Source organism: Brassica napus, chromosome C2 (genome assembly GCF_020379485.1).
Source record: "Brassica napus cultivar Da-Ae chromosome C2, Da-Ae, whole genome shotgun sequence".
Classification (NCBI taxonomy): domain Eukaryota; kingdom Viridiplantae; phylum Streptophyta; class Magnoliopsida; order Brassicales; family Brassicaceae; genus Brassica; species Brassica napus.
Genome location: NC_063445.1, coordinates 34,036,333 through 34,108,421, shown reverse-complemented (window position 1 = coordinate 34,108,421; position 72,089 = coordinate 34,036,333). Strand labels below are relative to the sequence as shown.

The 72,089-nt window shown below is 36.7% G+C and overlaps 3 protein-coding genes and 4 long non-coding RNA genes across 10 annotated transcripts; 5 read left to right on the top strand and 2 right to left on the bottom strand.

Moving 5' to 3' along the window:
- Positions 1–29,582: 29,582 nt before the first annotated feature.
- On the bottom strand, positions 29,583–32,008 carry LOC106442368. The gene is made up of 4 exons (XM_013884062.2): positions 31,376–32,008; positions 30,959–31,282; positions 30,715–30,862; positions 29,583–30,619 (listed from the first exon to the last, which is right to left on the bottom strand). The coding sequence occupies exons 1-4, from the start codon at positions 32,006–32,008 to the stop codon at positions 29,583–29,585; spliced, it is 2,142 nt and encodes a 713-aa protein (XP_013739516.1).
- Positions 32,009–33,735: 1,727 nt separating this feature from the next.
- On the top strand, positions 33,736–34,492 carry LOC125581851. The gene is made up of 3 exons (XR_007319610.1): positions 33,736–33,850; positions 33,978–34,154; positions 34,225–34,492. It is a non-coding gene; the product is annotated as an uncharacterized LOC125581851 (long non-coding RNA).
- Positions 34,493–34,584: 92 nt separating this feature from the next.
- On the top strand, positions 34,585–35,962 carry LOC106439676. Of its 2 annotated transcripts, none has more exons than XR_007319609.1 (5): positions 34,585–34,883; positions 34,961–35,009; positions 35,096–35,230; positions 35,510–35,655; positions 35,773–35,962. It is a non-coding gene; the product is annotated as an uncharacterized LOC106439676 (long non-coding RNA). The 2 variants fall into 2 exon arrangements; XR_001287564.2 differs by having other exon boundaries at positions 35,510–35,659.
- A 1,022-nt stretch (positions 35,963–36,984) lies between these two features.
- LOC125581852 lies at positions 36,985–40,245 on the bottom strand. The gene is made up of 2 exons (XR_007319611.1): positions 39,602–40,245; positions 36,985–39,328 (listed from the first exon to the last, which is right to left on the bottom strand). It is a non-coding gene; the product is annotated as an uncharacterized LOC125581852 (long non-coding RNA).
- A 5,904-nt stretch (positions 40,246–46,149) lies between these two features.
- Positions 46,150–49,336, top strand: LOC125581721. Of its 2 annotated transcripts, none has more exons than XM_048747646.1 (2): positions 46,150–46,708; positions 46,786–49,336. In XM_048747646.1, the coding sequence occupies exon 2, from the start codon at positions 47,909–47,911 to the stop codon at positions 48,797–48,799; it is 891 nt and encodes a 296-aa protein (XP_048603603.1). In that variant the 5' UTR covers positions 46,150–46,708; positions 46,786–47,908; the 3' UTR covers positions 48,800–49,336. Both variants share the same exon structure in this region, with proteins under 2 accessions (XP_048603603.1, XP_048603604.1).
- Positions 49,337–50,323: 987 nt separating this feature from the next.
- LOC106442366 (ATP-dependent DNA helicase PIF1-like) lies at positions 50,324–51,384 on the top strand. The gene is made up of 2 exons (XM_013884060.1): positions 50,324–50,701; positions 51,358–51,384. Exons 1-2 carry the CDS (start codon positions 50,324–50,326, stop codon positions 51,382–51,384), a joined length of 405 nt encoding a protein of 134 aa, XP_013739514.1.
- A 1,144-nt stretch (positions 51,385–52,528) lies between these two features.
- LOC111203297 lies at positions 52,529–55,029 on the top strand. Of its 2 annotated transcripts, none has more exons than XR_007319440.1 (6): positions 52,529–53,163; positions 53,249–53,382; positions 53,492–53,680; positions 54,063–54,106; positions 54,192–54,282; positions 54,360–55,029. It is a non-coding gene; the product is annotated as an uncharacterized LOC111203297 (long non-coding RNA). The 2 variants fall into 2 exon arrangements; XR_002656053.2 differs by having other exon boundaries at positions 52,535–53,163; positions 53,264–53,382.
- Positions 55,030–72,089: the final 17,060 nt, after the last annotated feature.

The window sequence follows — 72,089 nt, the reverse complement described above, 5'->3', positions numbered from 1 at the left end:
ATGGGTTTGATGTTTTAGGAAATAGAACATATGTATGCATAAGGTGTCAACCGACATTAGGAGTGTACCTGTCGACAGTGACTTATGGTGTCAACACTTTGGTATCGACTGGGTTGATTTTGTTTGTTGTAGAATTTCTCTGTGGCTTTCTACGAATATTGAAAAGTGACATCAAGGTGGTGTCAATCTCTAAGTGTCGATCCTTTAGTGTCGACTACAGTCGATTTCCTTCCGATAGAACTCGAACTTCCGTGAATTTTCAAGGGTGTCGACTGAAACCTCTGCTGAGTGTCGACCACAAGAGTTCGAGTCTCCAAAATCTTCATATTGTATCTTTTCCGACTCCACAATTTCATCTATAGTAATGCCCCTATTCAACACTAGGGTGAACTGTTTTTCACTCCTCAAACTAATGGCATTTACAAGATGTCTTGGGTTGGTAATCAGTCATTCTAATGAAAAATTCTTCTTGCCTATTTTAGACCCAGCAGTCTTCTTGCCTATTCCCACTCATGTCCTTTTACATGGAATCCATCTTTCCATTGAATTCCACGGTCATCTTTTGACCCTCCAAGATCCTTCCCGCATAAACTCTATCATACTCTCTTGAGTTGTTGCAGGAGGTGTCTGATAGGTAGAAGAACCATAGTTCCTTGTGAAGCTATTGTTGCTCCGAAAAGTTTTATGGAATGAAGGCTTTTGAGTTTTGAGTATAGCTAGAAGATTTCTGATTTCTTGTGAAGGCTCTCCTCTGAAAATTCTAATTTTAGCGCATATTCCCTTGTTGATTACCAGATCTATGATCCTGAAAACCAGTTCCATTGACAAAGTTGACATCCTCTTCTTCATCTTCTTTAGTTGGTTCACAGGTTTCAACCTCTACATCAAACTGAACCTACTTCTTACCCATAAAGAGATTGTGAACATAATTCATATTAGCTTTAACCTCAACAATCTGATTTCCATCCATGTTTCCAGCTAATATCTTCTTGTCAAGGCCTGCATTCTTGGTATTGTTGCTAGATGCAAAGTTCTCAATAATCTTCTTAGCTTCTTTTGAATTCATGGTATTGAAGTTTTCTTCACTTGAAGTATCCAAAGCCATATAGTACCTTTAATCTATACCTCTGAAGAAGATGCCCATCATCTGAATCTCACTGAAACCATGGTGTGGACGGTTCTTTTGGTAGGTTCTAAATCTCACCTAAGAAGTCTTGAACGCTTCAATAGAACCCTGAAAAAGTACAAATCTTGTTTCTGAGCTCTTCAAACCGTGCATCATCACAAAGGTTGTTGAGGAAACCAGTCTTAGTATCTTCCCAAAATGTCAAACATCATGGCTGCAACTGCTTGAGTCAGTAAGTTGTATCCCGATAAAGAGAGTATAGGAACATCTTGTAGAAAAGGCAGTCTTCATGACACTATTCAGCTTGATGCTCATTGTTAAATCCAAAAGTCTCTCAATGTTGTCCATATGATGCTCATGGAGAAGACCTTAAAAGGGATGCTGAACCACAAGAGTGTAGTACACATATTTCAGGTCAAATCATTCCTCTGAAATGCAAGAGGTCGAATCGCAGATCTGTTAGCATTGAACTGATCAGGCATGTTGTAGGCTCCTTGTGTTCTCCCACAAACAGCTTCAGCATTCACAACTTCTCAAACAACAACCACATCACCAAGAATCACATTTTCATGTGCATCAATCCTTTGGCATGCTCTATTGCGCACGTGAACCTCTTGGTCTCGTAGGACTCCTTCAGCATCAATGATTAAAATCACTTAATCAACCATCTATGCAATTTTGTTTACTTTCTGGTTGGTTCGTTCTTACCTCTTAACTCATGATTCGAAAGATTCAAAATCCATAATTTATGTGTGGATTTTGAGTTGGGTCCTTCTGGATCTAGATGAGTTCGGTTATGATGTATATGAACCTAAAATATCTAAATAAAAATGTATTGGAAACGGATTCGGATATTTGTACCACAAATAACCATATTACCCGTTTCGGTCCAGATCTTTTGAATACAATTAGTTATATTACGATCCATTTAAAATATATAACTCTAATTATGAAAAATAAATATTAATATATAAAAATGTAAGAACCAATACCCGCGCGGGTGTGCGGATCAATCTCTAGTATAGTCTTAAGGACGAAAGAGGCTTAGGGTTTAAAGACCTCGCGGACTTTAATACAGCTATGCTTAGTAAGCAATTTTGGAGGTTGATAGAGAAACCGAACACATTGTTCTCTCATGTGTTCAAAGGAAGATATTTCAGGAAGACATCACTCCAGGAACCAATTAGATCGTACTCGTCGTCCTACGGCTGGCACAGTATTGTCTCTGCTAGATCTATGATTAGCAAATGACTAATCAAAAGGGTGGGATCAAGATCATCTATCTCAGTATGGAACGATCCTTGACTCACATCCACTCGTCCGAGACCAGCAAATAAAAATAAACACAATCATTACCCGGATCTTACAGTAAATTCTCACATCAATGGAATTTACTGGTAATTCGGAATCAGGTGGATCCTGATGTGAAAATAATTCGGAATCTGGTGGATCCTCAAGATGTGAAAATAATTGAAAGTATACCACTAAGTCGAATATTGACAGTAGACCGTGATGGATGGCATTTTACTAATAATGGTAAATACATGGTTAAATCAGGATATCAAATAGAACGAGTGTACCCGGATAGAGAAAGAACGCTACCAGAGTTTGGTCCTTCGGTAGCTCCATTGAAGGCTTTCTGCTGGAAAGTACGATGTCCACCTAAGATGAAACATTTTTAATGGCAATTGGTATCAGGATGTGGTTACGAAAAATTTAAGAGAAAAAATTATACAAGGGGATACGACTTGTGCACATTGTGGAGCACCGGAGGAATCCATAAACCATGTGTTTTTTAATGTCCACCGGCGGTTCAGGGTTTATCCGGAATTGGAGGATCATCAATTTGCATGGATCTTATGGTACATGTGGAAAGGAATAAACAACAAAGTATTTAGCAATTTGGATATTGATCATAGAGATACTCTCAAATTGGCAGAAACGGGTCACTAATTTGGGATGAGGCACAAATTTCACTTACACAAAAAATGTATCAACCTAGATTACCATTAGAAGCAACCGTTCAAGCTACCCATGTAGATGGTGTTTTACGGATGGCTCATGGAAATATCAGGAATCTTTTTCAGGACAAGGGTGGTATAGTACACCAGAAGGTTTTGATGGTTTAATAGAAGCGAAGAATACAAGAGCGACTCAGTCGCCACCACACTCGGAGATAGAGGCTCTTATTTGGGAAATTGAATTTATGAGGAATCTAAGATAGTTTACTGTTACATTTGCAATGGATTGTTCTCAGTTGCTGAAGATGGTTTCGGAACCAGAAGAATGACCAGCCTTTGCAAGTTATTTAGAAGACATAACGATTTTGAAGAGAAATTTCCATAGTTCAGAGCTCATTTATATTCCACGGGCGCAAAATTCAAGGGCGGATAGTCTCGCACGCACTGCAAGGAAGTAACTATCTTTTGTTGTCCATATGGGTGTTGCAGAGTTTGTTTGAGTCTGTTAAGTTGATGACAAAAAAAATTATAATTGATAATTAATTATTTTCACAGTATATTTTAGCTTTTATTCAGAATTACTAGGATTATTTGAGTAAAGAACCTTAGGCTTGTAGACCATTTCCCCAAATGGGTTTGATGTTTTAGGGAATAGAACATATGTATGCATAAGGTGTCAACCGACATTAGGAGTGTACCTGTCGACAGTGACTTATGGTGTCAACACTTTGGTATCGACTGGGGTTGATTTTGTTTGTTGTAGAATTTCTCTGTGGCTTTCTACGAATATTGTAAAGTGACATCAAGGTGGTGTCAATCTCTAAGTGCCGATCCTTTAGTGTCGACTACAGTCGATTTCCTTCCGATAGAACTCGAACTTCCGTGAATTTTCAAGGGTGTCGACTGAAACCTCTCCTGAGTGTCGACCACAATGAGTTCGAGTCTCCAAAATCTTCATATTGTATCTTTTCCGACTCCACAATTTCATCTATAGTAATGCCCCTATTCAACACTAGGGTGAACTGTTTTTCACTCCTCAAACTAATGGCATTTACAAGATGTCTTGGGTTGGTAATCAGTCATTCTAATGAAAAATTCTTCTTGCCTATTTTAGACCCAGCAGTCTTCTTGCCTATTCCCACTCATGTCCTTTTACATGGAATCCATCTTTCCATTGAATTCCACGGTCATCTTTTGACCCTCCAAGATTCTTCCAGCATAGACTTTATCATACTCTCTTGAGTTGTTGCAGGAGGTGTCTGATAGGTAGAAGAACCATAGTTCCTTGTGAAGCTATTGTTGCTCCGAAAAGTTTTATGGAATGAAGGCTTTTGAGTTTTGAGTATAACTAGAAGATTTCTGATTTCTTGTGAAGGCTCTCCTCTGAAAATTCTAATTTTAGCGCATATTCCCTTGTTGATTACCAGATCTATGATCTTGAAAACCATTTCCATTGACAAAGTTGACATCCTCTTCTTCATCTTCTTTAGTTGGTTCACAGGTTTCAACCTCTACATCAAACTGAACCTACTTCTTACCCATAAAGAGATTGTGAACATAATTCATATTAGCTTTAACCTCAACAATCTGATTTCCATCCATGTTTCCAGCTAATATCTTCTTGTCAAGGCCTGCATTCTTGGTATTGTTGCTAGATGCAAAGTTCTCAATAATCTTCTTAGCTTCTTTTGAATTCATGGTATTGAAGTTTTCTTCACTTGAAGTATCCAAAGCCATATAGTAACTTTAATCTATACCTCTGAAGAAGATGCCCATCATCTGAATCTCACTGAAACCATGGTGTGGACGGTTCTTTTGGTAGGTTCTAAATCTCACCTAAGAAGTCTTGAACGCTTCAATAGAACCCTGAAAAAGTACAAATCTTGTTTCTGAGCTCTTCAAACCGTGCATCATCACAAAGGTTGTTGAGGAAACCAGTCTTAGTATCTTCCCAAAATGTCAAACATCGTGGCTGCAACTGCTTGAGTCAGTAAGTTGTATCCCCATAAAGAGAGTATAGGAACAGCTTGTAGAAAAGGCAGTCTTCATGACACTATTCAGCTTGATGCTCATTGTTAAATCCAAAAGTCTCTCAATGTTGTCCATATGATGCTCATGGAGAAGACCTTAAAAGGGATGCTGAACCACAAGAGTGTAGTACACATATTTCAGGTCAAATCATTCCTCTGAAATGCAAGAGGTCGAATCGCAGATCTGTTAGCATTGAACTGATCAGGCATGTTGTAGGCTCCTTGTGTTCTCCCACAAACAGCTTCAGCATTCACAACTTCTCAAACAACAACCACATCACCAAGAATCACATTTTCATGTGCATCAATCCTTTGGCATGCTCTATTGCGCACGTGAACCTCTTGGTCTCGTAGGACTCCTTCAGCATCAATGATTAAAATCACATAATCAACCATCTATGCAATTTTGTTTACTTTCTGGTTGGTTCGTTCTTACCTCTTAACTCATGATTCGAAAGATTCAAAATCCATAATTTATGTGTGGATTTTGAGTTGGGTCCTTCTGGATCTAGATGAGTTCGGTTATGATGTATATGAACCTAAAATATCTAAATAAAAATGTATTGGAAACGGATTCGGATATTTGTACCAAAAATAACCATATTACCCGTTTCGGTCCAGATCTTTTGAATACAATTAGTTATATTACGATCCATTTAAAATATATAACTCTAATTATGAAAAATAAATATTAATATATAAAAATGTAAGAACCAATACCCGCGCGGGTGTGCGGATCAATCTCTAGTATAGTCTTAAGGACGAAAGAGGCTTAGGGTTTAAAGACCTCGCGGACTTTAATACAGCTATGCTTAGTAAGCAATTTTGGAGGTTGATAGAGAAACCGAACACATTGTTCTCTCATGTGTTCAAAGGAAGATATTTCAGGAAGACATCACTCCAGGAACCAATTAGATCGTACTCGTCGTCCTACGGCTGGCACAGTATTGTCTCTGCTAGATCTATGATTAGCAAATGACTAATCAAAAGGGTGGGATCAAGATCATCTATCTCAGTATGGAACGATCCTTGACTCACATCCACTCGTCCGAGACCAGCAAATAAAAATAAACACAATCATTACCCGGATCTTACAGTAAATTCTCACATCAATGGAATTTACTGGTAATTCGGAATCAGGTGGATCCTGATGTGAAAATAATTCGGAATCTGGTGGATCCTCAAGATGTGAAAATAATTGAAAGTATACCACTAAGTCGAATATTGACAGTAGACCGTGATGGATGGCATTTTACTAATAATGGTAAATACATGGTTAAATCAGGATATCAAATAGAACGAGTGTACCCGGATAGAGAAAGAACGCTACCAGAGTTTGGTCCTTCGGTAGCTCCATTGAAGGCTTTCTGCTGGAAAGTACGATGTCCACCTAAGATGAAACATTTTTTATGGCAATTGGTATCAGGATGTGGTTACGAAAAATTTAAGAGAAAAAATTATACAAGGGGATACGACTTGTGCACATTGTGGAGCATCGGAGGAATCCATAAACCATGTGTTTTTTAATGTCCACCGGCGGTTCAGGGTTTATCCGGAATTGGAGGATCATCAATTTGCATGGATCTTATGGTACATGTGGAAAGGAATAAACAACAAAGTATTTAGCAATTTGGATATTGATCATAGAGATACTCTCAAATTGGCAGAAACGGGTCACTAATTTGGGATGAGGCACAAATTTCACTTACACAAAAAATGTATCAACCTAGATTACCATTAGAAGCAACCGTTCAAGCTACCCATGTAGATGGTGTTTTACGGATGGCTCATGGAAATATCAGGAATCTTTTTCAGGACAAGGGTGGTATAGTACACCAGAAGGTTTTGATGGTTTAATAGAAGCGAAGAATACAAGAGCGACTCAGTCGCCACCACACTCGGAGATAGAGGCTCTTATTTGGGAAATTGAATTTATGAGGAATCTAAGATAGTTTACTGTTACATTTGCAATGGATTGTTCTCAGTTGCTGAAGATGGTTTCGGAACCAGAAGAATGACTAGCCTTTGCAAGTTATTTAGAAGACATAACGATTTTGAAGAGAAATTTCCATAGTTCAGAGCTCATTTATATTCCACGGGCGCAGAATTCAAGGGCGGATAGTCTCGCACGCACTGCAAGGAAGTAACTATCTTTTGTTGTCCATATGGGTGTTGCAGAGTTTGTTTGAGTCTGTTAAGTTGATGACAAAAAAAAATTATAATTGATAATTAATTATTTTCACAGTATATTTTAGCTTTTATTCAGAATTACTAGGATTATTTGAGTAAAGAACCTTAGGCTTGTAGACCATTTCCCCAAATGGGTTTGATGTTTTAGGGAATAGAACATATGTATGCATAAGGTGTCAACCGACATTAGGAGTGTACCTGTCGACAGTGACTTATGGTGTCAACACTTTGGTATCGACTGGGGTTGATTTTGTTTGTTGTAGAATTTCTCTGTGGCTTTCTACGAATATTGTAAAGTGACATCAAGGTGGTGTCAATCTCTAAGTGCCGATCCTTTAGTGTCGACTACAGTCGATTTCCTTCCGATAGAACTCGAACTTCCGTGAATTTTCAAGGGTGTCGACTGAAACCTCTCCTGAGTGTCGACCACAATGAGTTCGAGTCTCCAAAATCTTCATATTGTATCTTTTCCGACTCCACAATTTCATCTATAGTAATGCCCCTATTCAACACTAGGGTGAACTGTTTTTCACTCCTCAAACTAATGGCATTTACAAGATGTCTTGGGTTGGTAATCAGTCATTCTAATGAAAAATTCTTCTTGCCTATTTTAGACCCAGCAGTCTTCTTGCCTATTCCCACTCATGTCCTTTTACATGGAATCCATCTTTCCATTGAATTCCACGGTCATCTTTTGACCCTCCAAGATCCTTCCAGCATAGACTCTATCATACTCTCTTGAGTTGTTGCAGGAGGTGTCTGATAGGTAGAAGAACCATAGTTCCTTGTGAAGCTATTGTTGCTCCGAAAAGTTTTATGGAATGAAGGCTTTTGAGTTTTAAGTATAACTAGAAGATTTCTGATTTCTTGTGAAGGCTCTCCTCTGAAAATTCTAATTTTAGCGCATATTCCCTTGTTGATTACCAGATCTATGATCCTGAAAACCAGTTCCATTGACAAAGTTGACATCCTCTTCTTCATCTTCTTTAGTTGGTTCACAGGTTTCAACCTCTACATCAAACTGAACCTACTTCTTACCCATAAAGAGATTGTGAACATAATTCATATTAGCTTTAACCTCAACAATCTGATTTCCATCCATGTTTCCAGCTAATATCTTCTTGTCAAGGCCTGCATTCTTGGTATTGTTGCTAGATGCAAAGTTCTCAATAATCTTCTTAGCTTCTTTTGAATTCATGGTATTGAAGTTTTCTTCACTTGAAGTATCCAAAGCCATATAGTACCTTTAATCTATACCTCTGAAGAAGATGCCCATCATCTGAATCTCACTGAAACCATGGTGTGGACGGTTCTTTTGGTAGGTTCTAAATCTCACCTAAGAAGTCTTGAACGCTTCAATAGAACCCTGAAAAAGTACAAATCTTGTTTCTGAGCTCTTCAAACCGTGCATCATCACAAAGGTTGTTGAGGAAACCAGTCTTAGTATCTTCCCAAAATGTCAAACATCATGGCTGCAACTGCTTGAGTCAGTAAGTTGTATCCCCATAAAGAGAGTATAGGAACAGCTTGTAGAAAAGGCAGTCTTCATGACACTATTCAGCTTGATGCTCATTGTTAAATCCAAAAGTCTCTCAATGTTGTCCATATGATGCTCATGGAGAAGACCTTAAAAGGGATGCTGAACCACAAGAGTGTAGTACACATATTTCAGGTCAAATCATTCCTCTGAAATGCAAGAGGTTGAATCGCAGATCTGTTAGCATTGAACTGATCAGGCATGTTGTAGGCTCCTTGTGTTCTCCCACAAACAGCTTCAGCATTCACAACTTCTCAAACAACAACCACATCACCAAGAATCACATTTTCATGTGCATCAATCCTTTGGCATGCTCTATTGCGCACGTGGACCTCTTGGTCTCGTAGGACTCCTTCAGCATCAATGATTAAAATCACTTAATCAACCATCTATGCAATTTTTTTTACTTTCTGGTTGGTTCGTTCTTACCTCTTAACTCATGATTCGAAAGATTCAAAAGTTGTGTTTCCTTGTTGCTCATGGTACTGCGATGCATACACCTTAAACAGTGAAGAAAAAACTAAGAACTATAAGTAAAACGAAAATAAAAGTCTAGTCTAAATTCTAGACCTAACTTAATGGTGAATCAAAGAGTTCCCGAAAACGGAGCCAAAATTTGATATGCTCAAATTATATCCCTATGATCTACTTTGCAAATTCATAAGTGCAGTGCAGTGTTAAGGGGTCAAATCCATGGGACTTTGGATCAGTCAACATACTTTAGTTTTGAATTAAGCTAAACAAGTAGAATGTAAGCAAGTAAATAACAGAACATCAAAGCGGTTGTAAAAGATTAGGAAATACGCTAGACTCATGGAATTTTCAGGTAAATATTTGTGCTGAACAGACAGATTGCTAGTGGCTTAATTAAGAACCGTTCTAGAAATCAAAGCATAATGTTATAATCAATAAACTGTTGTTGGAAAGATTATCTATGTCTGAATCCTAGAATTCCAACCCTCTTTGGAAAAACAGTCAATTCAGACAAGCATTAAGAACAAGTTTGATAAGTTCACCCAATTCATAAACCAAATCTCTTTGTATATATGTATTTTTCTCATCTAAGATTCATTCAGGAAATTAATAATCTTTTGCATCTGTCAGTTATTCTAAGATATAAATTCTAGGTGATTAATCTAGAACTAGAATTAATTTTAATCCATACGAAGAACTAATATATTACCCTAACAATTAAATCTAGTCTAATAATTCGCCCTTAACCCTTCAAAAATCATAAATCTAACATGTGAATTTCTCAGACATAATAACATAACCACAAATCATAGTTTTAATAAATTGCATTAAGAAAAGAGGAAAGTAAGAAATGAGTTCAAAATATTCTCTCTACAAGGTATGAGTTCTGACTTCTCTTTCCAAATCTTCTGTTCCAAGTCTCAAAGAATGATTGAGTAATGTTGCAAAATCTTCTAAAAGCCTAATTATAGTTTAAAATACGATTTGAACTTGTTTGCATATAAGTATAAACTTTGGGTCATTCTTCAATTTCTTGGAACTTGTAAAAGACTCGTCGGTTTTCTGATATACGATGGGTGTCTACCGACACTAGCTGGTGTCAATTGACATCATATCCAAAGATCGATTCGAACTTCAAGTATTATCTCTAGTTCTCTTTAAACTTCAAAATTTGCCAAAAGCTTTATTCTTGTCCAAAGCGTACATGAACCTAAGACGATTAAAAGAGACTCTGAAAGACAAAAGGACTCTAAAACCATATTTATATCATGGTAAAAAAACTCATAAAAACTGCGACATATCTGATTTCTACCCGGAAGAGATCTGAAAATTTTGAATATCATACCTACATCTGGTGATTGTTCGTGTTTAGTTTCTCCAAACACCCAAAGCTTCTTATTGAAAGATATTCACTCGTTATGGACTAAAAATCATCAAACTTGCACTACTTTAATGAAATTATAATCTTAGAATCCAACTTTTTTATTTTTAAGATGAAATGAGAGAGGATATTCAAGATAAATAATTTATGTATAAGAAATGAGATAAGAAGATATATAAATGTATTTATAGTGCTTTTTTAAAGAATAATTATGCTATTACAAACTATATGAAAAATATTACAGACGATTATACAGCTGACAATTTTACCTGTCTTATGAAGATTTATGTCTGACTGCATCACCTGAGCCATCCTTTCGGATCTACGCTTGACGGTACTCCTTGTGTCATGTCGCAGATCTCTTATATACCTTTTCTCCGTTAATTCCCATAATTCTTGCCTTTTCTGAGACTCAAAACTCAGACCTCATGTTGTACAAACATTAATGAACCCTTAGTTAAACCACTATATCGGGGGGGGGGGTGAGGCATCCGCATTTATAGTGCATTTAAACATTGGTTTTGGTTGTTAATGGTGGTTAGTGTATAAATAAATGGCATTTATGTAAACACGTGGTGAAGGTGAGGATGTTTGAAGAAAATGAAGATATTTAAAAATGACATTTTTTGTGAATTTATTAACATTTATGGTGAATTCAGAAAATGAAAGTTAGTTTTGTGTTTGACCATAAGTTGTAGATCATTTCTTAAAGAAGCCCATAAATAATTATTCAAATTGACAAGTCTATGATCAAAGAAAGGCATAAAATTAACAAATCTAAAATTAACGATTGAACATAAAATAAACATGAACTGATATTATGTTAATATATTAATTAGTAATGGGTTTCCCCGATTCGTGCTAAATATTTATACTTTTTGTACAAAATATATAGCACAATCTCACATCTTTAATATTTTTTCAATTCCATAGCAACTTGTTTGTTTGTTTAATCGAAACAAAAAGTTATTGTTTATGGTTGATATTTCTACCAATCCGAAATAATTGAAAATAATATCAATGTTTATTTTTTATATTATAACAATGTTCTAGTCTTCACTTCTGAGCGCATAATTCAAGGGCGGATAGCTTCGTACACAGTACTAGGAAACAACCGTTGTTTGTTGTTCACATGAATGCAGAGTTGTTAGTTTATTTTGCAGAGTCTTCATGAATCTGTTTATTTTGATGACAAAAATAAAACAATGTTCTCGTCTTCACTTCTTAGCAATTTTTTTTGTGGCATTGCTAAATACTTTCTCTTAGCATAAGGTGCAAATTGTTTATTCTTTACTTTGTTTTTCCTTTCATTTTCATATATTTTCTTGAACAGAGTTGACATATATATAATTATCTTGTGTGATTAAAAAAAGATTTTTTTACCAAAAAATGAAACAAAATAAAGGTTAATAATAAAGGCAATTGACAGTTCTATTGTCTTCTTGTGATTGAAAAAAATAAAATGTTGTATTATAATAATAATTTGGTTAAAATATACGCTTTACGCAGAATGAGACTATTATTAAATTATGAAGGTTATATAATAGTTCATAAAACAAATAATTTTGTGACATAATTAGTTCACAAAATCTTTTTTTCACTGTCGTATAAATTTTGTCTCCCTATATCAATTAAAAAAAACAGTGTAATTAGATATCATAGCACAGTTTCTGACAAAAAAGATACTATAGCATAACTAAAATCTGTTAAGAGTATAAAATAAGTTTAAAATGAACATGCTTACTTTGGAAGCGAGCAACACCATCTTAATAATTTTTCCCACAATACCAAATATTACTTTCAGAGACGAATTATTATCTTTTTAATTTTCCATATTGATTTGAAAGGCCTCAAATCAGAAATAAAATTTAAAAGACATTGTAAAGTAAAATTTTAATCATAGTATGATAGAGTTGTAGCTTTGAATGGTGAATTAGATCACGGTATAGGGATGCTTATGGGGTTGATTGCTTGTTGTTGTCGATGTTCTAGACACCCAAAATTTAATATAGAGCCATATATGTCAACAAATGAAGTTTTCTTTTCTTTTAAAAATTTACCGGTAAAAAGGATGATTGGTTGTTGTTCTGGGTGCTGTCCACAGCCCTATTTAAATCTACAACATGAATTACAAAGTAATTATGCTTTATTTAAAAGATATATATCCACAGCAATTTAGTAAAGTAACGTAAAGATAAGTGCTAATGTGATTTTGGGCTGATATGTGAAGTTATGGACATAGAAGACATTTAAAAAGTGATCCAAAATATTTGCTAACATGTCCAACACATTTTTATCAAGTTACAAGCTCAAAAAGATTCATAAACAAGTGGTTTCTTTGCTGCCCATGATGAGTGACGAAAATTAAGTGTTTAATTGCATTGAAAGCTCTCTCTTTTTCATGCAAGAAATGCTTGTTTCAAGAACATTATCTCCCTTCCATGCACCCATTTTATCATTTCCTATGTATTAAATATCTAGCTTCTTCAGCAAGTTTAGTTTTCTTATAAATAAGTTATAATCTTAATGAAATAAAATAAAAGTGAGTTTATATTTTTAGAAACCTTAAAAGTGATTCTCAAACCTCTTTTCGATCATTGTGTGTAATATCCATTGGTAAAAACTTTTTTGATTGTTGGTGTGTAATATCTTTCAATCACTCAATCAAACTTGGTGTGTCATATCCAAGGGAGATTGTTATAGGGTAAATCAGAAGCCATCCACAACTTCTGTGGGACCTTTCGATCCACGTCTCTTAATCGTTTCTTGCTTTCAGGCTCATTTTGGTGTAAGGCTTATTCCTTACCAATTCCAGAGTGCATTACTTTGAAATTCTTATTATTTGGTATCAGAGCCACTCTAAAAGTGGTATTCACTTCTGTTATCCACCATTCTCATATGTCCATCTTCTACAAAAAAAAAGTTAGTTATTTATGTTCTACAAATCTGCTGGATCGTTTGAGAAATGTGTGTTCAAGTTTTTCTTTCTTCGGAGAGCAAGATTTGAGGACAAATCTTTTGAAGGAGTATGATGTGATCTTGGACTGATATAAGTAATGGACATGGAAATCATTCAGAAATTAACCCAAAATGTTTGCTAGCATTTCTAGCTCCTTCTTATCAAGTCACAAGCTCAAAAGTATTCATAAACAAGTGGTTTCTTTGCTGCCCAAGATGAGTGACGAAATTAGGTGTTTAATTGCATGAAAAACTTATTTCTCTTGCATGCAAGAAATGCTTGTTTCGAAAACCTTATCTCTCCTCCATGCATTGATTTTATCATTTCGTATGTATTAAATATCTAGCTTCTTCAGCAAGTTTACTTTTCTTATAAATAAGTTGTAATCTCGATGAAATAAAATAAGAGTTAGTTTATATTTTTAGAAAACTTGAGTGATTATAAAACTTGTTTTCGATCATGGTGTGTACTATCCATAGGTCAAAAAAATTCTGATTGTGGGTGTGTAATATCTTTCTATCTAACTCAATCAAAAAAAAAAACAAAAAAAAAACTCAATCAAACTTGGTGTGTCTATCCAAGGGAGATTGTTATAGGGTAAATCAGAAGCCATCCGCAACTACTGTGTTACCTTTCGATCCACATCCCTTGATCGTTTCTTGCTTTCAAGCTCATTTCGGGTGCAAGGCTTCTCCCTTACCAATTTCAGAGTGCATTCGTTTGGAAATTCTTATTATTTGGTATCAGAGCCACTCTGAAAACGGTATTCACCTCTATTATCCACCATTCTCATATGTCCATCTTCTACAAAAAAAAAAAAAGAATTTAGTTATTTATGTGCTACAAATCTGCTGGATCGTTTGGAAAGTGTGTGTTCATGTTTTTCTTTCTTCAGAGAGCAAGATTCGAGGACAAATCTTTTGGAGGAGTACGATGTGATCTTGGACTGATATATGAAGTTATGGACATGGAAGACATTCAGAAATTGATCCAAAATGTTTGCTAACATGTCCAGCTCATTTTTATCAAGTCACAAGTTTAAAAAGATTCATAAACAAGTGTTTTTTTTTTGCTGTCCCTAATCTTACTTAATTTTCTTCATTTTCTTCTAAATCTTTAACGATGGTTCACTTCTCCCCAAAATCAAGCAAAGCATCTACCTTCAAATTAGAAACCAAGCTGCTTGAGCTCAGATTTGTCCTATTCTCGTCATGTATTTCCTCTCAAACCCTATATCGACTCTCACCCGAGACCTTGTGCCCAGATCTCTTATCCTGATCTGATTCGTCCTTGTCCCCATCAGCGACACCTTTCACGGTGTTCAAGACGCCTCGCATTTTGTAAGTTGGATGAGGACTTGGAAGAAGCAAAGGTATGCCTGAAAAAGCTGTCTGATTTGATTTTTCTAGCTTCTTCTTCTTCATTTTCACAATTTCTATAGTACATAACTGATGTTTTCTTCTTCTTTTTTTAAGATTTTATAAGTTAAGTGGTCTCACCAGTTAAATTTGTTGGACGTGGTTGCAGGAACAAAATGTGAAGTAGATTGTTGAGATTATTAACTTAGGGTACCTTAGAAGTTAGTCTTAGATCTAGGTTTAGACTGAAACTAAAGACACAGTCAATTTAACGAGTTCCCGGCCCTCGGCGCGGTACGTCTCGTGGGAGAACTCCAGCCCCCAAGTTCCACTAGATCAAAGAGACTCTAGCAACACCAAATCAGTGTGCTAGATAGTTTGTTTACAAAGAACCAAATAATCCAAGCTAGAGGATACAACAAGCCCTTAGATCAAATAGACTTAGGTCTAAGCTATTTATCTTGTATTGTTATCTCCTTCCTCTTGCTTATTGCTGATTGATCTGATCCTTGTTGCCGTAAACGTTCTGTGTATTTCCTTAGACTGCTTGACCTAACAACATATTAACCACTCGTTATATATGTGTTACCAAGGTACACGGGGTACACAGGAGATGGGCCTGCGTCCTTGTCTTGGCCCATAGGAGTGATGCTGTCGTTGGCCCAGGTAGAATATCTGAAGCCCAAAACCTTACAAATCTCCACCGTTTTGGCTGAAGCTTATCAGCCCATTACCTCTTCTGCCGACAGCCCTAACTCGTGTCTCTTTGTCTGGCTAGTGATGAAATCAGACGCGATTTCCCACTCTCTTTCTCTAGCGTCTCTCTCTCTCTCCCTCGTTTCTTCTCGACTCTTCCGCCGTGAGTACTTGAAGCTTCGTCTAGCTTCGCCGAGGAAGATCTGATCAGATCCACCATGATGGCGTGTCTCATCTTTCTCCTTTATCCTCAGGTACATCTACTCCCTTTTATATTTCCAGAGAGTAGGGTCATCTGTAAGGATGAGAAGTCGTTTTGAGTTAGCGATTGGCTAACCCTCTGACTCCGTTTTGCATGTCTTCTCCGGTTATAGATTCGCCTCCCCCGACATGCGATTCAGCTCTGTCATGAGCTTCATCTCCGAGAGCGATCTTGATTCACTCACCGCTTGAGCTCATACCTTAGCTCCATCATTATGCTCCACCTCTTTCGTAGAACAGGTAATCCCCTTTCTCAGCAAACCCACTATAATCTGCTTGTCGTTTGTCGATCTGACTCCTCTGTAATGTTTCACGAGTCTAACAGCTCGATGATGAGCTATCTTGGTTTCTATATTGAAACCCCTTGATTAATCAGACACTGTCACGTTATGTTGGTAAGCCACTTCTGAACTACTCTTGTGACTCGTACCACTTCACGAACTTGTTACTAACACCTGTATCTTGTGGCTGCATGTAAATTCACTGTCTCTGACAGATTCCATTGATGATGCCTTTCTTAAGTTACCAGACCCTGATGCTTGCTTCTGTACACCTCACGAAGCCCTTTCTGAGTCTGTTCCTGTATGAGAATGTCTGGTGGCTCATGGTTACTCCACCTGAACCGAGTACTCTTTCTCGATTCTCATTATCCTCCAGGTGATTCCTTGTTCTTTATTGACACTCCCTGTTGACTTAGATTCACAATTGCACACATATTGACCTATTGTTTGTTGTCTGTGTATTGTGAGAGTGGGCCTATTCAACTTTGAATCACCTGGAGCGTCTCCAGTCTTATCAGTTCACATTCAAAAGCTCACAGCAAAGCTAGAACTTCTGACCAGGTATCGTCTTTGCTAGGAAGTCTGATGGATTGACATTAGTGTGTATCTTGTTTAGGACAATATCTCATGATTCCACTAGGTCTCGAATGAAGTTGAACTTGGTAGCTATATGCTTAGTCTTCTCGTGATTGACTGGATTTCTTGCTAGAGCTAGGGCACTTTGAGAGTCGCAGTAGAGTTTGATCTCTTGTTGTTTGAATCCTAGCTCTGCGCATATCTCTTTTAGCCACATTGCTTCTTTAGCTGCTTCATTCATAGCCATGTATTCGGCTTCTGTAGTTGAAAGTGCAACAACTGATTGTAGACATAATTTCCATGAAACTGTGTTGCCTGCAAACTTGAAAGCATAGCCTGTAACTGAGTGTCGCCTGTCCATGTCTGTTGCATAGTCTGAGTCTGAATAGCCTTCAACTTCTAGTGTAGACTGCTTTATGAATGTTAGAGATGAGTTCATTGCTCCCTGTAAGTATCGTAGAACCCACTTGACTGCTGACCAGTGGTCCCTTCCTGGTTTACTCATGAAGCGACAAACATAGCCTACTGCAAATCCTAGGTCGGGCCTCGACCCGACCATTGCATACATTAGGCTTCTTACGGCACTGGCATATGGAATCCTTTCCATATGTGCTGCCTCTTCTTTCCATTCTTTTTCTGTTAGACTCCGAAACTTAAACTGAGAAGAGGTGGGAGTGACTACACTTTTGGCGTCCTGCATTCCAAACGTCTTTATCACTTTTTCAATGTACTTTCTTTGAGACAGAATCAATGTTCCTTTCTTTCTATCTCTGATGATATCCATTCCCAGTATTCTGGATGCCTTTCCCATATCTTTCATCTCAAATTCTCCACTCATCTTTTCTTTAAGATCCTTGATCACTTTCTTGTTTCCTGAAGTATTCAACATGTTGTCGACATAGAGGAGCAGATAGATGGCTTTGTCGGTTTTAACGTCTCTCATATAGACACATAGATCTTTACTGCAACGCTCAAATAGCTGATCCTTCATGAAGCTGTTGAACCGGTGGTTCCATCTTCTTGGAGACTGCTTCAAACCATACAGAGACTTTCTTAGCAAGCAAACTTTGTCTTCTGTTCCTGGTTTTATAAAGCCTTCAGGCTGTTCCATTAAGATTCTTTCCTCCAAGCTTCCATGTAGAAAAACTGTTTTCACATCCATCTGCTCTAGTTCTAAGTCTAGGCTCACCACAATGCTAAGCGTAAGCCTGATGGAGACATGTTTTACCACTGGAGAGAAGATCTCATTGTAGTCGACTCCTTCTCTCTGTGAATATCCTTTGGCAACTAATCTGCCCTTGTATCGTTCATCCTCAACACCTGGGATTCCTGGCTTTAGCTTGAATAGCCATATGCATCCAACAAGCTTTGCCTTTTCAGGCCTATCAATGAGATCCCAGGTTCTATTCTTTCTGTGAGACTCCATTTCTTCTTCTGCAGCATGCTTCCATAGCTTCTTTTCACGACTCCTCATAGCTTATGCATAGGATTTTGGTTCCTGAACTTCCAAATCATCAATCACATTGAGAGCATAAGCCACAAAGTTCCCATCCTCATATCGAGATGGTGGTCTCACGTTCTGTCTCCTTTCCCTATCTCATGCTAGAACATAGGTGTCTAGAGTTTCAGTGTCACCACTCTCACTCTCGTGATCACGTTCACTATCAATCTCGTGATCTTGTTCTTCGTCACTTGAGCTGTTAGAGCTAGAAGATGATTCTTCTCCACCTTGATCAGATGTGCCTTCGGATTCGACAGAAGGAGAAGGCCCTCTGATCAAATCATCACTGAATGACACCTTCTTCTTAGCTCGTTTTTATTTCTTGGTCACTTCTGTGCTTTCTTTTCCTTTAGCAACAGTGTGTTTGTACAGCTCATCCTCGTTGAAGACAACGTTTCTGCTTGTTCTGCATCTGCCTTCCTCCTCTATCCAAACCCTGTAACCTTTAGTGCCCATAGGGTATCCTACGAACACTCCCTTGATGGCTCTAGGTCCCGTTTTCTCCTCGGTTATGTGCACATAAGAAGTGCATCCAAACGTTCTGAGATGTCCCAAATTTGGTTTATAACCTGACCATACTTCTTCAGGCTTTTTGAATTCCAGCATAGAGTTAGGTGATCTATTAATCAAATAAATCGCAATAGATGCAGCTTCTGGCCAGAAGCTTTGGTCCAAGCCAGATTCGGCTAACATACATCTCACCTTATCCATAATTGTTCTGTTCATTCTTTCTGAAACTCCATTCTTCTGCGGAGTGTAAGTGAAGGTTATGTGCCTCTTAATCCCAGCCTTCTTGCAGTAATCATCAAACTGTTTATTACAGAACTCCAAACCATTGTCTCTTCTCAAACACTTGACTTTTTTCTCAGTCTTAGTTTCAACTTCAGCCTTCCATTCCCTGAACTTAGAAAATACCTCATCCTTAGTCTTCGGAAAATAAATCCAGACTTTTTTTGAAAAATCATCAATAAAAGTAACAAAGTACTTAGCTCCAGCAAGGCTGTCTGGTGTAGAAGGAGAACCCCATATGTCAGAATGAACATACTCCAGAATGCCATTAGTCACATGTTTAGCTTTAGGAAAGCTTTGCTTGTGGGACTTCCCAATGATACAATGTTCACAGAAATCCAGGGTCTTAACATCCTTGTCGACAATAAATCCTCTTTTGACAAGTTCTGACATGTTATCAAGACTCATATGACCGAGGCGTGAATGCCAAACATTAGTCATATTCTTCTCTGCTCTAGATAGATTAACTTCTCCTCTTAAGACTGTTCCTTGAAGATAATATAGTCCCAGATGATACCTTCCAGACATAACCCTTTTTTCATCCTTGTAGAAATTAACTGTAAGGTCTCTTCCTTCATATCGACATCCTGCTGTTTCCAACATTCCATAAGAAATTAAATACCTGCTCATGCCTGGCATGTAACTAACTCCTGTTAAGATAACCAAAGAACCGTCTGGATTTAGAATTTTAATTTTCCCAATTCCCTGAATGTTGATGTGAGTGTTGTTTGCCATCAACACTTTGCCTCCCTTGAATTCTTCCAAATCAAATAAGAAGCTCTTATCAGGTGTGATATGAAACGAACATCCTGAGTCCATCACCCACTCGTCCTTAGTGTATTGCGTGCTGACTGTGAATATTAGAGGTTGCTTTGCCTCTTCTGCTACATTCGCCGAGTCTTGCGACTTGGCTGATCTCCTGTCAGGGCAATCATGCTTCCAATGACCCTCCTTTCCACATACAAACATCCCTTGGTGTTTTTGTTGTTCCTGGAACGAGACTTAGATCTCCCATGTAGACTCTGAGATCTACCTTTGTATGTCTTTCCATTGCCCTTTCCGGATCTTTGTTCTGATTTGCCTCTGTCTACAAGCAGACCTTCTCCACCTGACATGGTGAACTTGCCACTCTCGATCAACTCTCTTTCTTTAGACTTTGCAGCACCAGTAACCTCAGCTAGGCTCAGTGTGTCTCTCCCATACTTGAGAGTCTCCTTGAGTTGATCATACTTAGCAGGTAGAGAACTTAGCAGTAAAATAGCTTGAACTTCCTCTAATACTTCAACTTGCATATTGTTTAAGTCTGCTACAAGCTTTAGGAAGTCATCAACATTCTCATCAATAGATTTTGAGTCAACCATCTTGAAAGTGTAGAACCTGAGCTGTAGATAAATCCTGTTGGGTAGGGAAGTCTCTGTGTAGAGATTGTTCAGTGTACTCCACATTGCAGCAGCAGTCTCACAATGTTGAATTTTTCTTAGTACCTTATTCCCAACATTCAGCACAATCAGGTCTTTGGCTTTTTCTGATTTCTCAAATTTTGCAGGGTCTATCGCAGGTGCAGGGTCAACAATTCCAGCAAGTCCCTTTCCCGAGTCCTTCATGGCAGACTCAGGTTCATCCTTTGCGTATGATCCCTCCTTTAGAAGCTTCGTGTCAATGAGAATGGATTTAAGTCCAAGCACTCCAAAATGAGCAAGCATCCTCACCTTCCATAGGGCGAAATCACCATCACCCTCGAACCTGTCAATATCCACACGTTCCTTCGAAGTCACCATTGAACAGGTAATGGATATGACTCTGTCTCTCTCTCCTAAGTAGCCTTAATAACCCGGAAGCTCTGATACCACTTGTTGAGATTATTAACTTAGGTTACTTAGGTTAGAAGTTAGTCTTAGATCTAAGTTTAGACTGAAACTAAAGACACAGTCAATTTAACGAGTTCCCGGCCCTCGGCGCGGTACGTCTCGTGGGAGAACTCCAGCTCCCAAGTTCCACTAGATCAAAGAGACTCTAGCAACACCAAATCAGTGTGCTAGATAGTTTGTTTACCAAGAACCAAATACTCCAAGCTAGAGGATACAACAAAGCCCTTAGATCAAATAAACTTAGGTCTAAGCTATTTATCTTGTATTGTTGTCTCCTTCCTCTTGCTTATTGCTGATTGATCTGATCCTTGTTGCCGTAAACGTTCTGTGTATTTCCTTAGACTGCTTGACCTAACAACATATTAACCACTCGTTATATATGTGTTAGCAAGGTACACGGGGTACACAGGAGATGGGCCTGCGTCCTTGTCTTGGCCCATAGGAGTGATGCTATCGTTGGCCCAGGTAGAATATCTGAAGCCCAAAACCTTACATAGATGACTATTATTTCTGTAGAAGCTATGGCACTTCGATTACTTTGCTCGGGAGCAGATCTTTGCGTTGCCGCTCCTCTCTTGCTTCGCTAAACAAACGTAATGCTTTTTTTTTCTTCCATATTCTGATTCCCCTTTGGGTTTTACCGAGTGAGTTAAACCTTCACTGTTCTGATTTTCTGGGTTTCAACAAGTAAAAGAAGAAGAGAAAAGCAAATTGGTTGGTAACTTTTTCATGAGCTGTGGCTTGCATAGGCTGGGGAAGGAAAGGTTACACTCTGATCACTAGTAGTATGATTAGCTCGTGTAAAAATTGACACTTTTGGTCTTCTTTTGATTTCAGACTCGTGGGTAGCTGAGTCCATTTGCAGGGACTAAACATCTTGATGTGGCCGCCGAGCGGGTTAGTAATTACAATTGATTTTCTTTTTTTTTTTCTCTTAGAGTTTTGTAGTTGAAAATGTCTATTCTCTTTTCATACATATTGTTCAATAGATTGTTTTTCAAATGCAGGTGATGTATATTTAAAATATATTAGCTGCCTAATCAATGTTTATAATATATTTTCATTATATTACATTTCTTTACAGTGATATTCTGCAATTGAGGTTGTATATGCGGAGAACAGTGAGAGATGCAGCAAGAATGAAAAGGAAGATGTTGAGGGTGATCTCTTGGTGATATCTCACATAATATACAATGTCCACAACTTTTGTACCTTATCGGTTTCTTTTTTTTTCCTGATCTCAGTGGTTATGCAATGCAGACAAGTCACCACATGAACCTTGTTTGGCTTGTGAAGTGACTCAAAGAAGATCGTAGAGTGACTAGCTTTAAAGATTCATGTTGTTGTCTGTGTAATGTCTCTGTCTTAGCTATGTGGTGGAATGATCTCTAGTCCCATGTCTAATAGTGTAGTTTATGATCTATATGTGTACTTTTTAAGTTGTGGTTGCTTTTGTAAACTTGAAACTAGATGTTAATGAAAATAATTTAGTAAATATATTTATATCTAAATTTTAAGTGAAAATTGAAAATTTAAAAATTTAAATCTCATGAAACTAATAAATCAAAATCTCATATTATGCTAACTCAAGGCAAACCCCATAAAGCTCAGTTGTTAAACCAATTTTCAGAATTATAGAGTTGTCCATCACCATAACTGTAAACAAAACAACTAGAACCCTAAATAAGTTCTTCTCGTTAACTTACAACAACTGGCTCATCATTTTGAACTTTTAAGAAGTAAAATCAACTAAGTTTATAATCATAAACATGTAACACTTTCACTAAAAGTATTTTTCGGCAGTCTTCTCAGAAGACTTAAATTTCAAACGGAAAATTAAAATATAAGCGGAAAACATATGGCTTGATATTTTTGAAGTTACTTAACACTTTTGAAAGTTAAAAAACATATCTGAAAATTACTTAGCAAGTTTATAAAAACTAACGGAGAAGACTTCTACATAAATCTTCTCGAATTAGTTAGAAACATTAATATGTATGAATGTTGGTAACCTCGTAATTAAAACCAACTAAGTTATGAATTTCATTCAGGAGCTCCAATATACAAGAATTAGCAAGAAAATGTTAAAAAGTGTTTATAGTCTTAGAAAAAATGAAAGTTTATTAAACATTGACCTAGAAGACTTCTATTTAAGTCATTTTTGCAATTAAAAATTTACAAAGAAAGACTTCCAGGGAAGTCTACTCTACAGCATACTTCTTTGGAAGTCTTTCTTTGTAAATATTGGCTTACTGTTGTTTTTGAAAAAAACTCAAAAATACCAAAGAAGATTTACCAGTTAGAAAAATTTAGGATAAACATGTTAGTTTTGCAATTGACCGAATTGTGTCAAAAATTTGAGTTTTTCTAGAAGACTTACACGGAAGTCTGCCACCAGAAAAATAAAACTTAATATTTTATTTTGCTAGAAGACTTCTATGTAAGTCGTCTCAGGTTATTTTTTCAATTAAAAAATAAAACTTAAATATTTAATTTTAACAAGTCTTCTTTTATAACCAAAGGTTTGACCAGAATCTCGTAATAAAACTCTAGGTGTAAGTTTTCTCTCGAAAGACTTACATGCAAGTCTTCTAAATAAAATTAAATATATAAGTTTTATTTTTCAATTGCAAAAGTAACCTAAGATGACTTTCACCGAAAGTCAGAAGACTTTCATCGAAAGCGAGAAGACTTCTGGTGGAAGACTTTCAAGTAAGTCTTCTAGAAAGAGCCAAATTTCTGATACAATTCGGTTAATTGCAAAACTAACATGATTACTCGAGAAGACTTACGTGTAAGTCTTCCTTGGTATTTTTGTGATTTTTTTGTTAACAAAGAAAAGTTCGAAGACTTCCAAGGAAGTCTTCTCTAAAAAACAGACATAAAGTCAATTGCAAAACTAACCGCTTAGAGCAACCTCATCGGTTGACTTCTAAGGAGCAGGTCCTTAAAAATTAAATATTATTATTTTTGTTAAGTATTTAAGTCAATTGACTTAAAAATTAAAAAACAGACATAAAGTCAATTGCAAAACTAACCGCTTAGAGCAACCTCATCGGTTGACTTCTAAGGAGGAGGTCCTTAAAAATTAAATATTATTATTTTTGTTAAGTATTTAAGTTTTCATTTAAATGAAACATTTAATTTATCTAGATAAAGACATGTGGCAAAAGATGTATTAGGATAGCGACGTGTGGAGAGAGTGATTTTTAAGGGTTCTTCCCCCGGGATCGGTTCACTCTCTTTCCTCGTTTTCTTTTATTTATTTATTTTTTATGTCTAGAAACTGCTTAAAACCTTTCGTTGGACATGCTCTGAGTTGACCAGAAGACTTTCGTATAAGTCTTCTGCAACCAGAAAACTTGTATGGAAGTCTTCTGGCGAACACATCTGGAAAAAAAATTGATTTCATACATTCAATCAGTGATATAACTTACTTAGCTTCTCCAAGCACACAGAAGTTCAACGAGAAAGCGACTCACTTGTTAATGACCAAGAATCTTGAGCTTGAATGGCTCTACGAACCTTTAAAATTTTAGAGTCAAAATCTTGGATTTTTTGATGAATAGAGAGAGAAAGTGAAAGAAATGTTGTTTTAGTGCATAAGAAATGATATAGGAGGAGTGAAAATTGAATTTTACGTGCATTAAGACCTTCAAATTGGTTGTTCATGGTAGTTGGTGTATTCATAGCAATGACAATATTGTAAATACTTGAGGAATATGAGGATGGTATAGTAAAATGCTCATTTTCGTAAAAAAACAATGGCATTTTCGTGAATAATCCGAACTTTCGGAGTAAATAAGGTAAATGAAAGTTCCAAAAAAATCGTGGATTAGTTTTGTGTTTGACTTTGAGTTTTGAATTATTTTTGCAACAAGCCCTAAGATAAATAACAAAAAACCCCTAACTGTAAACATATATACGTAGTAGTGAGACTAAAACGAAAAGGTATTGTACTCATCTATTGTTCTTTTATTTTACGATTTAATTTGAATATGAATTAGTTTACGTTCTATATTATATTTTTTATGCCGTAGTAACTAAAATCCTATTAATTTGAGTATGAACTATTTTTTTCATACTAATTTGAGTATGAACTGATTTTTATATTAGATAGTTTGTTGTATTAGTTTTAGTATGAATTAATTGCATGAACTAGTCTTTAAATTGATATTAATTCATTCATTCATTAGTCAACAATATATTGGTGCACTATTTTAATATACTATCATATATGATTCTAATGAAAATTCATTATTATTAATTGTGAAATGATTTCAAGATAATATTCAAATGAATTTATAGAATTCTTGCGATTAATTAAATATATTATTAATTTGTATCATACAAAACATGTTTTTAAATGGTTAATCCATTTTAGGGAAAATATAAAATTATCATTTTTATTTATCCAGAAAAATTAAAATTATTATAAAATTTAATATATTGTTTAATATATGAAGATACTATTTTACAGTTTTAATTTAACGGCAAAAAAATTAAAGCAGCAATTTTTACCAATCGGCCCCAAGTTGTCTAGAAAACTAAAATATGACAGTAGAGAATTTTATTCTAGAACAAAAATTAGTAATTTGCAAAGCTACAACAAATAAAGTTACATCAAATAAATCTACAACTTATTTTTTTTGCAGCAAAAACATAAAGTTACAGTTCACCGCAATCACTCTCTATATAGTGGAACCAAAGTCTGGAAAAGTTAATGAGAAAAAAATTATAAAACACATGTGTATATGCTTTGTATTAAGGCAAAATTGGAAAAATGACATTTTGAACTTTTGTTTGTTCTTATAGGACTTCTGATATTTTTGGCAATTCTGGACATGTTTTACCCTTCTTTTATGGGAAAATAGTAAACTGATTATTAAAAATGTTAAAAAATATGAAAACTATTAGAAATATAAGTATGACAATATATATGTTTAAATTTTTTATTTTTAAAAATGAAATCATATTTTATTTTATCTTCTAGCTACAGTTAGAATACTCATTCTAGTTATCTACTTAGTCTATAAATCAGATAATAAGTGTTAAACATAGATATATCAAGGATATTAACGTAAACTAACCTTTCTTGTATATTCTAACAAGTCTAGACTTTGTTACGTTATAATCAAGAAAGATGTCTTCAATCTACCTAGAGCTTGATAACGACATATAGCCACAACTCAACGATATACCTTGGCTAGATTACGTGCCATAGCATGTTATGCCTTTTACGTTATATGACGCCTATACGAAGAATATGTTTTCCATCTACTCTACTGTGTTATGCGTAGGTAGTATACATATTTTAGGCAAATCCGTAAAATATGGAAACTTCCATATTCGGTTAAAGATGTTTCCTAAATCTAAACTAAATCTACCCTAAATCTCTCAAATAATATTTTCTCCCACGTTTTTCTCCTCATCGCACTCCCACGATCTTTTTCGCTTCGTTCTTAGTGTTTCCCTCTTCTTCATTCACATAATCATGTCTTCTCTCTATCAATGCAACATGGTTCCAATCTATGTTAAATCTAAATAGTTTGATTCCTGCAGGATAAAGAAAGGACCACGATTCAAGTGTTTCTCATGTATGTATACACAAAGATAATTTACCAAAAATAATTGGGTTCAAAGTGTGACATAAGCAGAAGCTGCAGCAGGAGATGCTCATGTGTTCTTGCTAATCATTTTTGTCTTTCTCTCTTCTATTACAACAAGTCTCTTATGCCTCTCCCAATATCTATGTACTTTCAAGTGTCTTACGGGCTTCTTGTGCGGACAAATTTGATAAATACACAGGATTATGATGTCTCAGAAAGTGGCTCAAATTTACATGTTAGACTTAAGATATGATAATTTACAACAATGTTTTTTTTTTTTTTTTGAATTAATGTTAAATTCATTCAAAAAAGCCTGTATACATCAAGTGCATCCTTTGTTTCTATAAAGAAAACTCAAGATCAACTACCTTCCCCTTCTTACATATTAGCTTCCTATTTACATTTTAGTAAGAAACCAAAATTGCATCAGTTGCTCCATACCCTTCACCCCATCCCTTCTCATCAAAGAGATCTTGTTTCTAATTCCTTTCTCAACCTGTATTTTGATAATTGGAAGAGGCAACAGCTTCTCTCCATGCCTTAGCTTGTTACGCTCTCTCCACACAACATATAGCACCACCTGGAATGCATATCTTATACAAAATCTACTCATCTTCTCCCTTTTCTCATCCGATATAATCACCAGTATCTCAGACCAATCTTTAGTATAAGCTGATCCCAGAATACCTTTAGCAACATATTCCCATAACTGAGAAGAGTAATCACACTCGAAGAATAAATGGCTTCTCGTTTCAGTAGCTTTTTTACACAAAACACAACTTGTGTCTACCCCCTGACTCCATATAGCCACTCTGTCCATAGTAGTCAATCTATTCTTTATCGCTAGCCATGCCATGAAAGCAAATTTTGGAGTAGCTTGAGGAAACCAAATACCACATGACCATGCACAACGCGGTTTTCTTTCCCTTAATATGATCCACGTTTCTCGTGATGAAAACCTCTGTTTGTACCCTGATTTGCCTTTCCAAACGCTTATATCTTCCTTCTCAGGATCCAATTTACGAGCAATAATATTTAACTCCCTTTCAATATCATTCAACAAGTCAGTACGATGCCTCCTCCTCCTTCTGACACTTAACACAGCTTCCTCCAGGGTTGCATTCCTCCTTACCCCCAAATCAATGATTCCTCTAGGACCCAAAATATCAAAGATAGCACCCCTCACCGACCATGAATCATACCAGAAAGAGACATGTCTGCCATTACCCAACTCTTTTTTATAAAACAACTTCGCTTCAGTTCTCATTTTTAACATTTTATGCCACATCCAAGATCCATTCACCATTTTCGAGCTTAGTTCCCAAAAGCTTTTACCCTTCAGTAAGTTTGCTTCAATCCACTTACCCCACAGTGATTCACCCGTAAGCATTCTCCAAATTAGCTTAAGACCATACACCTTATTGACTACCTTTAAATCTCTGATACCCAATCCACCCTCACACTTCAGACTACAAATATCTCTCCACGCCACTTTGGCACTCGTTGTTTTGAGACTTGGACCAGACCAAAGAAATGCAGCACATATTTGCTCCACCTCTTTAATACAAGCGCCAGGAAGCCGAAATACAGCAGACCAAAAATTAGCAATGCTCATAAGAACAGAATTGATCAATTGTAATCTGCCTGCATAGGATAGAAACCGACAGGTCCAGGAACTAATTTTTCCTCTGATTTTCTCCAGTAGAGGTAGATAGTCTTGCTTCCGCATAACTTGCATCATAAGAGGGAGACCCAAGTATCTCACTGGTAGCTCACCAACAGCAAAAGGGAAATTTGTCAGTACACTTCTTTTCTCAGCCTCTTTTACTCCCGCCATGTATATTGTTGATTTCTCCAAGCTAATACTCAAACCTGACCAACTTTCAAAGTCTTTAAACACTGACAGAGCTCCCTCAATAGATTGCTTCGAACCTTCCACAAACACCATAAGATCATCCGCGAAACACAAATGTGTAAGAGCCAGACTTTTGCAACCTGGATGAAGCGCAAATTTCTTATCTGCCACTGCTCTATCAATCTTCAGAGATAAGACATTCATACACATCACGAAAAGGTAAGGGGATAATGAACATCCCTGACGAAGACCTCTGGAGCTTTGAAAGTAGCCTGCGAGATCCCCATTAACCTTTACCGAGAATGAAGGGCTCGTAATACACAACTTTATCCAATGTATAAACTTCTCCGGAAACCCCCAAGTCCTCAAGCTTTCCAATACAAACTCCCACTGCACTGAATCGAATTCTTTCGATATGTCTATCTTCATAACACACCTAGGAGAGATGTTTTCTTTATGATATCCTTTCACCAACTCAGAGGCAAGCAGTACATTCTCCATAAGAAGTCGTCCTTGCACAAATGCAGACTGCGATTCAGTAATAATTCTTGGAAGAATCTTTTTAAGTCTATTAGCCAGAATCTTTGAGACCACCTTATATATAACATTGCAGCATGCTATCGGCCGATAATCCTTCATTTCCATCGAGTCTAACTTCTTAGGGATTAAAAGCAAGTATAGTTGAGTTTATACCTTTTGGTAGAAACCCAAATCTAAAGACTGATTGTACTGAAATGGTAAAGTCTCGAGATAGAACCGGCCACGTAGTTTTAAAGAACTCACAAGGATACCCGTCTGGTCCAGGAGATTTATTGTTTGGCATTGCAAAAAGAACTTTTCGGATTTCTTCTTCAGAAACTTCTGCTTCCAACTGATCACATTCTTCAGAAGAACATCGAAATTGCAACAGATCCTCCAGTTCCCCCTCAGATGCCCCCTTATAGTTGACCGGCTTGTGATTCAAAAATTCCTCAAAGAACCGTTCTGCTTCAATCTTTATCTCAGAATGAGTAGATACCACACTTCCATTCCCCCTTCGAATTTCTCTTATCATATTCTGAGCATGACGGGATTTGATTGCCCTATGGAAAGTCTTATTGTTTTTATCTCCAACATCAAGCCAATGTAGCTTAGCTTTTTGTTTTAAAAAATCCTCCTCCAGACTGGCAATATGCTCCATAAGCATCTGCCTCCTCTTGGACTGCAATATCGGTTGGATGTGCTAACGTTTCCTTCTGCTTATCACATAACAGATCAAAAGCCTCCTTCGCCTGTTTCGACAGATTACCCAATTTATCTCTCCCCATCTCGCGTATCAACGGTTTCAGAAATTTTAGCTTCTTGGAAAATCTGAACATTGCTGATGTAGAGTGATATAATCTCTCCGTTGAATCCCAATACCTCTGAACCATTGGTAAGAAATCAGGTATACTTCCAATTACATTGATGTACTTGAACGGCCTCTTGATCTTTTCTCCTGGAGGAAACAACTGAACAATACACCGCATGTGGTCAGAGCATCCACCAGGTTCGAATATAGAATATGCATTTCTAAATCTCTGCAGAGCCTCCTCATTTAGCAATACTCTATCCAACTTCTTACAGATAATCCCATCTTCTCTTTTATTACACCATGTATATTTAGGACCTTGATACGCCATGTCAGTGAGCTGACATTGTAGAATCAGCCTCTGAAAGTCTCTCATACCAGCAGAAATCCGACTCATGTTATCAAACCTTGAACTCTCTCCTCCTTCAATAATTTTATTAAAATCTCCCATTATTATCCAAGCTTTGTTTTTGAAAATAGGAGACTTATGGTGATATGCCAAATCCTCCCACAACGTCTTCCTTTCATCAACTTGGTTACTAGCATATATACAGGAACAGTAGAACTCAGCTTCACCCTTCAGCTCCACTGAACAGGTAATTATTTGATCCGACTTATATACAGGAGTCATACGGATCTCATCTCTCCATATCAACCAAATTCTTCCACCACTACTATCTTCATAATTCGTAATTGAAGACCAGTCTCTGAATACCTTATTCAAAATCCTACCAGCTTTCCCTTCCTTCACTCTAGATTCCAAGATAGAGCCAAACTTCATCTCCCTCCTATTCACCCACTCAGTCACCACAGAATGTTTTAAATCTTTGTTAAAACCTCGAACATTCCAGAAGAAACACGACATGATTAAAGATTTCGACGAGAGGACCTTTTACTCATAGGTTGTACCTCTTGAGCTTTAGTCCTCTTACCTCTTCTTCCTCCTTTTTGCGTAGCGGTCTTCTCTTTTTCTTTAGTCTTCTGATTAAAAATCTCATCTTCCATTCTATCTTCTTCAGATATGCTCACTGTCTCCACCTCCTCACTATCTTCCTCTTGCGCCTCCGTTATCTCCCCTTCCTACTCATCATCTACTGAAAGAACAGAAAACTTAGAGGCTGATATTTGGATTTCCCCTGGATCTTTCAGCAGAGTTTTAGCTTGATCTCTGCCCACCTTATCAGGTGAAACAAGCGCCCAGTCATTCCCTATCTTCTCAACTGAACCCGGAACTACTCTATCCGCAGTAGTTGTTTTCCCTTCACTCTCAACACTGACCTCCTGTTGTGATACTACATCAACTAGTGTAATAGATTTCTCCACTAACCCCCCTGTCCCTTCCATATCCATATCTTTTTGAGCTTCTTCACGTTTATCCCTCTCCTCTACCTTCTTTTCTCCTTTTCTTAACCCACCACACACTTTATCAGTATGACCCCATTTCTCACATAAGTTGCATTTAGACGGCAACCACGGGTAGTAAAACGCAGCTGTAAACTCCTTTCCTCCCCAAGTAAATTATATCTCTTTTGGCAGCGTCTTAGTGATATCAACTTTAACAAATATTTTTGCTTCCTCAAAGTTTGAACATACGATGGTCTCAGGATGAAGACGGATCGGATGCCCCGCAGTACTCATCATAAAGCTCAAAGCCTCCCATGAAAATGTACTTAGTGGTATCTTCCTCAGATGAACCCACATCGGAACAGCCTCATCCTCTTGTTTCTCTTCCTCTGCCTTTGGAGTCCACTTCTTCACTACCATAGGAACTCCTGCAATGTTCCACATACCCCGCTTAATAACCTTCTCCCTTGCTTTCGAATTCGAAACCTTGAACCTCATTGTCCTTGCATCAACATCATAAACCTCCACCTTAGAAGCGGTGTCACCATAACTCCAAATCTTGTTTACCACCATATGAACTTTCGCTATGTGAGGAGCTATATCCAGAAATTTACCAACTACAAATTCCTCCCATAACGGAGTGGAATCAGAGAAGATATCATCTGGAATCGCAACCTTACACTTCCCGTCCTTCGATTGAACCTCTACGTCATATTTCCTCAAAACCCTTTTCTCCTTCGCTATCAAAACCCAACTCGAGTCTCCTTTCTTCAAACCTAGATCCAATGGCTTCTCTGTAACTCCCAAGCCCTCCACATCTTTCAACACCTCCCGATCACTCCCCGGCGGTTCCGATGAGCTCGGCGGAATGGCCGAATCCATCGAGAAAATCTAGCTCAACGTCGCCTCCAAAATCGCCTCGTTTTTTTGCCACAAGTAAAACGGTCAGTCCGTAATGGCGACCTTCGATACCTTCAGCAACGGAATCTTACAACAATGTTAACTCCTGAATAATTTTAACAAGAATGTTTTCTCGTCTTGTAAGACCTTTAACTTAGAACAATTTGAATTCAAGATGACTGCCTATGGTTTTGCATTCAAGATACCTATTATAGTTGCCTCCAGATGAACCTGAGCCTCTGGTTCACCGTCAAACTCATTGAAATCCAGCAGCTTAGTCGGTATTGCGCACCGGATTAGAGCCCAATTCAACCTTTCAAAGAATTGTTATCGTTTAATCTCTGTAGAACCTTTCTCTGACTGGAGCCTGTTCTCTGTCTCCTTTTAACCAAAAGCTCTCTTATGAAGTCCTTTGCCTGAAGACTGCCAAGCGGGCTGTCAGGAAACTTGAGGTTCTGCAACACAACATTGCTCAAAGTCTTGTCGCTGCTGTAAACTTCTTTTTGAACAGAATATGCCATGATCTTTTAACCTTATTTTTGAAGGTCTTCTTCAAATATATATCTTAAAAAAAGTATCAATGTGAAAACAAATCCAATAGCTTGTGCGGAAAATAAACTAGAACTTTGAGTCTGTAACAAGTCGAAAACATATTGGTCTTTATGAAGTTCAATTCCCCAGATTCCCCAATCTCCTTCGAGAACTTTATGAACCTTTTACTTGTTTGATTGTAACCCTAAAGTGAAAGATACTTTTTTAAAGCGATACGAAACAGATGAATAAATTGGAAAAAACTGAAGAGTAAGATTGAAGGTTCCTTCATCTTGGCGGTGTTCATGGCAATATATAGATCTCTGAAACTTTTAAAACCCTAGTTATACTGAATACGAAGCAGATGATGAAACAGTGATGGATGTGATCATGATAGTGGAGAGACGCCATTGAAGGACTTTGAAAGCTTCGGCTGCGGGAAGATAGATAATTGAAAATGAAAATTAGGGTAAACGTGTTTCTACGCTTCCTTGTTTTTTACTTTTTTTCTAAAATTTAATTAGTATATATTATATATTTTAATTAAATTTAATTGGTTTAATCTAAGGGTAATATGGTATTAATATTAATCTAAATCCTATTTTCCCAAATAATCATGAGAAAGTTCTAAATGGACAAACCTAAGTTCAATATGTCCCTTTTATCCAATTTTCTCTTGTATTAAATATACGAAGATTGTAGGTGATATATTCCTCCGTTACTTTATGGAATCAGTTATGAATACATTCCTCATGCTTGCATGAGTAAGAGTACATTTATTACTGGAATGAGGGTAATATTTCTCTTCATAAGATGAATCAATTTGAAATTTTAGTAAATTTATATGTATAATTACGGTAATGAATTCTGGAAACTTTATATTGGGTTCACTAAAACAGTTATCTTAGTGTGCATACCATGCATGTAAAATGAAATTATTGGAAATATTTGCATATCTATATCTAAACCAATAAAGTAGGCTTTGCTCCCTTCTCTTTGCGCCACGTCAGCATGGACGGAGGGGCAATCGCTAACACGTGGCATCTCCAATTTATTATGTTTCGCTGATACGGTTTGGACCAGCAACTTCATTTACTTAACCAAATCCATTGGCCCAAAAGTAAGTTACACAAAGACCCATTTTCACAAAACTTAAATGGGCCTAGAGGTGAAGGTGGGGATCAGTAGATTCGCAATCCGTCGTCTCTTCTGTTACCTCCTCTTTTTCTCGACGGCGTTACTAACGTCTATAATGCTTCCATCTCAATTAGCCCCACTACGTGTTATTGAATGGTGATTCTTCGGGTTCTTCGTTAAGCTTAGATATTTTATATATATATATATATCGTCCTTTGATTTACAGAGAGTCTGAGACTCATGGTTTTTGTTTTGTTCTGTCTCACACTATACCTTGCCAAAGTCAAGCTGTAATGGAGATTTACCAAAGTCAAACTTTCTGATCTGAAGGCTGGCCGTTGTAAGGAGGTTTGGGTGTCCCTCTGCTTCAATTCTGGGAAGCTCGAATCTGAAGAAAGGAGGCAAGCTTATTGGAGTTGACATGGTGTTGTTGGACCAGAAGCTACTAAAAACTTGCTGTGTATGTCTACTTGCTTATTTAGGATAACCTACTTCGACTTTCATAATAGCTACACTGTTTTTGCTTGCAGTCAACCTTGATTCAAGGCTCCATTGCCTCACACCGGCTTAACAGTTTCGAGAATCTACTGAGGGAAGGAGGAGAGTATGAGCTCAGTGTTTTTGATGTTGCTAGACGTAACAACCATTTCAACGGTCTGTGTTCGATTCACCGAGCATACCAAATTTTGTCGAGTTGAGGAATCCCACGACTTGCATTCCAACTGAGATGCTCTGGTCTCGCAAGTATGAACAGATGACTCTGGCTGACGGCTCTAGCTGACAGCAACGTCTACTTGTCAGGCATGTATTTTTCAGCTAATCATTCTCCCTATAAATCTTCTTATAACAGATACCTATCCCACTTGAAGTAACAAAAGTAATTTCTCAGATATTTATGGGGAGATAGGAGTATCAGCACCATCTACAGTGACGAAATCAGACCATTCAGCATGTTATGTTGACAATTTAAATGTACATGTACGTTACTATTTTGTCTGAAGTTATTTATGTTTGGGGTTGCCTTGAACTCTGTTTGTTTCGGAAAAACCTCAAATAGCTCTGCAGGTCAACCACTGTTTGTGTTACTGTGTTTGACAAGGTCGTAAATCTCCTCCATGACAAGTTCGAACTCTTGGGTGTGAAGCCTACCCAATGGTTGCAACAAACATAAATCCCAAATTTGTTGGTGGTAACACTTCTACTTTGTTTATGTGACTATTTTATAGTAAGTACCAATTTTCATGCTAGCCTATTGTCTTAATGCAGGTTGTTTATTCTACAATGAAAGCCTAGCCACACATGAACTTTTAAAAGAGTAAATTACTTCTAAATATAATTGTTATTTCAACCTTTTTCAGCTTATTCAGCACTCAAATCTCACATTAACCATAAGTGATGCAGGTTTTTTGTGGAGGTGAGGCTGGTTCCAAGTATTGTGGTCTTAAGAAACTTGAGTCAGTCACGCTCCAGGAGCTTAATAGCTATGTTCTCAATTCAACCCCCCCCCCCCCCCCCCATGTACGTCCACTTAATAAGGTGTACTTCTAAGACTCCATCAAGCTGAGCTTTGTCACCTGCGCTTACATAACATGTTTAGTAATTGACTATATTTTGAAAATCTTATGTTGCGTACAACTGCTCCACCTTCAAACCCTTGAAAATAATTTTTTTCTAAATCTTTCTTTTTGCATATGATTATCTGATAAATGATGCAGTTTGAATAAGATTTTAAATTGTCAAGACTCTCCAATGAATTTTGTTTCATTGTACTCAGCTTATAGTATCTAACTAATGTATTTCACTTATCTTACCCAGAGGCTGTGGAATTCATTTGCAAAGGTGAGGTGGCTGATATTGACACAACCAATGGATAGTGCTGCATCTCATGTTCTATGTGCTCGCGCAAGCTGCTTTGTGGATTCACATCTTTCAGCTGCTCCGGATGCAGTGATAAGAAAGCAGTAGGTGTGGTCAGATGATGTTGTCCTCACTAGAATTCATTTTATTGTGTAGACTACATACACTGAGTTTAAAAATCGGTGATGAAGCTTACACATTCTTCAAGTTCCAATGTGCAGGTTCCGAGTGCAGATGGCGGTAGAAGACGTCACCAATGCAGCTCTTTTTGTCGCATTTGATGAGGAAATCACCAAACTTTCTTTAGGTAGGAATCAGAGTTAGATTTGAGGCCAGTTGTGTTGGATTTGATGTTGTACACAATGAAAACATTTCATGTTATATGTTTAATTCTTGATTTTGATATGTCAATCGAAGAGTGGAACTATATACAAAACTTGAGGGGAAGACGACCTATTTCCACACCAGAACTATCATATAGTAATAAATGTATACAATCTTGGAACCTCGATCTAATTGCACACAAATTAAGTATGACAACCTAGTTCCACACACTATAAAAGTTCAAAACCCGTTTCTCTCTAAACTTTGAATGACGAACTAATACCAACAAATAGCGGTCTAAAGTTAGTTAGTGTTTTCTGTTTTAAAATTTAACCAATGACTAACCTAACTAAACCAAAACGACCCGATTAGAGAATATAAACCGGATTAAATTGACCTAATACAATAGGATCTAATAAACCAGCCCAAGACCCGACTTAAGCCAATTCGAAACCTAAAAACTTAAATCCCCAAATTATCTTCTTTTGTCTCTCTACAACACAGTAATTTTAAGAATGAAGAGGACAGTTGTGAGAGATGATGCTAAAGGAGGAGGATGACTTTAAGTTCGAAGAATACAGTGATGATTCCAAAGATGAGGATGAGGAAGATGAAGAGATGAATCGTCTCTACCTATAAATTAAACTCAAATCCAACTCATTCAGACTTTATCAAGTTTCTTCAAGAATAAATAGAATAAAGAGAGTGTGTGGAAATCGAAATCTCTTATGGGTTTGTCTATTTGGGAATCAAATCTCTTTTCTGGATTTTTAGATTTTAGGGTTCCAAATGATGAAATCGATTTGGGGGATTTTAATAGGGGTTTGGGTCTGATTTTAATCGATCCGTAGTTGGATCTTTGTTTGGGTCGGATTATGCCAATATCAACCGATACAAATTGGTTTACTATCGGTTAATGTCATAAACCATTAAAACCAAGCATAATCTTGGTCTGTGTGGAAACAGGTTTCGAACTTTCATCGTATGTGGAAATAGGTTGTTATACTTAGCTGGTGTGCAATTAAGACGAGATTGAAAGATTGTGTACATTTGTTACTATATCATAGTTCTTATGTGGAAATAGGTCGTCTTCCCAAACTTGAGGTAAGTATAGCAAAATACTATAATTTAGCTGTTGTACACTGAAGAAAAAAGAACACAAGGTTCAGAACATTGAGTGCATTGTAAAACTACATTGTGAAACCAGACATTAGCACAAAAATCTGCAAAAAAATAAACAAGAGAGATCACTCAAAAAACGTACTTTCTGATAGCAAAGTTAAGAAGCTGATTACGAATCAATAAATAACGCAAGAGTGAGTATTATGATAACAATTTGAAAGCAAGATGCAACCAGATCAGAGATTGACTATAATGATATATCGAGACTTGATTTGTTTACCATATTATATATATAAATCTCCAAGATTACACACAGTTTTAAAAAGAAGAAAGGTTCCAAGGCCTATCATTTTTCTAACATTACTACAGCTTAGAAAGTCACAGATAATATCTCTCATGATTTGTGAAACAGTGCCAAGAACAACATTGAATTTGGTATCAATGTCTATCATGAACAAGGAACTCAGATCCTTTGTCATAGCTCTATAAGATTGAATCTCTGAAATGAGATCATAGATTCATAAACCCAGGTTGATCTCTGAAATGAGACCATAGATTGGTAAAATGCCAGGCCTTACTCCACTTTTCACAATAAAAGATATTATTCCTACATTGATCTTTAAAGAGATGTCAAATGATTGAAGATTTCACAACATTTTGTGAATGTAAGAAGCGTCTGTGAGATATCTAAGACGTCGTTGTTGGTCGCATAAGAAACACAAAATGAGTTTCTTGAGGACTAATAAGTTTTCAAGAATATAAATTATATAATTCACTACTTCAATCCAAATCTTCTTTTCTTTTGAGTAAAAGATTTAATACTTTGGTTCTCTCGATGTTTCCCGCTCTTTTCTTCCCAACTTTCTCAAACCATTGTCACTTCTTTAATCTCAACCCATTCAAGAGTACAAAGAAAGCCCTGTGGCACAACAGTAGATTCAAGATTCTCTGGTTTTACTTCCTTCAAATTAAGTGGGACTCTGATTCTCACTCACGAGTTATGACAACACTAAAACCAACCATTAAACCAAATGAATACAAATTCTACGAATGCTCCCAAAAACCAACACATCATTTGATAAATAATAATGAAAAGTTTCATTCAACTTGGCCAAACATTAGGACACATTTGCCATGAAAGTTTGGCATCCGCTGTAGGTACTAAAAATTTGCAGACCTAACAACCTACTACTTCCACTACCTATCCAAATATTTAAATAACAACTTCCCACAACACTGGCGGCGATCATCAAACCACATCCCGCGCGTAGCGCGTACAAACCACTAGTATATATCTTTATATATAAAGAAGAGTTTTTCCTCTCCTGGTGAAGCCACCTCAGCATCCAGGTCACAAATTCGAAGATTCTTGTGCTGACACGTGTCGGCTGCTTGAAAATCATTAACTCATCGATAAATGGGCTCATTTTGCTACGCGGGTTTTTGAAGTTTTCGGGCATACTCAATTAAAAAATCGATTGCTTTTCTGTTTTATTAATAGGCTTGCCCGAATATAAAATTATAGATACTGATAGTAACTTATTTCTGGGCCCAAATCCATACAAAAGAGAGGTCCATATCGGCATTATCTTCTTTCGACCTCGCAATTTTAGGGTTCATCAGTTCTACGACTATCGGGTTCTGTCAACGGCGGTTCTAAGATTGCGTGTGACCTGACGATTTGTCAACAATCTTCCCGTCTGACACATGACGTTTTAGACTCGATGCTTCACCTCCGAAACGTTACAAGTCGCATTGATTGGGCATCATTAACCCAAACTTAACTCTTCCTCACAACTACGACCACGATCTCTAATTCAATGAATCTTATCTATCATCCAATCGGTGATTCTCACCTATAAAAAGGTTAGTATTCATCCCTTGAACATCGTTCTTCTATTTTCTTATATCGAGAGAAATCTTACTTTCAGTATTGGAGACCAGCCAATTTTTTCGCGACCGGCGATTTGAAATGAAAGGTGCAGCCATGGACCTCCGGGAATCTATGGGCGCATGGGCAACAAGTCATTACAGATTGGCATTTCAACCCGTCTACGGCTGTTTTGTCGTCTGAGGGTCACGTTCTTCGTCGTTTATCTCAATTCAGCGGATGTGAGGGGGGGGGGGGGGGGGGAACTGCAGAGATAGAGGATTTCAAGGTGGATTTCACGCAAGTTTGTTTCTTGAGGCAGAGATGGCCGTGGCAGTTGGAGCAAATATTCATGGTGGTGGGGCAGTCGAGGAAGCCGCAGATGATAGAACACGGACGGTGGCCTACCGGCGTCTGACGTTGATGCTCTTCCGCCATAGATCTTGAGAGAAAGTTCGATGCTTTAAATCAAAATCAAGAAAAGACAATTGATTTAAAGAGATAATGAGTTTGCAGAATCTAAAAAAACATGACACGAACCAGAATCTGGTCACCAAGAGAAACACACATAAAAACAAACAGAATATCGGTAATAAAATCAAAGAAATTTTTCCTCCGCTTTCTCAGCAATGAAACAGAGAATAAAATAAAAGAATAAGATGGAAAGTTATAAAAAAGCGAGAAGTCAGAGATGAGATCAGAAATCAGGAACGGAGGAGAGATAATTTGTTTACCGGTTCTTGAGATAAGAAGAAGAGGACTTAGCCACAGGCCTTAAAATGTCTACAAGCATTCAGTAGTTTAAATGGGCTTTAAAAATATCTTTCGTAGAGGATATTTAAGAAATCAGAGTTAAAGAAAAGAAAATAGTAAAGGAGGTGAGCCCACCATGTAAGCACCGCCTTTGATTCCAAAACATCATGTAATCCAAACATTTAAAATTTCAAGAATTCGATCTTTTTTTTTACGGACATTAACCGCCCAAAACTTGGAAACACTTTTTACATAAAAAAATGAAGTCCACACCCACAACATTAAAACACGGATAGTTAAGTCAATATAACGATTAATAATGTAGAGAAACCCCAATAAAAGATCGATAAAAGATACTTATTTGTTTCAAGTTTTTCAATTTCAATATTTATACCCTTCAGCACAAGTAGCCTGCGTACCTTAGCTTTTAAAAGCTTAAACATGCAAGCCTCATCAGATATACCTTATTAAATAGGTATTATAACTACTAGATGAGCTTATAAATCTATAGGTGGAAGACCCTACATACGGAGAGCTGAGAAAATTTATGGATATGGTGTCTATAATCTTATGTTCGGGCAACACGCGCTTTCACCTCTCTGGGTGCTCATATTTTCCTTTGACAAATCCATACAAAAAATACAAATAGCAGTTTTCCTCTTACACATTTTTGTAAGCTCAGTAGAAATGGAGTATTTTTGTTGTTGGTATTTAATGAGTTTATTTTGTTGATGAGTAGATATGTGTATAATGTTCTTAAAGTTTTTCCAGAATCCAAATTAGATTTTTTTCCTGTTTATCGTGGAATCTGTAATTGCACTTTGCGCCAAAATCATAAAGGTTGGGTTTCAGGTGACTAACCCGTACACCGAAAAGTGTGGTAAGATCATCTTATCTACCATAGTAACTTGGTCAGGATAGTCAAAAAAGAAAACAATCAAGTTTTTCTGGACAGACTTGAATCTTGCATGAGAACAAAGTTTGTTTCTTTTTTTTTACTCATATTCTTATGATGCAGTCTGTTCATGCTTGGAGAAAAAAAGATTTACGTGCTAAGGTTGGTTCAGTTCCATAATCCAAAGTTGTAGAAGAAGAGCGGTATATGATTCTCTACGTAGAGTTGTCCAGTGGGACGATTCAGAGTGAAAAATGCATTCAAAAACGCTAAAATCGATGTATTGCGCAGAAATTAATAGAACTTCATATGACTTACGTTTTCCTGGTCTTGGTGTCTACGTTGATGATGTTAATTGGTCCTGTGTTGAATTTCAACAGCAATTCTGAATAATTTTATTTTACTTATTATTATAACAGACAAAACCAGTATTGAACAATGTGAAATCATTACATAATTAATTTTTTTTCTTATTAGTTAGATTAACATATAATTATAAATACGTACAGTTAAAACAAATGGTGAACATATATTAAAATCACTTTCAATTAAGAATGATCTAAACATTATTTTAGTTTTATTTATCTTTTGCTTCTTCCTTCTAACTTCTTCAAATGAATTATTTGATATGAAATGGTACGTAAAAAGGTAAAAAATCTGCTATAAAAGTATATTATTTTATTAACTTATGGAATACTAATTAAACAATATTTTAAAATGGCAAGAGAAAAAATCATAAAAACTAATTTTTTTACTAAACAAAGTTCAACAAAATCATAATAAGTTACAAAAACATACCCAGTAAAACACTAAAATTTAATTATATTAAAATACAGATATACTATGATCTGAAATAAATATTTTCTAAAACATAGTTTCCTGTTTAGAAAATATAAATAATTATTTATATCATTATTAAACTATATATATAGTATTTAAAAATTGAGATTTAATTATTTTATCAAATTCTATTATATTTTAACTGATTTAGCTTGGTGGTAGACTAATTATTATCATGAAATAGTTTGTGTAAATGTTTTCTAAAACTTGAATCTTCTTGAAATAAATATAGTATTATTTATTTAAACTTTATATTTTTTTCTTATGTCAAATTGAAGTAAAAATAATAAGAGTATATATGTAATTACATTTTCTGAATTATTTTTGCTAATTTTTATAATATTCTAGAAAACAGAGAATAATGAAGATTTCTATCATTTTAGTTATAACTAAAAATATTTATTAAAGCTAACAGTATATATTTATTATTAATTGATTTATAATATTGTTTTCAATCTATAATGATTTTTAAATACTTCCTAAAATTACTATATATTTATATAAAATAGTTTTTATTGTAACTTCCCGCTCGTAGGGCGGACCAGTCCTAGTATATATATATATCTATCTATATATATAAAGAAGGGTTTTCTTCACTCCTAGGCTGTCCACATAGGCGGACACGTCACTAATTCGAGTCTTGAGAAGCCGACACGTGTCACGGTCAATCAAAAGTCAATGTTTCATTAATTCTTGAATTTAATGGGTTTTATGTGTTTACTACGGTCCAAATACATCTTCTCTAAAAAAATTAAAAAAATGGTATACGAAACTTAGGGAAAGTGGCCGTCGAGCAACAATTCCCGTTCAATGAACTGTCAATAGAAATCCAACGGTTTCACCGGTGACTAACGATTCCGATCAATGTCAGTCGGAAGCCGAATAGACTTCTTTAATCTGAAGCCCTAACGGAAATTAACTTGGTTCATGCGTCTTCATTAACATTCACATTAATACCTACTCTCTACTTCTCACACGATCTTGCATTCAATGAATCTCCTCATTCATTTCTTTGTGTTAATCCTCCATTATAAATATGAAAGTTTTCTTCCAAGAAAATCATCAGTTCATTTCTTTTAATAAACAACACAAAAAGGTGATGAAAAAAATTTGTTAAATTTTTTTTAAAAGATCTATTTATCTTTAGCTCATAATAATTTCCAACATTTTGGTGTTGATTTTTCATTACTGTGGCTCCCTAAAAGGTTGCTGGCCCTGATCTTAAGGATACAACAGTTAGTGCAGACACTTATGGATATATAATCATGTGTGAGTATGCATGATTGTGATTTGTGAGTATACTATATATATAAAGAAGGGTTTCTTTCACTCCTAGGCTGTCCACATAGGCGGACACGTCACTAATTCGAGTCTTGAGAAGCCGACACGTGTCACGGTCAATCAAAAGTCAATGTTTTATTAATTCTTGAATTTAATGGGTTTTATGTGTTTACTACGGTCCAAATACATCTTCTCTATAAAAAATAAAAAAATGATATACGAAACTTAGGGAAAGTGGCCGTCGAGCAACAATTCCCGTTCAGTCAACTGTCAATAGAAATCTAACGGTTTCACCGGTGACGAACGATTCCGATCAATGTCTGTCGGAAGCCGAATAGACTTCTTTAATCTGGAGCCGTTACGGAAATTAACTTGGTTCATGCATCTTCATTAACATTCACATTAATACCTACTCTCTACTTCTCACACGATCTTGCATTCAATGAATCTCCTCATTCATTTCTTTGTGTTAATCCTCCATTATAAATATGAAGGTTTTCTTCCAAGAAAATCATCAGTTCATTTCTCTTAATAAACAACACAAAAAGATGATGAAAAAGATTTGTTAAGCTCATCGTTGTACTTGACGGATTGTGACAGAAAAGTGATAAGAAACAGAAAAAATGAGATGAGAAACAGAATAAACAGAGAAGAATAGAAAAGAGGAAGAAGATAGAAGAAGGGAGATGACTTTTTTTAGTGAACTTTTTTTTAAAAGATCTATTTATCTTTAGCTCATAATAATTTCCAACATCTTGGTGTTGATTTATCATTACTGTGGTTCCCTAAAAGGTTGTGGCCCTGATCTCAAGGATCCAACAGTTAGTGCAGACACTTATGGATATATAATCATGTGTGAGTATGCATGATTGTGATTTGTGAGTATATTTCAATTACATCTTTCACGTACCGACTACTGGATTGTGAATTCTATTTAACTTGGCTGCTTCTGTGTCTCCAAAATTGACTGAGTTTTGATATATAAATAGAATGCATTTTTCTTATTATACTTCCAAGTTTGAGTCTGCATATATCACAATAAAATGAGGACGGTGGACGAATAAGCTGAATGTGGAATACTAAACATGTTCTTACATGAAATTGAAGCGTTGTAGTTTTGTCCAAATACTAACTTATGCCTTATTTAGAACACTCACTTCCCATAACATATGTACTCTCTTCTCGACAAATGACACATGCTAACCTAATAAAAAAACAATCACAGCGTTGACACATTTGAAAGAAAATTCATCTAACCGCACCTCTTATTTTGGATAAAAACAACTAGAACTAATACGATATGAAAAAATATAGTTTCAAATATATATATATTTATATATATGAAAATAATGTTTCATTGGACATCAACCTAAAGTAATATTTTAGCACATAATTAACAATATAATATCAAAGACATAAATTTTAAAAATATTCATAAGAAAAAATATAATCTAAGATTTTTGTATTAAAAATTATTTTACTTATTATCAAAATTATCATAATTACAGTAGAATAAACAAAGAAAATATGTAAAACTATTATGTATTCATGAACATTTTAATATTAAGATGATCATGATCTATAACAAGAATAACAAAACATACACAATAAAAGTTAATATCACCTTAAATTTCAAGTAAGCTAAACATTTTGAAATAATCTTTAACTGATATATTTATATATTTTTGGTTACTAACACGTCCGTAGCGTTAATAGAGGGAGGGAGGGAGGGAGGGAGGGAGGGAGGGAGAGAGAGATTATGCTAATAGTAAAAATTAAGAAAATAGTATATCTTATATACATCTCTTGCAAATGTAAAACTAAAACACAAACCACAAATCATATAAAAATAATAATCTTGATTACAAGTAAATTATATCCCGCCCGTAGGGCGGGCCGACCCTAGTATCTTTATATATAAAAGACAGTTTAGTCTCTTCTTAGGCCATCCACGTTCGCCTCCTCTCTCGCCGACACGTGTCACTGACGACGAGGTGCTGCGTTTCATTAAACCGAACGCGTTATCTTCTGGGCCTCGCTCGATCTTTCTGTGTTGGGCCTTTTACACTCACATCTCGAACGATGTCACGACGTCTCCAACCCTAAGACACATTGCTCTCGCATAACTCTTTTCTGCGCCGTCGACGCGTGACGTCTTCGATTCCTTCTTCTTCGATGAAACGGCCGGAGTTATGTCGTCGTCTTTATTCCAACTGCATTCAATCCCTCACTCATTCAATCCCTCTCTCAGACTCTTCGATGCGCCCTTTGATCCCGAGCGGATCTGTATAAATATGTAAGATCTATAGATCCCCAACGCATCATCTCTTTCTTTCTCTTGAGACTTTCTGATTCCTGTTGCTATGTCTATTTCGAGAGTCTTCTTCTCTGACCTGAAGTCCGGCAAATGCTCCTCCGTCGTCGAGGCCCGGCTCCTACGGTTCTGGGAGGCGAGGAACGTCAAACGCGGTGGCGAGCTGATGTGGGTCGATATGCTACTTATGGACGTGAATGTAAGTTTGATTCTTCTTGATCTCCTTAGATCTGTTTACGTCATTTTCTGACTTCTAATTCTTATCTGTTTCAGTCGACTTTGATCCAAGCTACTATCACCACGAATCGGCTTCCAAGGTTCCGAGATAGGCTCGCCGCCGGGACGATGTACTCTGTCTCTGGCTTTGACGTGGCTCGCTGTGCTCAGAACTTCAAGCTTGCGGACTCTTCTTTGATGATCCGGTTTAACGATTCCACCGAGTTTGACGTGTTATCTGATCCGGTCTCGCCAATACCTGCAGAGGGATTCCGTTTCCGTAACCAGACCGAGTTGGTTGGTTTAGCCAATACAAACACTCAGCTTCCAGGTACAGATGTGATCGTATCGTACATATGTATATTTATCTGTATGGGTTTTGTGCTTTATGTATTAAGCCACTGAGCTCTCTGATCTCAATATTGAACCTGTAGATATTATTGGTGAAATCGTGGCGGTGAAGAGCACCGTGTTGACCCTCCGGAGGACAAGAACCGTGTCATGGTCACCGTCAAACTAGAAAAGTAATTTATTTGTTTCTTTAACAACTTTCATATTTGCTTAATCATTTTAGCTGCACTAACTTTTGTTATATATGTGCAGTGATGTGTCTGTCACTCTTAGTCTGTTTGACGCTCAAGCCGTTTCATTCCACCAGAAGCTTGGAGGCATGCGTGATGATCCTAAAGTGATTGTTGCCACAAGCATAAACCCGAAGATGGTTGGAGGTATTTCGTTGCTTATTTCGTATGTGGCATAAATTAATATGTGTAATTCCTTTTTCAGAAATTTTTACTATTTTGTGTAGGTCGTTTATTTCTCAACGCGACGTCAGGAACACATGTTTATTATGATAAGGAGACACATGCAGGAGAGTCTTTATTTTACCGGTAAGCTTGGTCTGTTTTGAGTATGCAATCAGACGTTGAGAGTTTGTGATGTTAACTTCGTGAACTTTTGTTCAGATTGGTGGCTAGAGACACTGGTCTTCTGTCTGCCGCACCTCTCTTGAAGTCTTATGCGAAGGTTGAGCCTGTGACAATTGTAAAGCTTAACCATTTTATCACTACAGATCCGCCCCAGGTAATGAGTTATGTATATGCAATTAGCTCATTCGTGTGTTTAAATATAAAGATTGCTTTTTGACTGCACGCAATGTTGATGTTTAAGCAGCAGGAAATAGATTTCTTATGCACTGCGAGAGTTTCTCGAGTTGAAGCGGACAAAGGGTGGTGCTATGTTGCGTGTTCTAAGTGCAGCAAGAAATTGCAACGCACTGTCACTTCTTTCGAATGTGCACGCTGTAATAATCCTCATGCGGTCGGATCTTTACGGTATGTATCGATTTGTTATAATATGATAGTTGGTCGCCTTCTTGATCACTTGCGTCACACTGATTCCACTTCGGTTTATTTGTTCTCTTTTAGTTATCGCGTTGAGATGGTTGTAACTGATGATACTGCGGAAGGGACATTTGTTTGCTTTGATGGTGTTATGACTAAGTTGCATAATCTCAGGGCAAGTGAGGCGGTCCAGTTACTGGTAATATATAATTTGATTACTTATGTGGTTGTTATATAATGTTGTTGACACTCTCGATGCTTCCATTAAATGACAAGGCTGAAGAAGGAGTGAACCCTGAGGATTCCGTGATGCCTCCGTTCGTTGCAGGAATGGAAGGCAAGACCTACACTTTCCAAGTCCGTGTCACGTCCTACAACTTCACCGTCAACCACCAGACGTTCACCGTGTCGCGTATCATCAATGAGGTTGAGCGTGCACCAGATCCAGAATTTGTCGATGATGTAAGTGCAATACTTATTATGATATTTCGCCATTAGCATATGCAGCGTATAACAATTTGAATGTAACAGGAAGGTAATGACAATGATGATGATGATGCGCCAGACGGGCCTAACAACCGTGAGAAGTCTGGTTCCGGCAAGGGCAATTGTGAGTCATCAAAGAGGGCTGGAAAGGAGTCAGTCGGTAATGTGCGTAAGAGGGCGCATATTGCTTAAGATAGATCTTCGATAATAATCTCTCGATATTCTGCAGCTTAATAATGTTTCTGCATTCTTCTTTATTCTCATCTTTACTCTATCTATGTTATGGATTTTCTACATTTACGTTGTTTTTTTTTTGTTTTTCAAACTCTCTACTTTATGGTTGTTATGGATGCTTTTTATATTGAGTTGACATAATTTTAAAAAAGGAACAAGTTGATGCTTTATTTGATTCCGATGAGTTAATAAATGTTAGTGATTATTTTATTAAAAGATTTAGTGTTTTATTTTAATTGTGTACGTAAGTGGACGTCCATAATCATATTATGGACTACAAAAACTTTGGGTACGTTAGTATGAGTGTATGTATACAGTCCACGGTCTAATATAATTATGTATATGAGTATGAAAATATTTAATGTTCTTTAAATTGTGTGCATAAACTGACGTCCATAATCATATTATGTATTACAAAACTTTGGTTACGTGCATGAGTGTACGTCTGTTGTCCACAAGCTAATATAATTATTATTCTCCATGTATTTACGAAAGTTTTTCCTTTTTCTTTTTTTTTTTAAACTTAGTGTTATCGCATATTGACCTCCTGCATTAATTACTATGTCTGTAGCTATATATCTTTGACACTGAGAATGAGCTTCAAAACAGAAAGAGGGCGATCACGGAAGATCCTTCTTCACTGGCACTTGACGATAGTATCATCGTCCCCTTGATTGAGATGCTAGACATCCACAATCATCTAGCGAGGACTTTCAGACACGCAAGCTACCGGTACAAAGCCACTGGATCAATCGAATTCAGTATCACATTGGTCAGACAGCCAAACCGAGGTCGTCAATATGATCTTCCTACTGCGAATGAAATCGGTGGACTAATCGTTGGGGACTTATCTGCAACGTCAGTAGGAAAAGATATAGTGGTTGAGCTGAAGTCATCAGCACTTCAGAGGATAAGTGATCTTCACCCACTGCTGATGAGTCTTCAATATCCATTGTTATTTCCTGATGGGGATACCGGTTACCACGAGAGATTACCATACTGTGGACCAGAGGCATCCACTGTGAGAAGAGAATACATGACAATGCGTGAGTTCTATGCTTACCAAATCCAGACTAGGCCTTCAGAAGGAATGACAATAATTAAGGGTGGAAAACTGTTCCATCAGTATATTGTTGACGCGTACGTAGCTACCGAGACGGAGAGGCTGCGGTTTATTAGTCTGAATCAGAAGAAACTGAGAGCAGATCTATATAATAACGTATGCGACGCAGTTGAAATAGGCGATGCAGATGCAACGCAGCTTGGAAAAAAAGTCATCCTGCCTTCGTCCTTCACTGCTAGCCCTCGGTATATGTCTGAAAAATATCAAGACGCCATGGCTATCTGTCGTTGGTATGGAAATCCTCATCTGTTTATCACTGTCACCGCAAATCCAAATTGGGTAGAGCTCACCGATCATCTTGATGCATATGGGGGTGATTCCGCTAATAGTCGACCTGATCTGGAGTGTCGGATTTTCAAACTTAAGCTTGATGAGATGATGGCAGATTTTAAAAAGGGAGTATACTTCCCGAAACCCGACGCAGGTAAAAATACTACTATATACTAAACTATTATTATATGTTTTCGCTTATCAGTTTATAATATGTTCAGGATCGTTTTGAAAGTTTTTAAAATATCGGTGTGACATATAATATTACTACGATATTTTATGATAAATTTTAAGTTTTCATATAAGAATTTATTTTGAAAGTTTACATACTTTTTAATTTTAATTATATAACTGAAATATATGTATAAATTCAAATGAGATGAACCATCATACTATAGAATATGATATTTAGTGATTATTTACATCAATTAAGAAAGGTTGTTTAAACAATAAACTGAATAAATTCTTAGTTCATTAGAATATATAAACGCTAAATAGTAGTAGACTCAAATTTATATATACGATCTAAATAAATTAATTGTACAAAAACATCATAATCTGCATCATATGTTTTACGAAGTGAAAATTAATTTGAACACACATAATATATAATCTGGATTATAGTGATTAGTTAAATAAATTATGTAGAGTTGTTTAAAAAATAAACCAAATATATTTTAATGTAAAAGAGTACACAAACGTTAATATCAGTAGACTGATGCTTTATATATACGATATGAATTAAAATAAAGTCGCACGTAATATATAATTGTTACATTATAAATACAAATGCATACTTTTATAATACCATCTTTACAACATTTATTATATTTAAACTTAAAATATAATCAATTTAAAATTATTATGATCATTAAAATGATATTAGACATATCTTTATAACTATTATTATTATTATTACTTTTGGTGTCCAGTCATAACTAAACTACGTTTCAGTTTCTAATTATACTTTCTGATATGTTGTCTTTGACTTATAAGTAACTCATGCCGAAAATATATTTTTAAAATTTTTTTCTTAAAGTTATATGAAATATTTAAAAACAGTTCAATATCTAATTCCATAGTAGTTTCATTAATTTATTTTTTTATTTGACCTTAATATAGTTATTTCTCATATCATTGTAGCTGTCTACACAATCGAATTTCAAAAGCGAGGTTTGCCGCATGCCCATATCTTATTGTGGTTGAAAGGGATCAGAAAAGACGTTATAGCCGCGATGATTGACGAATACATCTCAGCAGAGTTTCCCGATAAGGAAGTTGATAGAGAAGGATTTGAACTGGTTGAGCGTCATATGATCCATGGTCCGTGTGGCAGGATGCGCCCCAAGTCACCGTGCATGGACAAGGGAGAGTGCACAAAGAACTTCCCTAAACCTTTATCTGAGCATACAAGAATTGACAAATCTGGGTTTGTCGTTTATAGAAGGAGGTCTGATGATACGTCTTTTGTCGTTAAGAACGACATACAAGTGGACAATCGATTTGTTGTGCCTCATAACCTTGGCCTGCTGAAGAAATATCAAGCACATATAAACGTTGAGTGGTGCGCAGAACTAGCGCAATAAAATATCTGTTCAAATATATCACTAAAGGCGTTGATCGAGCAACTGCTCTTCTAGAGATGAATGATCCAGGTGCCAATGTCGAAGGGGGTAAAAAGAAGAATGATGGTCAAGAATGATGGTCAAGCGACTAGGTAACAGGGTTGTTGCAGCCGAAATCATGACTGGGACGAATGTTGGAGAAGAGGTTTTGATTCCTAGGATACAGCTGAGTCCCACCGACACGATTCATCCTTTCGTCTTTCGTCGACGTCAGTTCCCAATCAGGCTATGTTACGCCATGACAATAAACAAGAGTCAAGGCCAGAGCTTAAGACAAGTTGTTTTATACCTTCCTCGCCCTGTTTTTACTCACGGACAGTTGTACGTTGCCATGTCCAGAGTGACAACTCCAGCTGGTCTGAAGATATTAGACGAGACTTCCGACAAAGACGGTGAAGATGGAGTTACCAATATCGTATACAAGGAAATTTTCAGGGATGTTCGAGTGACTCAGGTTAGAACTAACAAATTTTACTTAAAAAAACAATATCGCATTGATTTCGTTTTCAGTAACTAACTACACCATTGTTTTGCACTGCTCGCTCCGACTACCTCACGAATACACCATTGTTTTGATTCAGATATTTTTTTCAGAAAACTGCTTTCTTAATTTTCAGTCAGGCGACATCTATGTTTTGTTTTTGCTTACCTTTTGGTGCACGAGTTGTCGATGACCTATCCATGAAAAAAAAAATATTAAAACATGCACCAATGTCGAAAGATTAGGTTCATCCATCTTAATTCATTTAAGATTTACGTATCAGTTTACATAAATACATTTCATATACAGAAAAAACAAATTAAAAAAGGAATTGGCATTATGAGTCATATAATTTGCATGAAGTGTTAGTTATACGTAAAAAACGAATATTAACAATTCGGGTCAAACTTCAAATGTATTTAATACAAATCCAACTAAACAATTTGTGTTCATAAGTTAATAATTAGCTTATACGCTTCTAAATTATAATCAAGCAACTTAGCGATAATATATTATACAAAAGTTAAGTATTCAATGTAACTTAGATTCACCAATTGCGATTACAAACTATCACTTCTTTACGAATAATACAAAAATGATAAAATCTAATACTTATAACTGTAATATAGTCATCTATCGAGAGTTACATGACTTAATGAAGATAAAAACAAACAAATGTGTTATCTTTTACTATATACAACACCGTAAATTAATTCTTCATAGTCGCATCAATTCAATTGGAATTTAGCCGTTTTGGAATACTCGGATGTATGAACAAAAAAAAAAAATATAAATTAATCGTTTTGACATCCGCACAATCTTAGGATTCAGAATTCACGTAACTGATTAAAAAAAACATCTAAATGCATTTAAAATTATTTTTTACACCGTATTAAACGAATATACGCCAAAAAAAAAAACATCATTCAACCGTTCAACAATATAACGTAATCTTAATAAAAGGTATTAAATTTAGGCCACGTAATGTCTCATTATAACTGAAATGTAAATTAAAACCAACAATCTTCTATGTAACATCAATTACACACAAATGTTCATACAAAAAAAAAACTCATTTTACACATTATATTAACATCTAATACACGGGACCATACGAATACAACCTGATCTCTCATTATATTAGATAATAAAAATCCCAAATACTGGTATCAGTCATGTCAGAAAACGATTATGATTCAGACGAGAGTATCGGTAGCTGTGAAGGAAACCCCCCGTTCACAGACCCCGCAAACTATTTCCAGTGTATGAAATCTATCAAATGACTCACCCATCTTCGTCAATCTGCAGATGGAGGCTATGACAACGGTATATACATTTATGGTATATTAATGTTGTGCAGAGGCGATTTTGCTGAGGGGAAAGAGTACATCGATAAATTATCTTGGAAAACTAATCAGGATAGATCCCCACAGTGCTTAACCACGATTAAAACTTCACTTAGATCGATCAAAGTTATTTTGAAGATAAGGTATTTAGCAAATACAGCCAGGATGGAGCCCGAAGCAGAATGTCACCAGCATGATATGGACAGCGCATGCAAAGATTGTTATTATTTTAAGAAGATGAACGAATTTATTGACTACATACGCACAAAGAAACCGTAAACAAACCCGCTAAATTTATTGAAACATTATTTAAATTAAACTTTTGCATCAAGCTTAATAACAAATAATAATATTTCTCCAATTTATACATTATTCTTCCGTACAAAATTCACATGTGTATATATGCATCATGAAAAAAAAACAAAAGGCCTCGAATAATAAAAGGATGCTTTGGGGGTTTGGGTCGTACTCACGTAAATAATTTTATAAGGTAGTCTAATGGAGGATAGCTAAAACTAAACTTTTGAAATAATAGCGAAGATTACTCTCATAGTAATATATGATACTAAAATTGAACTCATAACCCGTATATTATAACTTAAAAGTTCTCATCTGTGTTGTTTGTATATGATATCATCTATATCATAATTATAAATTATTCATAAATATATGAAATTGTTTTATTCAAACTTTCCACCCGAAGGGCGGGCCGACCCTAGTATATATATATATTAATATAAAGTAGACATTCATTCTTTTCTGGTGAAGCCACCTCATCAAATAGAAAAAAAAGCAGAAGATGACACGTGGACAAGTAATTCTAAAACTATATCGCTTTCTTTTAAACTCCATTGTCTTTTGTAAGGCCCATTAAAGTCCAGCTCTGATTATCTTCTTTGTCCATAGGATTTCCTCGACTACGACGGTCATATCTTCCAAGTCGTAACCCTAACGCTTCTGCTCCACTAACTGTGATACCGTAACGGTTGTTAATGATGACATTCAATCCCATAATTCCACTACCTCCTCTTTAAGTCAGCCTTATCGCCTTCTACAGTGTCATCCAATCTATATATAAATCCACAGAAGGTTTCTAGCACAATTTTTTTTGTTTTGTCTTTTCCGTAGCTTAACTCTCTCTGCAACAGTGGTTCTAATAATGACTAATCCTCAGCTACTTCGTGCTCAGATGAAGGCAGGTCGATGTATCTAGACGGTTGAGACATGGGTTTTACGCTTTTGAAAGGCACGAAATATCAAGAAAGGAGGCCAGCGATGGGAGTCGACATGATTTTAGTTGATGAAAAGGTACTTTGTAACCCATGAGATTGCTAGATTTAGTTTTTTTTTAGTATTCAAACAATACGAACATCCTCACATGTGGTTGCTTCGTCTTACGCCGTGTACACTGATTCAGGCTTCCGTTGCGTTCATCGCTCCAAAAAGTTGCGATTTATGAGACTGTGACTGCTCTTTATCATTTGTTTTGTACGGATGGATATATATCTGAAACCAAGCCTCTGAATTATATGGATGGATCAAGGATGATTTTGTGGCTGAAGGATTGAAAACAGTCATGAATAGGGCTCAAGTCGTCAAAGCTTTGGTACGGAGATTTATCATTTGCTTAAGAAACTAATTTGAGATCCTCTTAATCGATAAAAGGGTACATGATCATATTCTCTACGCTCTGTTAACGATAATGATGTGGCTTGTAGACATGTATTAATCATTTGTAGCTCTTTCTCTTTTTATACCTCATTTCTAATCTATATTTGATTCAAGAAATTCAAAGGCTACTTAAGTGGGGATATCTGCTAATAATATTTCTACTCAGATCTCAACTTGGTGGTCGTCTGCATTATCTGAACTTCTTTATCCATTCATTAAAGAAACATGTTCGAATTCTCGGACATGGGACTTCTCTTTGTTTTTCACTAAAACAAATATGTATGGATGCTTACAAGAATTCATTTTTTCTGTTGCAGCTACTTCTCCATCCTGAGTCTGATGATTCTTCTCAGTATCCCAGGTAAGAGGAATAAGAAAATATAAAATGTTTGAGATAATATGTTGTAAGAAATGTTGGATTCTAAGTTTTTTTCCCTTTTCTCCAGATTGACCTCTCAGCTGTCCTTGCTATCAACTTTGAATCATGCTGGTGAATTGACTGATTCTTCAGTCACTTTGCAAAAAAAAAAAAAACTGGTATAGATTCTGCAACACTATACGTGGACTGCAAATATTAGAAATTGAGAAATGAGTAAGTTTTTTTTTTTGAACAGAGAAATCGAGGTTCACGTGTGAGTAGACTCAGTGGAGATTACAAAAGGGATATATCCTCAAAGGTTGTTGAGCTCTTGCCTGAGATGAACACCCTATGCATTTACTAGATCAAACATTTTGGGGTCTAGCAGTGTTCCTGCAGCATAACCGTGACGTATCAAGACATGACAGGCGCCACGTGGTCGAAGGATGTCCGATAGGTTCTGGACCAGAACAAGACTCTTAAACACGGAGGCGCTAAATAACTGGGCTAATGACAAAGATATAGTGTATGTCGCAGCGGGAATTTACAAGAACAAGAGCTTGCCGACTTTGTATGTTGATGCAAACTGGTTTGGGAGCGTTGGCTAGACGATTTCCTTTGAACGATTTGAATACCCATCAGTGTAGACATAACATCTGTGAGGATGCGGATGTGCATTGCAAAATTTAAGGAATAACAAGCCAGGAAGTAGCTGCCACGCCAGTAACCTTGAGAATTGTTGCAGGACGTGCTACTACAAGCATATGAGAAAGTTATTGGCTTCAATCTGACACAACATAGCTACCATTCCCCTGCAACATCTAACATACCCACTTCAACATTTTGCTTTTTCAAATCTCAAATAAATTATATTTTCTTCAGCTACATATCGAAGAACGAATAGTATCAGTTAACTTTGTACCAAATTACAGACCGGAGTTATGATGCTAAGTGATCCTCAAAATATTTGTATGCATAACACAGAAAATACATGTAACAACAAACATTTTTAAAAACACGAACACACTAATATCAGTCAAAATGATTAAATACAAAATCAGAATAATTTTTTTTCTAAAAAGCTACAATATTTCATGAATCAAACAGTAAAAGTATTATACATATTACCACAACTAAAACATCAACACACTCTTAAATAAAGAAAAATAGCACCACACAGGCACACACCGTTTTCTGAACTTTGAAATTGAATAGTTAAAAAGGCATGACGAGCGCCACAATACGCAACAACTCTACAAAGAACACATAATTAAACACCCACTGATCATTTATGATATAAAAAAAAAAAAATCAAACAAAATAAAGTAATTACACTGTATAAATAAAAATAAAAAGTATTCATTCAGAGAATCACAACTATATCATTAAGTCAATTACAATGACTTCAGTTCTAATTATCATAACACCGTCTATAAACAAAAACCACCCGTACATAAAGATTCACAAAAATATATCCAACCTTTTGAATCTAAAACAAGTGGAAACTGAAATATTTAATTAAATTATTTTGTCCTTCTACAAAAAAAAGTAGTGAAATATTTTATGCAACTTAGGGATCCTTCTCAAGTTTGATTTTTCAACAAAGAAATATCAACCTTTACTGTTAAGAAAAGATTTTGGGGTTATAACATCAGTATCACACTTCAAAAACTGAGACCAATGCAGTGTTGTGGAGCAATGTCTTAGCATTGGATTTGAGCTATGATCTTCATATTATGCATCTTCTTAGACCGGGAGTAAAGAGAAGAAAGTTGTAGTCTGTTGTGAGAGATGGAAGGGAGTTAGGTCTCTCTAATCTAAATCATCTCTTTCAAATAGCAAGATGTTCAAGTATGACTGGAGCTATGCATCAAATCTAAAGTTCTCCTTTGTCTCTATTCTTTTCTTTTGATCACCCAACTTGTCCAGCTGGGAATACTTATAATTCATCAACCTGAATCAACAAGCAACATGATGAGTTTATCTAATGTGGTTTGGCTATTTTGAATCTTGGTTTAGTTGGTTTGTCTTTTGTGAAACAGTTTTGCCATTTATGGAAATCTCTAAAGGGAAAATAAAACATACAACTTTTTCTTCTTTCCCCAAGTTCTGTTGTTTCTCTCTATCAAGATGATTTTCATCTTTTACCATCAAAATCATCCAACCTTTTAATCTTTAAGGTGTATTGTAGTGGTCTCATTTTCTATTTCAAGTAGCATAACTAATACAACCAATCTCTCTTCTACAGCAATTACGAAGACATGTATTCAAACTAACTGACAAAACGTAAATCATAGTCAATTTATGGCAATGAAAAAAATTGTAAACCAACAAAATACATTAAAAATTCTTCATTTAGTTCCACAAATATGAGACCTCTGCATTGTAAATCCTACAACTGCAGCATACAGATACGAAGATCATGTGACAATCAAACATGGAATCTGCACAGGCAACTAACACCCAACCTCACAAATAATATGAACAAACTATCATACCCCGCCCGTCTCCCCTAGTTAATTAAATATAGAAAACAATAACTATTAATCATTCAAGTTCATCAACCAAGATTTGTAATTGAATCGTGGGTTTCATATTTTTAAATAGTTTTCAAATAATTATCAACTGTGTTGTAACTAATCAGAGAAAAGAAAGAATTATTGTGTATTATTTCACGAGTAAATATCATTTTTTTTATTAGTATCATTTTTTTTAAGATAAAAGTTTACCTTTCTCTGACACAGGTCCCGATGAAGAATGCTTGGAACATCCAAGGTCGTGCTTCCGCCCTGAGCCTGCCGCCCGCCACCGCTGGTGAAGGTCATCCCCCCCCCCCCTGTCCCTCCCGACCCCTCACTCTCCCTCCCTCTTTCCCTTAAACCAATACCCTCCTCTCTCTCCTAAACTTTCGCCTCCTCTATCCTCTTCCCCTGCTACTAAGACTAGGAAACCTAAATTTCCACTCAGTTGAAGTTTCATCTCCAATAGATGTTGTGATGCCTCAAACTGAATTTCACTCTACTGTTTCAGAAACCTCTCCTCTTGTTTTTGGTTCACTGGAAACAGATCTAACTGTTGCTCCAGAGGCTGTCATTGTTCACTCTATAGTAACTTTGGATCTCTCCTCTGTTGAAATTATGTCCAAACCCTCATCCTCCAACTACCCTGCTACCATCCAGGAAGCTGATGGCCAAACCCTTAAAGCTCTCCCTCGAAAGAACCCTCCTCCTTATCTTCCTAAAACCGCCGTCGTCCCACCTTTAAACCCTACCACTCCCCCCCTTGCCACCTCCCTATTCCACCATCTTTCACTCTCGTTGCTCCTTCTGTCCCTTTTACCTCCCCTCCTCTTTGTCCTGAGCCGTCTGGGGTTGCTGGCCCCTCTCTAGTCGAGAAAATCCGACTGCGTGAGGATAAATCTTTGGAAAGACTTGCGCCTGTAAATCTCTCTCCTTCTGGAAGACCTCAAATCTTAATTCCTGATGCAGTTTTCAAAAGGAAAGCTGACATCAAAAAGCATTTCATAATCTGCTATTATAATGGTAGAGCCCATCCTTTCCACCGGATTCAAAGTGTTTTCAGTCATATGTGGGGAAAGGGAGGCCAACTAGAGATTCACAATAACCCTCTCCAGAGATCAACCATTGTTCGAATACCAAATGAGTACCTTAGAAAAAATATTCTCGAAAAAACATATGGTATGTGGGTGAAACGATGTTCCGCACAGCTCAATGGGGCTCCTCTCACTCTTCTGCAACCCCCCCCCCCCTCTCTTGATTCCATAAAGATATGGGCTTATCTAACTGGTGTGCCCCTTGACCTCCGGCATAGGAGGGCTTTAGTCTTGTTGCTGGTCTGGTGGGTCATCCAAAAGACACGGATGATTTCACAAAAAAAATTGGTGAGTCTAACTGTTTCGCATGTAAAAGTGGAAGTGAACCTTACTCTGCATCTCCCCAATGTTGTGGACTTTCAAAGAGAAAGTGGAGAAGTAGTAGAAATCCAGGTCAGCTATTCATGGGTTCCGCCTGCGTGCTCGCATTGCTCAGAACTGGGTCCCATTTTCCGGAACTGTCTGAAACTGTCTCCTGTTTGAAAACACTGCCCCTGCAAACAGAAAACATTTTGAAAAGCAGAAAAAAATTCCAAACCGAGGAAAAGAAAAGGAGAAAGTCTATGTGCCTAAGCAACCTAAAAAAAAATCATATCGCCGGTTAACACAGCAGGCTTTCCTGAGGTCACTGTCTCTTCCTCTTTGGAGGCCAATGAACCTCTAACTACTGCTGCTCCTGTTGTTGTTAGTAATGTTTCAATCCCCCTTCCCCTTGCTCTTTTTCCTCCTAAACCCTCTCCCTGACACCTTTCTCTTCCTTGCTTTACTGACCCCTCCATCACTCCTTCCCACCCTCCTCCTCGGCCTCTAAAAAGATCCAGATCTTCACCTATTTTATCTCCTCCTCTAAAGTCTAATGCTTATACCTTTGAGCAGGAAGTAATAGACGCCCCTTCAAGCTTATCTCATTCTTCTTTAACTCTTTCCAATAAATACTCTCTTCTTTTGCCTTAGGGCTCTCCGCTCTTTCCCGGAGACACTTCCACATTCAATCTATGAGTGTTAAACACTTTTTTTTGGAATATTCGTGTTCTACATGACCGGGATAAGCATCAACCCTTTTGTGATTGACTTTTCACCCATAAGCCTCTTTTGGTGCTATTTTGGAGACTGATATCAAAGAACCTAATTTGAACCCCCTAATGACTAAGCTTTGTAGAGGCTAGAATTTCTCCTCAAACCATGCCTCTGATCCTGATGGAAGGATAGATTTGATCTGGAGAAGCTCTATTCAACTCAACATTGTCCACCAGAGCCATCAATCTATTACTTGTGTGGTCTCTCTGCCTATCTCAATGGCATTTTACTTCACAACGGTATATGCAGCTATACTTATCAGGAGAGGACTTCTCTGTGGGTGGAGCTTATTGATCTCTCATCAAGGATCGACCTAAGCTCCACGCCATTGTTGATCTCTGGTGACTTTAACACTACAAGAAAACAGGGGGATTCTGATGGCGGAAATCGTCGGAAATTCGTCGGAATAGACCGATTCCGACGAACCCGTCCGTCGGTATCGTTTCGTCGGAAAAAAAAAATTCGTCGGAATTTCGCCAGAACTTCCGACGACTTTCTGACGAATACAGAGAAACGTCATTCTGATGAACTTCCGACGATATTACGATGCGGATACACGAGACCAGAGTTCATCGGAAAAACTACGTACCGACGGAGAACGTTTCTCGGAAAATTCCGACGTAGAGTGTTCCTCGGTGTATTCCGACGAACTTTAGGCGTCAGAATTTACCGATGGACAACGGTCGTCGGAATATACCGACGAACCTCGTTCGTCGGTATATTCCGACGGAAATGGGGTTCGTCGGTAAATTCCGACGGATATATGTCCGTCGGTATATTCCGACGACCACTGTCCGTCGGTATATACCCATTTTTAAAAAAAAATTAATTTTGCATTTTTATATATTTTTTGATATTAATAAATTTAAAAAATCAGAAATTTAAAACTAATAATATTATAAAATTTAAATTCATAAAAACCGAAATAGGAAAAAAACATTCATAAAGTTTAAAATTCATACAAACCGAAATAGAAAAAAAACATTCCGAAAGTTTTAAAAAGCTGAAATAAACTAAGATGAACTCGAAGACATCAAACGATCTAGCTTCTGCATAATCTCGGTGTTGAACTTCTTCTGGGATGCCAACTCAGCAAGGATAGTGGCATTCTCCGAACGGATAGTGGCATTCTCCGAAAGGATAGTGGTGTTCTGCTCCTCCAATGCCCCAATCCGTTCATCTTTGTCATGTAGCTCCTCGAGAATCATGGGATCGGCATACGGAGCTTGCGAAGAAGATGTCGGATACAAAGAAGCACGACGGGCCAACCCAACTAAACGGCCTCCTTTCCTTTTAGGAACCGCCTACAAAAATATTTAAGTAAGTAAATAGGGACAAGTAAGTAATCGACATTATAAAAAAAATATATTAATAAAAAAAATTACCTTTTCAACCATCTCATTTATTTGCAATAGAGACAGGTTGGTTGAAGCTCCCGTGGATTCGCCGTCATCAGAGAGAGGCTGAGATTGGGCAACTATTTCAGCTTCCACCAAATCAACTACACCTTTGATCACGGAGTCCTGAATTTGACCCGTCGTCTTGTTAGTGTGAGCCACCTTAATGAGTTGGAGACGATCAACGGGATTACCGTCATTTGCTTCGATCTAAAAAACCGCCATTATTAGCCAAGAAATATATAAAATATTTATTTAAAAAATATAAAGATAAATAATAATAAAAAACTTACAAGTTCATCCTCCTTAGTAGACATAGAGCAAGCGCCGAGGCTGTGCACATACATACCTTTCCCGCCACGATCGCTCTTCCGGTTCCTGGAGTTCCTAGAAGACGTCTCTGCAGTTTCTTCCTTCTCCCAATGACCTATCAACTGCTCCCACACCGTCCCGTTGATGAACCGTGGCTTCTTGTTCTTCTGCCAAACTGTCTTCCACGCGTTTATCTGCTTTGTGTAAGAGTCCATGGCCTTCTCGTTGAATTTCTTACGGACTGTTTCTGTAAGATCGGAGTGCCAGTTGAACTCTTGCTACAAAACAAACACAATTTAATAAGTAAATATATTTAAAAAAATGTAAAAACTTTAAAAAATTGAAGAGTTACTATACCGCAAACTGACGAAACCACAACTCTCGTTCGTCGTTAGGGATCACACTCCACTTTGGATATCCAAAACGGAGCATGGAGTACATCATCTGGTTGATGCTCCGGCTAATGTCATTTTTCGACTTGGTGAACCTGTTAAAAAAAATACAAGTTAGCAAGTTAATTAAAGGAAAAAATATAACGGTACAAATAAAAAAAATACTAACCAAGTGCTATGGCCTCGTCGTGGGTTGGGTTGGAGAAACGGGAGATGCTCTCGACCTGGTTGTTGAACCAATAGATGAACCGGCATGACCCCCGGATCCTGTTGAGCAGCAGCGTGAGGGGCAGCGTGAGGGGCAGAGGGAGCTGGAGCGGGAATATATGCGGGAACCGAGTCATGAGACGATCCCGATGCACGGGAACTACTCACCGAACTACGTCGAAGACGGGCTGCGGGGCGGGCTTCATCCTCGGCCCTAAAAAAAAAATTAATACATCAAACATATTCTCAAATCATTTCTATTTTTAATGTTTTCATTTATATATTTACAAAAGGTTTTATAAACGTTTTAAAAAAAAACTATTAAACCTTATATATATATATATATATATGTATACAAAATTATTAAAAATTTATAAATATAAAAAAATGTTGTTAAAAATTTATAAATGAAGAAAAATATTGTTAAATATTTATATTTTTTAAAAAAAAACGTTTTATTATACATAGTTTACTAGTGGAAACTTATAAAAAATTATAAAAAATTTTAAAATTTTTATTATACATGATTTACATATATATATATATGTATACAAAATTATAAAAAATTTATAAATATAGAAAAATATTTTTAAAAATTTATAAATGAAGAAAAATGTTGTTAAATATTTATATTTAAAAAAAACGTTTTATTATACATAGTTTATTAGTGGAAACTTATAAAAAATTTTAAAATTTTTATTATACATGATTTACATATATATATATATATGTATACAAAATTATAAAAAATTTATAAATATAGAAAAATGTTGTTAAATATTTTTAAAAAATTTTAAAAACGTTTTATTATATATATTTCATTACTGGAAACTTGAAAAACGTTTTTAAAAATAAAAAAAAAAACATTTTAAAAAATAAAAAAACGTTTTTAAAAATCAAAAAACGTTTTTAAAAATCAAAAAATGTTCCAAAAAAAAATAAAACAACAATCCAAACAACAATCCTAACTTATATATCCTAAACTATCAATCAAACAACCTAAAATCCGAGATCTAACATCCAAAACCCTAAACAATTGAGATTAAAGAAGGTTTGGGATGATTCTTACATGATTTAGGGTTTGGGGGAGGAATCGCCGGTGTAGAGGGATGAATCGCCGGTTTTGGGGGAGGAATCGCCGGTGAATCGCCGGTGGAGAGAGGAATTTAGAGAGAGAGATGCGGAGATAAAGAAGAAAGAAGGAGGAGGGTTATTATATCAGACGATTCCGACGGACACGGGTTCGTCGGTATTCCGTCGGTATAATTAAAATATACCAAATGCCAATTCGCGAAAATTTTCAAGCGGTTTGGTTCTCCCGGGCAAATTTAAATTCCGACGGAATGTGTCCGTCAGTATATTCCGACGGACACATTCCGTCGGTATATTCCGACGACTTAGTGTTTAGGGTGTTGATTTCAAGTTTCTAAATGCAAAATCCAAATCTTTGATAATATATATAGTATTTGCATAAAGATTTAACAATAAAAATGTTTTATAACACGATTTTACACAATAACATTTTTTGTAGTGTAAGCTTATATAAATATGATTGTATAAGTATATAATGTTAAGATGAGATGTTATGAAAACAATGATATGCATACATAAATATTTTAATGAGTTGTTATATTAGAACGGTTGCGATCTAATACTATACTAAACACTTATTATGTGTTATTTTCATAGTTTTGGCATCTAAATTTATAGATTTTTATGATTGAAACTTTATAGAAACATATGTCGTCGGTATTTCGTCGGAAAATACCGACGACATTCCGACGAACTTGTCCAGTTCGTCGGAATGTCGTCGGCATTTTCCGACGAAATACCGACGACCTTTCCAATTTTCAATGAAACCCATTGTCGTTGCTATGTCGTCAGTATATTGCGAGGGATTTCCGACGGACCATTAAAAAAAAAAAAAAAAAAAAAACTAATCAGAATCTTCTGAATCTTCATCAAACTCCCCAACCTCGGCTTCCGGCTCTGAATGTACGACAGCATCATGTCCAAACACAGTCAAATTCTCAACGAGTTGAACATTTTCCAAATCTTCAACTGCCTGGGCGTTGCTGGTAGACTCTGGTTGCAATGGTTCATCATCATCAGAAGTTCCATCCACTCGTCCTCTTGGGTTGATTTGCGTTACAGTAACCCATGGATCGTCTCTGTACGTCACCCGAGGGTAACTGATGTAGCACACCTATACATATCAATTATACAAGTATTAGTAAAATATATAACATTAATTAATTATATTGGTAAAAAATTATGAATAGATTGACATACCTGATCAGCTTGCGAACCAAGAATGAAGGGATCATAATATTGAAGTTTCCGCCGCGAATGAACTGATGTAACACCAAACGCATCAATCTTCACTCCTCTATCTGGGGTGGTGTCATACCAATCACAATAGAATACTACACAACGCAATCCAACCATTCCAGGAAATTGGATTTCCAATATTTCTTTTATGTTGCCGTAGTAGACATCGTCACCAGAAGAAGATGAAACACCAGCATCATATGTTGTCTTAGAATGACCTTTCCTTGTGAATGCATATCCTCGCGTACAAAATTTAGGATATGATTTGACCACATAGTTTGGTCCCTGCACAAATTCGCGTATCCAATCATCGAACACAAGACCTCTGGCCAAACCATCATTCACCTATAAATTAAAAACATATATGATTGAAAAGTTAATTAGTTTATATATATTAAATTTAAACTAATCATTTGCATAGGGTAATATGATATATGACTCACATAACTACGAAGCCACGCAGCAAATCCGTTATCTCTAAGTTGTCGAAGCTCATCTTCTGTTGCATGCCTGTGAGTCATACGCAACTCCGCCATATATACACTATATACAAAAATATTATCAATATGAAATAAATTTATTGAATATTAATCTAACAATAAATGAATAAATATTTTTACCTCTCATATTGTAGAACATCTTCACAGTTGGTGAGCAAATATGTTTGCAAATGAGCGTGCTCAGTGTCCGTAAGTCTCCGCTTCGTGAATTTTCCACTAAGTCGTCCTATTTCCTTGAACATGCTTGGGACAGTAACATGATATGTTGCTCTCTCCCCTCTATCATCATGCCGAGCAGGTCTTCGGTGTTTTGTATGCACTTCTGGTGGAAAATAATTTTCAGCAAAGATTGCAGTTTCTTCATTGATCACCTGTGCCACTATAGATCCTTCCACCCTGCTTTGATTTTTGACCATCTTCTTCAGATGATGCATATAACGCTCAAAAATATACATCCATCTGTACTGCACAGGACCACCAAGTTCCAATTCTCTTGCGAGATGAATAGCAAGATGTTCCATTACATCAAAGAATGATGGAGGAAATATCTTCTCAAGGTTGCACATGCTGACTGGTGCGTTTGTCTTCAAATTATTAATACCCTCTTCAGTCACTACTCTGCTGCATAAGTCGCGGAAGAAAACACTAATCCCTACATAGATAAAAGACATAATTTTCGTAAGTATTAAGTTTTTATAAGCATAATTGTTAAATATAAAAATAAATTAAATTGTAAAAATATAATATACCTGCAATTGCTTCATGAACATTACGTGGCAATAATGCTGAAAAAGCAAACGGAAGGAGGCGCTGCATAATTACATGACAATCATGACTCTTCAAGCCAGTAAACTTTCCTTCGCTTCTATCAACGCAGTTCCCCAAATTTGATGCATATCCGTCAGGAAATTTCACTTTATCTGTAATCCAATCAAAGAACTCTTCTTTTCTAGCACCATCCAGCCGATAAATGGGAAAAGGGGCCGTACCGTTCTCATCAACGTGAAGTTCAGAACGATCACAAATATCGACTAAATCCAACCTTGACTTCAAATTATCCTTCGTTTTACCTTGGATGTTAAGGACTGTGTTCATCAGATTATCGAAGAAGTTCTTCTCAATATGCATGACATCTAAATTATGCCGCAATAGATGACTCTCCCAATATGGCAGATCCCAGAAAATACTCTTTTTGTGCCAGTTATGTAGCTCTCCAACCGCATTGACTCGAATGTTTTCATGTCCACCTACATCTGGCGTCCTTTCTGCATCAAAATACCTAAACTGCTTCAACAAACTTTCCCACTAACTTCCTCAGGTGGACCATCAAACACCTGCTTGTTCTTCGTAAACGAAGTCTTACTCCTGCGGTATGGATGATCAGGTGGTAGAAATCGTCTGTGACAGTCAAACCAACACGTTTTCCTTCCGTTCTTTAGTTGGAAAGCATCTGTGTCATCTTGACAATATGGACATGATAGCTTCCCATGTGTTGTCCATCCAGATAACATACCATATGCTGGAAAGTCACTTATTGTCCACATAAGTACTGCCCGCATCTGAAAGTTTTCTTTGCGCGAAACATCGTATGTCTCAAAACCATGCGCCCATAGTTGTTGCAACTCATATATTAGTGGTTGAAGAAACACATCTAGTGATCTTTTAGGATGATCTGGCCCGGGGACGAGAATTGAGAGAAACAAAAACTCTCGTCGCATGCACAAGCTCGGCCGTAAGTTGTACGGTGTCACAATAACTGGCCATAGAGAATACTGCCTTCCATGCTTTCCAAATGGGCTGAAACCATCAGTAGATAATCCAAGATAAACATTTCTTCTCTCTTCCGCGAATTCTGGATATGTTGACTGGAAATGTTTCCAAGCCTTTGCATCTGAAGGATGTCTAATCTCACCATTTGTGGAATGCTCTGCATGCCATCTCATTGCTTTTGCTGTGCGCTCACACTGATACAACCTCTTCAATCTTTCCATCAAAGGCAAATACCACATTCTTTTGAATGGGATCGGAACTCTTCCCCTCGTCTCCAGTAGATCATGCAGTTGTCAATACATACATCTATCACTTCATACGGTAGTTGAAGACCTGCAACAAGTTTCTGAACCTCGTAGTATGAACCCGGTGCAAGGTTATCCTCAGGTAGAATACCTTTGACAAAATCAGTAATCGCATCCATACATTCTTCAGCCAAATTATAGTCTGTCTTAATACCCATTAATCTAGTTGCAGATGATAAGACTGAATGACCATCTCTACAATTTTGATACAAAGGTTGTTTTCCTGCATCCAACATGTCAAAAAATCTCCTAGATTCGGGGTTTGGTTCTTCCCCTCTATAATGATCATGTACCATCTGCTCAGTACCTACACCATAATCTATATCCGTTCTAGATTCTTCTAACCTAATATCAGGCTGAGGTTCACTAACAGGCTGAGGTTCGCTAGTACTACCATATTCATAACCAGTTTTCCCATGAAGGTACCAAACTTTATAATTACGTGAAAACCCTTTCATATACAAATGAGTCCAAACATCAAATTCTTTTATAACCTTATTATTATTGCAAGAAGAGCAGGGACATCTTAACATACCACTTTTTGCATCCGGTTGCTGTTGAACAAGCCTCATGAATTCTCCAATCCCTTGAACGTATTCTTCCGTAAGCAAATTGGTGTTCGGATCCAAATGAGGTTTATCCATCCACGAACGATAATAAACTTCTGAAGACATGATTTTCACGGAATTGTTATGACTAAAGAGAATGAAGAGAGAATGAAGTGTGAATGAGTTGAATGAGGAGGGGTTGTATTTATAGGAAATTGCTTACGGACCTCCGACGACTTTCCGACGGAATTCCGACGGATGTAAAGCAGTCCGTCGGAATTCCGTCGGTATTGTCCAATCTCAAACGGCTATACAACGGTCATATATATTAGTCGGCAACGGTCACATGGTTCGTCGGAATTCCGTCGGTATTTTCCGACGAACTTCCGACGACTTTGCTGTTAATCAGAATGTCGTCGGAAATTCGTCGGAATATACCGACGAACTTCTGACGACTACAACGGTTACATTTTTTATCGGAATGTCGTCGAAAAGTCGTCGGAAAGTTCCGACGAACCATATTTCGTCGGAATTCCGTCGGAAATGGCCGACGGAATTCCGACGACTTAATTTTTTTGGATTTGGTCAGAAATTTGTCAGTATTCCGTCACAAATGTCCGACGACCTTGGTGTCCGTCGGAACCTCCGTCGGAATTCGGTGTGTTTTCTTGTAGTGTAATGAAATTTTACTCCCTTTTGAACACTCCAACTGTTGCAGCAGCTCCATTACCCCTCCTATGGCTGAGTTTCGTGATTTTCTGCTTCAAATTGGAGTGTTTGATTTGAGATTCAACGAGCCTCTGCACACCTGGACAAACTCTAAGCCTGATACCCTAATTGCCAATAAACTAGACTGAACCTTGATAAACAGTCACTTCATCTCTGCTTACCCCAATGCCTTTGCCTCTTTCCTCCCTCCCTTTCCCTCTGATCATAGCCCCTGCCTTACTGACCTTTCTTTCCAACTCCCTCAAGCTGGAACCAAACCCTTTAGATTCCTAAACTACCTTACTAAGCACCCAACCTTTCTAATGGTGGTCTCACAGGCTTGGGCTCAGGACAGAACCTCTTCTACAACTCTCAAGGACCTGTGTTTGAAACTAAAATGCATCAAAAATGATCTCAAAACTCTAAACAAACAAAATTACTCCAATATCCAAAAGGAGTGTTAGAGATTAACAGTTTGCTTGAACTTGCGCATGTGGAATCTCTTCTGAATCCTTCTACTGAATCTTTCCAAGCGGTTAAAGACCTTCACTCAAAGTGGTCCTTCCTGAGGCAAATAGATGAGTGCTTCTTTAGGCAAAAATCCTGGATTAACTGGCTTGCTGAAGGGGATCTTAACGCTACTTATTTCTATCGTATCTGCCAGACCAGAGCTAGCCTAAATGCAATCAGATATTTCCTCCTGCTGTCTGGTGGAGTTTTAAGTAACCAGCTAGAAATGAGCTGTTATGCAGTGGATCACTTCAAATCCATTCGGGGTCAAGAATCTTGCTCCCCTCATCGCATTCACTCGACACTGGACTGGTATCACTATCTCACAAACTTCAGGTGTACTCTGACTCTCCAAGAGAAGATGATAGCGATACCAAATGCAGATTAAATAAGGAAGATGTTCTTTAAACTAAACCCAAATAAGGCTCCTGGTCCAGATGGACTCACCTCTGGTTTCTTCAAGGCCTCGTGGGAACTTATTGGGAATGAAGTCACTGCTTCTATCCTGCATTTTTTGTCAAGCTCATTTCGGCCCTCAGCAGCAAATTCTACCATTCGTGCTCTGGTTCCAAAGTTTCATGGAGCTTGATCGTCCCAAACCAGCCATCTTTCGCTCAGGATCGCCTAATAGTGGAGAATACCTCGCTAGTTGCAGAACTAGTAAACGGTTACCATAGAAACAAGGGGTCTAAGAGAATTACAATCAAAGTGGACACATCAAAAGCATTTGATACTCTCTCATGGGACTTTTTACTCGGGTGTTTAAGTGCATTGGATATTCTGAATGCTTACCTGAAGTTGCTGCGTGCTTGCATTTGTACTCCTTCTTATATGGTCGGCTACAATGGTTGTGTTCATGGGTACTTCAAAGGTAAAAGGGGGTTGCACTAGGGATATCCGCTTTCTCCCTACTTGTTTGTCATTGCGATGAACTGCCTGTCACAAATGCTAAATAAGGAGGCGTCGGGGGATATTTTACCTATCATCTGCAGTGTACTAAAACTAAGTTGACTAACCTTTGTTTTGTGGATGATTTTCTCATCTTCATAGATGGTTCTCTCTCATCGCTACATAGGATTCTACCGATATTGAAGGACTTCGATAGAAGGTCTTGTTTGGATCATTCAGTTTTAAACAAGAATGCATGTAGGCTCTTTACCTATGTGCTATTTGTGTGTCCCTCTTTGTACTAAAAAGCTTAGCTTACTGAATTGTGAGCCTTTGATTCACCAAGTAAAGAGTAGATGTACCTCCTAGAGTGTGAAAATTCTCTCGTTTTCGGGCAGGCTCGAGCTCATCAAGACTGTAATCTATGGTATCACAACCTTTTGGTGCTCAGCATTCATTCTTCCAAAGGCTTGTGTCAACAAAATCAACTCCCTCTGTGATTTGTTTTTGTGGAAAGAGAATTTAGAGGGCCACCACTCTGCTCGGGTCTCTTGGTCAGAAGTCAGTAAGCCGAAGGAAGAAGGAGGTCTCGGTGTCAGGGACCTTAGTAGTTGGGATCTTGCTTCTTGCCTCAAATCCATCTGGCTCTTATTCTTCAGAGAAGGTCCTATATGGGTTGCCTAGTTTCGCTCGGAGATCCTGCAAGGAGATATAAGTAACTTCTGGACTATTAAGCAGAAACAATCTCATTCTTGGATGTGTAAAAAGCTTCTAAAAATGAGAAATGTTATTTATCCATGGATAAAGCTTAGAGTAGGTAAAGGTCTCACCAAAAGATTCTGGTCTGATAATTGGTCCCTTTTTGGACACATCGCTACCTTCTTGTTTGTAACTAGAAGCTCGCATCTTGGAATTCCCTAAAATGCAACTATGGCCTCTCTGTCTGATGATGGCTCCTGGAATCTTCCCACTGTACGGTCAGATAATCAGTTGAGCCTTCTTTCCTATTTAACTACTGTCACCTTACAAGATCAGATGGATTACTACGAATGGGAACTTGACCGTAAAACTTCTCTGACCTACTCTACTCGCCAAGTTTACAATATTCTAAGTCCTAATTCGCCAACTGTCCCTTGGTTCAAAGCGGTTTGGATTAAATGAGGTATCCCAAGGCAGAGTTTCCTAACCTGGCTCTTTGTGTTGAATAGATGCCCTACAAAGGACCGACTAATTAGTTGGAGCCTTCAAATCCCTCCGACTTGTCTCCTTTGCAACCTGGTGGATGAATCAAGAAGCCATATACTGTTTTATTGTCCCTTCAGCCTTGTGGGCTGGAGCTCAACTGCGTCAAGGAGTGCCTTCGACGCGTCAAGGAGTGCCTTCGACGCCTCAAGGAGCTGGGATGCAATGGTACTCCACATGCAATCTCTCCCCCAAAATAATCTCACCTCTCAACTACTCCTTTGGTGCTGGCAAGCTTCGATCTATGCTGTTTGGACTGAAAGAAAGTCAAGACTTCATCGAAACATCTATCGTGACTCTGATTCTCTGATCAGGCAAATTGATCTTTTGATTCGGAACCACATCTCCCCAATCCGGTGCAGTAATGCTACACTATCTTCATCTCTGATGCAACTCTGGCTTTCAACCGCCTAGTGAATTTCTGATCGTATTTCTCCGTCTCACTGCTACCATCTCCTTTCCTCTCTAAACTACAAGACTAGTTACTGGGTTCAATTAGGTTCTTCTTAGGCTTACTATTTTTCTTTGTAATGGGCATGTCCCTTAACAAACTAAGGCCAAAAGCATGTATCATATTCTTTTCTTTTGTATTTAATATAAGGAAGCCAATTTACAAAAAAAATATCAATGTCTAACTTGGAAAATAAGTAAAATTTGAGGAACAAGTATATCTAGGATTTCCATTTGGACATCACCACAATTTTATAACACTTATCCTTGATGTTCATTATACCAAAGTTCTTTCAAAACGCCGTAGATGCTGCTTCGTTAAAAATTTACCATGTAAACTCAATGAGAAAAACCATGGTTAAGGAAAAAAAAGTGCAGCGCGTAATGATTTCCCTTCGTGTGTACATACGTCAAGATCTTTGAGGTGACATAGCAGTGTGTAACGCCTTGTTGAATAAATCAGAAAAGCTGTCACATCAATGAACATTTAGAACACGAACATCGCCGTTCTTCTGCAGTTCATGATCCTTCCTGAGATTGGATCATTTTATTTGATTTTCTTGATCCCAAGGATTTTAGAATGGTGATAGACTTTTATCTTTGAAATTTAATATCCCTCTTGAGTGTCTATCATTTGTGTGTGTATGTGTGTTTAAAAAATAATTATCAAACTCTATTGCTTAACGGCTAGGATTCGTGCTGATAACATGTTGTAAGTAAGAAGATGATTGAATAAATTGGTGTGTATTATTCCATGAGTAATGAATCCTTTATATAGGAGTATAATAACTTGGAAGCAAAATCTAATTTGGAAAATAAGTAAAGCTTGGAGAACAAGTATATCTAGAATATTCCATATGGACATCACCACAATATTCATAACAAATTGGTTTTTCAATGACAATAACTAATAATCAGTCAACTTAATGTCCGAAGATTTGTAGTGGGATGTGGTCAAGAAACAGATAATTAGAAAAAAACTTAAGTTAATTTGTAATTTGAAAATATGATCGCAAAGTAGCAAGCAATGTAAAGTACAAAGTGTTAAGAACAACTTCAATGACGAAAAAGTGATAGCATATATTTTTGAGAAATTAAATTGTACGACCACCAAAAAAATTATAATTCCCCCTCTAACCAATTACCCTAAACTAGGATAAGATCTGCGCCTTGCGCAGGATGAGTTTATTTGTATATATTATCGATAGTTTCTTTTATATATTTGATCATTTTATTTATATGTATAAAATAATTTTTATTGTTATTATATAATTTCTTTCCAATGGATCGGATCAATTTTTATTAAAAATAATGGAACAAAACTATAATTAATACATCATGGGTTGATCGGATTGAACATTAAACAAATTATGACATAAAAACCTTATTTTTTCCATCGAACACATTCTTGAAAAAAGTGAACAGTATTGTTTTCACAGTTGAATTATTTTGACTTTTATGTTTTGAAAGCTTTCAAATCAACCATCAAATTGATACATGTCATTAAAATGTTTTTAGTCGTATACTTAAGGAAAACTTACATTTTTGTAATTTAAAGTCGTTTTAAAAAATTCAAAATATAACATATAATAAAAAATCTAACATATAAGAAAAATATAACATATAAGGTGTCCTCATTTTTGTATTTTAAAGTCGTTTAAAAAAATATATATAGCATATAAGGTTTCCTCATTTTTGTAATTTAAAGTTATTTTAAAAATTCAAAACATAACATA

Coding starts and splice junctions, on each gene's coding strand:
- LOC106442366 (XM_013884060.1), top strand. CDS start 50,324: ATGGTCAAGCGACTAGGTAACAGGGTTGTTGCAGCCGAAATCATGACT. Junction 50,702..51,357: donor GGGATGTTCGAGTGACTCAG/GTTAGAACTAAC, acceptor ACTGTAATATAG/TCATCTATCGAGAGTTACAT.
- LOC125581721 (XM_048747646.1), top strand. CDS start 47,909: ATGCTAGACATCCACAATCATCTAGCGAGGACTTTCAGACACGCAAGC.
- LOC106442368 (XM_013884062.2), bottom strand. CDS start 32,008: ATGGATTCGGCCATTCCGCCGAGCTCATCGGAACCGCCGGGGAGTGAT. Junction 31,283..31,375: donor GTCTTCATCCTGAGACCATC/GTATGTTCAAAC, acceptor TGGGGAGGAAAG/GAGTTTACAGCTGCGTTTTA. Junction 30,863..30,958: donor CGCTTGTTTCACCTGATAAG/GTGGGCAGAGAT, acceptor GATGATGAGTAG/GAAGGGGAGATAACGGAGGC.